Below are 72,089 nucleotides of genomic sequence, written 5' to 3'. Positions count from 1 at the left end.
ATAATTCAATGTATCTGATAATTCAATCATTTGATCTTATCTTCTAATTCCATTGATAAACATTTTGAAACAGATACAATCATATAAAGTATTTAATCTAATATTTTGTTTACGTTTCAAGTTATAATATATATACACATATACATATATAATCATATTCGTTTAATGGTTCGTGAATCGTTGGAACTTGGTCGAGGTTGAATGAATGTATGAACATAGTTTAAAATTCTTGCAATTTAACTTAACAAATATTGCTTATCGTGTCGGAAACATATAAAGATTAAAGTTTAAATTTGGTTGGAAATTTCCGGGTTGTCACAGTACCTACCCGTTAAAGAAATTTCATCCCGAAATTTGAGTGGAAAGGTCGTGAATGATAATAAGTATGTTTTCATGATGTATACGGGCTGAAAATTAGAGTTTTCTCATCAGCGAATAATTTGGATAAACAATCCATTTATATGAAGAGTACGAATGAAGCTAACATAGAAGAGTGAAATGAGTAAGTGTAGATTCATCTTATCATTTGACGTAGATATGATTGATTCCCAGATTTCAAGGCATTTGAAGAAAATCTTCTTAATAAGATTTGACTCTCCGGTAATCAAGGAAATTAGGATCCGCTTTAAATGCGATCGTCCATTTTAATTGTTCTGTCGGAGATTTTCTTATAAATTCACCTCCTTCGTTTCCTTACAACTCACACCTTCTGTTGATGCATTTTATGCAACTCCCTAGACATCTACCCACGTCCATTGCAGGTACAACAGTTTACAGGCCACCATGATTGCTCGTTATTATCCTATCTGTGTTTGTATGTGGTTACAGGAACTGCAGGAATGTGATTTAGATGTTTGACTATGTTAGACTTAGTCAGACGTACGAGTGAAGCCTCACTAGTACGGCTGACAGGCTCATACGCACGATTGATGCTGAACTAAGTCAGAATTATAACCTAAATGAGAAGACACGAGTGAGTGATCACCCGTACGGCTGATGAAGCCAACTCGTACGTGTGATGAATGAATCGTATGGGTGAGTCAACAGCAGGGGTATATAAAGTCTTATGTTCTTCATTTTAGGTTAAGCCTCTCATTTGTTACACACACTCAGATCTAGTGAGCTCCTCTGATTCTCTCTCAGTCCAAATCACCCAGGTGGTGAATAATAGCTCTAGGTGTTGATCTAATCACACTTGATTTAGTTGTGATTTGACTAAATTAATCAAAAAAAAAAAACTTCACCTATTCACTAGAGGGTTTGATTCACTTATTCCGCCATTGTGTGAGTTAAATCTGTTGATTTCTAAGTTCCTAGTCATGTTTCATCACCTTCTATTCTTTCCCCCTCAACTCATATTTTAAAGTATTCATCAATATGCTCCATCCAGTTCTGATTCTCGATATACTTCTAACTTTCATATCGGTCATTCTTCTTTTTTATCTACCGCCAGAAGAATCTATTTACTTCTACTATACTCTTGGGTTTATAGTGTTTCTAGTTCTCCCGTGTCTTTATATTGCTATATGCATCGATATATATGGTTTATAATTTCTGGTTTGTCGTTGGGATTTATATGTTCCCTTATATTTCAAAGTCTCTGCTTCTGTCTTCTATAATCATTATCATTCACAGTTAATGCTCTCTTTTATTTGCTGCAATTTATACCCCAATTTCTATTTCGGAGTTTTGTCCTTTCGTTTCTTCTTCTTGCGATTAAGCAACGCTTGTAATGGTCCAGAATTCACACATATGAATTTCGGAATGAACATTGTTAATATTCTAGGAAGGAAATTGTGATGGCACGATCTTGACTTGTCAAATTACTAGAATACCTTGGAAAAGGCCGAATCATTAAGAAATATTTTCTTGATATTTTAGAGGTTAAATAGAATACAAGAGTCGTATAACATGGCACATGATGATGTTATGATCTGTGAATCATCACGTTCCATTTAGAAACTCAGCATGACTTACTGTAAAATATAATCACATTGATCAAGTGTCATTATATTATACTAATTCATGCTTCAGTTCCCAACATTACTTCAAAATATTCCTATTTTAAACTTGAATGTTTCAGAATTTAGAAACTAAAATAGTTTCTTTTATGATGTAATACAGATAGCGCGAAGAGGTAAATGATTTCAAATAAGAAAAATTAAGAAAATATCTTCAGAAATATGGAGGATATTTATAATGAAAGATATGATGACATTTTATAATTTCTAATATCAGAGGATGATGAAGAATATTGTCCGCAGAGGTTTAGAGTCAGGAGCAAGGTATTCGTTAATGACTTCAGCAGGTACTGAATCATTTGGATCCTTTCAAGTCAGGTCCAGTCTTTGTAATTTGTCCACAGCCTCCTTCCTACTTTGCTCAATCCGTTTTCCAGTTCCAAAACTTCTCTTTTTCTGCGCTTTGCCAGCACACTTCATCATTATAATCCAGCTTTTACCGTTTAAAGTCGTTTATAGTTTTCGCTGCTTCATCAGCATTTTTTTTTTCCATTTTCGGAGAACCAATTCGTAGTTCGGAGTGTTTTTCAGAAACTTCACATTCAAATTAAGTCCAGAAGATAGACGTTATATATACACATATAACTGTTGGCGTAGACATCCTGCGAGATTTCAAAATACTGATTGCTAATTCTCAATGATTCGTATGGCAATTCTCATTACAAGATGCGAATGAGTAAATGATCGGGTTTCAATGAATAATTATAATGACTTTTTGGAGAGGCTAAAGTCAAAGGGTAATGAAGTTGTTGGTACATCTGCTAATAATGTGGTGGAATGTAAAAGGTTCCCTGGTAACGATGGTGTATATCTCAAGGTTATAATAAGGTTAGTCTGACTGAAAAGTCGAAGTTGACTTGCTGAAGCTGTGACAAAACTGGCTACTTTGAATAGGAGTCGCAAAGTTATTTTTGCTAATAAATGCCAAAGAATCTGATGTGGATACGTTGTTTTACCTTTTACTTTGGTTTCAAGAGTTTTTCGGGTACATAACTGTGGGTAACATGTGGTTGGATCATCATCTCGATTGCTCATCATTCGAAGTGTCTTCAGAAATTTTCGAAGGGTTTGAACACAGATTGTAATCGTTAACATACATTTGATGTTCTAACACAGTTTTGAAGTCAAAATATAGCTTGTGAAAGATGTAAGGATCTAAGAGTGATGATTTTGGTCTTATCTCAAGTTGAATTTTGAGATTTCAAAATCAGAATATGTAATTAAATTTTGAATGAGTATGGTTGTTTTGATTTCTATAAAAGAATGTATATTGTTGTGAAAGTAGGGAGTATAATGGATGATTTGCTGAATCAGATTCGAAGAATGTAACATATTAATTGTGAATTTATATATCTCTCGGGTATTACCTACCAGTTAAAAAAAATTTCACAATTAATACTTTGTACAAAAGAATTTTATTACAGTCTTTATGAAAATATATATATGTATATTTTCTTCAGATGTAACATAGATTTAATGAGTTAATGTTAAATTAAACTCATTTGATTTACGGTTGAAACTAGAATTGAATAATCCATAAAGGCTTTAAAAAGTACATAACTTTTACGCAGTATTTCTTTAATGACATTGAAATTATGAATCAATACTTCGTTATTTGTTGATGTATGATGTTCGGTTCGTGGAATTCTTGTGAATTTCGGAAAGTACGAATGATGTTATCTGAAAAGTTTCGAGTACATCAATGATGAAAGTGTAAAATCAAATATATACTTGATTTATTATGAATTGGAATTTGTTGAATTGCGACAGAGATTGTAGTTAATGCTGGTTAAGTTGCGGCCGAAGGACGTACATTATTGCATATTTGTAATATGAATTAACCGAGTAGTTAAGATTCACACACAATAGCTTAGCACGGAAAGATTTATTTCAAATATATATATATATATATATATATATATATATATATATATATATATATATATATATATATATATATATATATATATATATAATATACATATAATTTCTTCAGAGGGAATGAGTTAATTCTTCATAACTTGTTGATACAATATACACGTTATTGATTCGTAATGATATCCACAGTGATTCTTGAATTGACGGAGTTTGTGATGTTATCGGTGTTGTTGATTCGGATGTTGACTGTACTGACGATGCTGGTAACGCTGACGGTACTGTTGATGCTGTTGGTAAAGCAAGTTTAGCTTGTTAATCACATACCATTTTTGTCAGGGTTTCTACTCTTCCTTTTATCATTTTGATTCGTTTAACTGATTTATGGTTAGGGCTAGATTAGATAATCTCTAAGACTTTAGAGATTACATAATCGCCGCGGAATGTTTCTCCAATGAATTTATGAATTAATACTTCGTCAGTTATTGTTGTTGGTACTCCTTGGTATCTATGGTGTGTATGACGTTGATGCTCATCGGACAGATTGTGAAGTTGAGGTTTATGACGCAGTTGTGGTTGGAGGTGGAAATGGTACTGTTGGCGTTGATGATGGTGGTACTGGTGCTGCTGCTGCTGCTGGTGCTGCTGCTGGTGTTTGTAATATTTGCACCATATTCTGCAAAGCCACTACCCGAGCGCGAAGCTCGTTGACTTCTTCTATTATACCAGGGTGATTGTCGGTTCGGACGAGCGGATATATATAATCTAGAATTTGATGTAGTATATAATCGTGACGAGATACTCTGGAAATGAGAGGGAAAATGGTGTTTCGGATTGGTTCACCGGTAAGTGCTTCGGGTTCTTCGTTAAGAGGGCAATGGGGTGGATGGAAGGGATCACCTTCTTCTTGTCTCCAATGATTGAGGAGGCTACTAACCCATCCCCAATTCATCCAGAATATATGATGGCTGATTGGTTGATCCATTTCGGTCACACTGCTTTCAGAGCTGGAGTGGGATTCCATTTCGTAATCCGAGGAACTTAAATTAATGATGAATTCCATTTCGTACGATTGAATAAGGATTTTTTTCGATATAAAATGATTTTCGGTTATCGGATGGTATTCTAATTACATAGAATATCCATAGATATAGAACAAAAGATTTCGTAGATTACGGAGGAATTTACGGGATATGTCAGGTAAAGTTTAAAGTAACAGATACGATAAGATATGATTTAGCAGATACGCTAAGATATGAATTTTGTCTATACACTACTCATGCAATTAATGTACCAAGACGTGTCTAGACTAGTAATGATAAGCAGTTAATTTCCTAAGAATGATAAGCAGATGATTTTCGACTAAAAATGATAAGCAAAACTTTTGACATGCAGACACGGTCGAAGTCCAGACTCACTAATGCATCCTAACGACTTATCAGTTAGACACACTAATGCAGACATGGTTCGCTAAGACCACCACTCTGATACCAACTGAAAGGACCCGTTCATATACATTATAAATGATTCACAATAGTTGATTACATTGCGAGGTATTTGACCTCTATATGATATATTTTACAAACATTGTATTCGTTTTTTAAAAGACAAACTTTCTTTACATTGAAAATTGACAGGCATGCATACCATTTCATAATATCCACTATCCAACTATAAATTGATTTAATAATAATCTTTGATGAACTCAATGACTCGAATGCAACGTTCTTCGAAATATGCTATGAAAGACTCCAAGTAATATCTTTAAAATGAGCAAATGCACAGCGGAAGATTTCTTTAACACCTGAGAATAAACATGCTTTAAAGTGTCAACCAAAAGGTTGGTGAGTTCATTAGTTTATCATAATCATTTATTTCCATCATTTTAATAGACCACAAGAATTTCATTTCCAGTTCTCATAAATATACGTCCCATGCATAGAGACAAAAATAATCATTCATATGGTGAACACCTGGTAACCGACATTAACTAGATACATATAAGAATATCCCCTATCATTCCGGGATCCTCCTTCGGACATGATATAAATTTCGAAGTACTAAAGCATCCGGTACTTTGGATGGGGTTTGTTAGGCCCAATAGATCTATCTTTAGGATTCGCGTCAATTAGGGTGTCTGTTCCCTAATTCTTAGATTACCAGACTTTAATAAAAAGGGGCATATTCGATTTTGATAATTCAACCATAGAATGTAGTTTCAATTTACTTGTGTCTATTTCGTCAAACATTTATAAAAGCGCATGTATTCTCAGTCCCAAAAATATAAAGGGTAAAAAGGCAAATGAAACTCACCATACTGTATTTCGTAGTAAAAATACATATAACGTCATTGCACAAGTGCAAGGTTGGCCTCGGATTCACGAACCTAAATTAATTATATATAATTATGTGTTGGTCAATATTTGTCTAACAAATTAGGTCAAGTCATAGTGTACCACAATCCTAATGCTCGAGACTAATATGCAAAAGTAAAAAAAAGTAAATTTGACTCAAAATAATTTCCAAAAATCTATACATGATTAATATATAGTTTAAATATCGTCGTTTTATATTTTTAAATATTTTTAAAAGATTTATTAGAGTAATAATATAATTTATTTATTAATAAATAAAATTTTATATTAAATTTATGTAATAAAGTATACTTTATATATATTAAGTAATAAAATTTATAGGATTCATTTAATATCATAAAGATAATATGATAGGTATTATTAAAGTAAGTTATTACACGTAGTAAAATATGTTTGTATCACATATTTATTTGATAAAATAATATCTATAATGATAGTAAGTAAAAGTTGTATTATTTTTTAATATTAATTATTATTATAAAAATATATTATTATAAAAATATCAATATTTATAATTACTAAGATGACATTATGATAAAAAGATAATTCTAATTATGATAACTTTAATATTTACGATAATTTTTAATATTATCTTTAAAATAATAATTCTATTTAAAATAATAATAATAATGATATTTTATAGTAACAATGACATTTCTATTAAAATGATAATTTTTGTTAAAATAATAGTTTTAATACTAACGATACTTTTAATAATAATAGTAATGATAAAAATAATAAGAACGATAATTTTATCTAAATCAATATCTTATAATATTTTAATTTCATCATGATACTCTTACTCATTATTTCCTAATCGTTTCATTTAATAGCTTTTAATCGTCTTTTATATCGTGTTCATAATAATGATAATAATAGTAATCAAAATAATTAGGTGTTACCAATATTTGTTTTAATTACACTTATATTAATAATGATAGTTACTATAACATTATTAACAATAATACTAATAATTATCTTAATGATAATATAGTAATAATAATAATAATAATAACAATAACCATTTTTAAATAATGATATATATATATATATTAATAATGATAATAATAATAATACTAATACTAATAATAATAATAATAATAATAATAATAATTGGATAATAATAATAATACTAATTATAACTTTAACGATAATAACGATAGTAATAATAATAAAAAATAACAATTTTTAATGATAAATCCCTTTTATTGTTAAAGATAATAATAATGATAATAATAAGATAAAACTAGAACGACGATAAAAAACGACGATAATAATAATCATTTTTAATAAAAATATCAAAAATTCAATTGATTATAACTTCTAATCCGTTCATCGAAACCATTCGATATCTAAAGGAAAAGTTCTTAATTTTTCGCTAGCTTTCCAAGGACATGCATATCTTATACCTTATCTCAACCGCAAGTGTAACTAATTCAATATTCAACCTAACCTGTCTAAGGGCAATAACAAAAGTACAAGCATGCATAATCCTAAATACTCGAGCACTAGTCAGGGATACACTATTAGTATGTAAAAGTTAAATTATGAGTACTCACGTATCAATATTGAGATTCAATATTGCAGGAAAGGTACGTAGACGCAACAGAAATGATAAACACTATATTGACCTCACGAGCATACCCATGAACCATACTCAATCACCTCCATAGCTATAACCCATAATTTCCTTAATCCTATCCTACTCGAAAAACAATTTCGAAATCACTCGAACAGCACTCCGTCGTAATATTTTATGTATACTAATCATATCTTGAAATAATACGGAGTAAATATATTGTTGGGATTTAACAAGTTTCATGATACTTAAAACCATTTAAGAATCAATTAAAAGCGGAAGCATGTAATTACCATTTTAGAACATGTTAATCTTTAACCAATTAAAGTTAAATCCCAATTAGGATCAAGTTGAGAAATAAGCTTACAAACTACAAGCAAGAATAAGATATTATACCTATTCCAAGCTAGTTGAAAGTGATGAAGATGATGATGTTGAATGGAGCTTCAAATGGATGAAACCTCAAGTAGTTATACCCCAAACTTGTGCACCAACACCCTAGCTTTGGTTAGGATTTAATTACACTTGAATGTTGCTTGCAAAAACCAAACTTTGAATCCCTTTGAGCACCTAAAAGCCCACGGCTGCAGCAGCAGTTTTGGGAGAGTTTTGAGCAGAATTTTTACAAGTATCTTGCATGTGTGTGTTCCTTCAAGAGTCAAGATGCTTACATATGGAAATGAGAAAGTATGGGTGAAAGATTCCAAGCCTAAAGCATGTGTATCTCATTCCCTATGCCACTACTCTTTCAAGTATTATTAAATAAGTTTTATAAAAGTAATTAGATTTTATAAAACTCTCCATAATACTTCCATATGTATATATTTGTTATGTACATTTATTTTATAAAACCAAAACTTTATAAAATGTAACATAACAAAATAAATTATTTAACCTATAAATAATTTAAACTCTTGTTATATATATAAATTAATCCATAATTTATGTATATATATACACATCAAGTAATATTTCAGAAAACCATTTTTCTTGAAGTTCAAGTGTCGCGTATTTGATCAATGAACCAATCGTTAAAATCAAAGACGAATAAGGTGTCGGTAAGTTTGTTATTGGGTATGACCCGACTTGGATCATAATATATTAGCCACATTAATTAAATATGTCTCTCGGGCATACGAAATACCTTCAATCTCCCACTTGCACGAGAAACATAAGAAATTAATGCAAGTGATGGATACAGCCTAACACACCGTCCATCACCCCTAATATGTTATGACTTTGTGCCATTCAATAACATCATCCCTTTTGAGTTCCATCTCGAATATGATTGGGTGAATCTTTCATTATTTCCTTTCGTCCTAGATGTCATGTTAAATCCAAGAGATACAGAGTGATCACTCTCTTATAGATTTAACTTTTCAGGCCTTAGACATCTGACTCTCAACGAATAAGAGGGACAAATTCCATCTTGACTACATACGTCCTAGATATACACTTTGTAATATACCTGAGTTCTTCCTTATGTACTACCATGTTTCAGAATAGCGAAGGAAAGAATCAAGGCACAGTACTTGGTGAATATCTGAACCCAATATGTATCTCAGGTCAGAGGATACAATGATATTCTCCTTTACTCAAGATTACATGTGATCAACCACAAAGGCTCTATACAGTAATTCTTGAGAGCGGGTCTTCCAATATTTGTGTTCCACAAATATCTATGAACCTTGGTAGCAACCTTGCCCCACATTCACCATTTGAATGTTAACCAATCCAAGTTCATAATAGTCTAGACCTCACACTTGTTCCCATAAATGTGATCAACTACGGAATTTAGAATAATAGTTTATTCATGGATAAAATATGCAAAATTGGAACATGACTCATAAATAAATTAATACCATAATTATATTAATGAGTTTGAACTAATTCGTTCCGTTAAAATAGATCATTTCCAATCACTAGAATATCGAAGCCCCAATGCACAAACATGTCCCTCATGTTTTGGCCCATGTAAAAGCTTCGTGAGTGGATCCGCAACATTTTGATCTGTGTGAACTTTGTGAATACATATCTTTCCCTTTTCAACCTCATCCCTGATGTAGTTGAATCTCCGCTCAATGTGACGAATCTTTTGATGAGCACGGGGTTCCTTGATTTGAGCAATCGCACCCTCGTTGTCACAAAAGATCTCAAGAGGGTCCTGAATGGAAGGGACCACTCCTAAGTCGTCGATGAATTTCTTCATCCATGCAGCTTCCTGAGCTGCCAGTGAGGCGGCAATGTACTTCGACTCTGTAGTGGATAACGCAACAACCTCCTGTTTCGAACTCTTCCAAGAGACCGCACCACCATTTAACATGAAGACATAACCGGATTGTGATCGAGAGTCATCTCGATCAGTTTGGAAACTCGCGTCCACGTAACCTTTTACGGCGAGTTCCTCCTCACCAGACCCATATATTAGAAACATATCCTTAGTTCTCCTGAGGTATTTCAATATACTTTTAACAGCAATCCAATGACTGTTTCCTGGGTTATTCTGGTATCTACTTGTCAAGCTTAGAGCGCATGACACATCCGGTCTAGTACATATCATTGCATACATGATAGACCCAATAGCAGATGCGTATGGGACTTTCTTCATTCTCTCTTGTTCATCTTTCGTGGCAGGACACTGAGATGAACTGAGAACGGTTCCCTTTTGAATAGGTACCAAACCTCTCTTAGAGTTTTCCATCTTGAACCTTTTCAAGATTTTATCAATGTATGTACTTTGACTTAAACCTATCAATCTCTTGGATCTATTCCTATAGATCCCTATCCCCAATATGTATTGTGCATCTCCAAGATCTTTAATGGAGAAGCAACTCTTTAGCCAAGTTTTGACTCCTTGCATTGTGGTAATATCATTCCCAAATAATAATATATCATCCACATATAGTACAAGGAACATGATAGTGCTCCCACTAGCTTTCTTATATACACAAGCTTCATCACCATTTTTAATGAAGCCAAATTTCTCGGCTTCCTCATTAAAACGATGATTCCACATTCTAGATGCTTGTTTCAATCCGTAGATTGACTTCTTTAACTTGCATACACTTTTAGGATATTTTGGATCAACAAAACCTTCAGGCTGAACCATATAGACATCTTCCATAAGATATCCATTTAGGAAAGCGGTTTTGACATCCATTTGCCATATTTCATAGTCGTAGTGAGCAGCAATGGCAAATAATATCCTAATAGACTTTAGCATTGCCACTGGCGAGAAAGTTTCATCATAATCAACCCCTTGAGTTTGAGTGAAACCTTTTGCTACAAGTCTAGCTTTATATGTATCCAAGTTTCCATGTATGTCGGTTTTCATTTTGAAAAGCCATTTGCAATCAACTAGCTTAGAGCTAGGAGGTTGTTCAACAAGTTCCCACACTTGGTTTTCATACATGGATTGCATCTCGGCGTTCATGGCTTCCTGCCATTTATCTTTATCAATCCTTGATAAAGCATCTTGGTAGTTTGTTGGTTCATCCAAATCAACCGTATAGCAACCATCTATGAGAAACCCATATCTCTCAGGAGGATTGCTAATCCTACCAGATCTACGAATGTCTTGTGTATTTTGATCATTCATTTGATCACTATCAACAATTTCATGTTGAGTGCTAGTGTCAACCAATTGTGTATCATCTACTTGATCTTGAACCTCTTCAAGATCTATCTTCCTTTCACTATTTCCTTCCATTAGGAACTTAGTTTCAAGGAATTCCGCCTTCCGAGCAACAAATACATTCTGCTCGGATGGATCATAGAAATAGTATCCCATATCATCCTTGGGATATCCTATGAAGATACACTTCGTGGATCGAGCATTCAACTTATTAGGGACGTAACGCTTAGGATAAGCTTCACATCCCCATACCTTTAAGTATGATAGAGATGGAGGTTTACCAAACCACATCTCGTGAGGAGTTCGTTCCACTTTCTTGGTTGGGGCCATATTTAAAATACGAGCCGCGGAGCTTAGACAATAACCCCAAAATGATAGAGGTAACGAGCTTCTTGCCATCATAGATCGAACCATATCCATTAGGGTTCGGTTCCTCCTTTCGGAAACTCCATTAAGTTGGGGTGTTCCGGGTGGAGTAAGTTGTGAGATAATCCCACAACTCCTAAGATGATCTTGGAAGGCATCGCTTAGGTATTCACCTCCTCTATCGGTACGAAGTACCTTAATTGTCCTATTGAGTTGATTTTGTACTTCGTTTTGATATTCTTTGAATGCTTCAAACGTTTCGTCCTTGTGTCTTAATAAGTAGACATATCCGAAACGACTAAAGTCATCAATGAAAGTAACAAAGTATCTTTCACCATTCCTAGTCATGGGTTTAAAGGGTCCACATACATCCGAATGTATTAATCCCAATAAATCTTTAGCCCTTTCATAAGTCCCTTTGAAAGGTGCTTTAGTCATCTTTCCTTGTAAACAAGATTCACATACATCAAACGAATCCATTTCATTTGATTTCAAAAGTCCATTCTTTTGAAGTGTATGTATTCGGTTCTTGTTCATGTGACCAAGGCGACAATGCCATAAGTAGGAATCACTCAAATCCCTTTTGAGTTTCTTGGTGCTTGCATGGTACATTGAGCTACTGGATGATGTGTCATCATGAACCAATTCATAAATTCCATTTGAAGGTGAAGCCTTGAAATAGAATACATTATCTAAATAAATATGGATATCATCATTAACAAAATTAAGATAAAAACCACATTGTTTCAAACGGGAAATGGAAATAATGTTTCGACATAAATCGGGTGCATACAAAACATCTTTCAAAATAAGTTCCAAACCACTTGGAAGCTTTAACACAAAGTCTCCTTGAGCCTTCACTTGCACTTTGGCTCCATTACCCATGTAGAGACTTGATGTTCCCGTTTGCTTGCTACTTCTTTTGAACCCCTGCAATGAATTGCAAATGTGAGTTCCACATCCAGTGTCTAATACCCATGTATTAGAAGAAGTAATACTAAGCTCTATATATACCATATATACATTACCTGAGGTTTGCCCTGCATCCCTCTTGTCCTTCAACTCCTTAAGATAGATCGGACAGTTTCGTTTCCAATGACCCATTTCACCGCAACCGAAACATGGGTCTTCCTTGGGGTTTGCCTTCTCGGCTACCTTTTGCTTCTTAGCCTTGTTGATGGTTGGGGTAACCATCTTCCCTTTCCCTTTGCCTTGATAGGCGGGTCCTTTTCTCTTAGCCACCTTTGGCTTAGAGGTCTTACTTTTGGACCCACCTTGATCGATTGCTAACACGGGTAAAGCCCTTTTACCCATGCTAGTTTCCGCCGTTCTAAGCATACCGTGAAGCTCACCTATGCTCTTATCCATCCCATTCATATTGTAATTAATTACAAATTGATCAAACCTTTTTGATAGGGAGTTAAGGATAAGATCGGTGGCTAACTCATTAGATATGTTTAGGTTAAGACGGTTAGCACGATCGATAAGGCTTTTCATCTTAAGTACATAAGATGAAACCGATTGGGTATCGTCCATACGACAAGCATGTAGCGCCCGAACCGTTTCAAATCGCTCGACACGCGCTTGTTGAAGGAACATCTCCTTCAATTGCGTTATCATGTCGTATGCACTATGATGCTCGAAATCCTTTTGGAGTTCGGGTATCATAGTCCCAAGCATTAAGCATGAGACTTGAAGGGAGTCGTGGCAATACTTATCGTAAGAGGCCATTGCCTCCATTTCATTCTCATCCGGTTGATCGGGAATGGGGTCCTCAAGCACATACATTTTATCCTCTTGTTTGAGGACAATCCGAAGATTGCGGAACCAATCCATAAAGTTTGTATGGTTGAGTTTGTCTTTCTCTAAGAGAGACCTTAATGATAGGTGGTTTAGGTTAAGTGGGGCGTTTGGAATGTTGTTGTTGTTATTGGCGGCCATCTACAAAATTAACAAGGTTCGTTTAAGTATCGATTTTAGATTTAATAAACAATACCCTTTTAATTTGTTTTATTTAAATATTAGAATCCAACGGTAAGTCAAATTCCGGTTAGGTGACCTTTATCCCGTCATTTGATTTAGCTAGGTAGTCATAATGACAATTGCAATCCTTTTGCAACTTCTAATTTTATGGGATCATGCAATCCTTTTGCATGGCATATTAATCCCATCAAACGCCTATTTGTTCCTCATGCTTCGGTGACCCTAAGTTCATGATTCCCAAATCAAGTCGTCCTACTTGTGTAGACATGTAGACTTAACATACAAATGGTTAGGTGACCTTTATCCCACATGTACGCAAAGTGCACCTTATTCATATTAGTTCACTCATGACGGTTAGGTGACCTTTATCCCATCAAGAGTTTCCTAATATGTCTAAGTGTTTCCACAAAAGGATGGCGTTTAACTTGTTTACCTTGTATTAGTTAAAGGGATTTTATGTTTTCTACATTCTAGTTTTAGAAAACAAAATGCTATACACCAACATGCATTTGGTGTGTAGTGTTTTATGAAAAACCTATTTTCATGTCCTTTTAGTAAGCCAATTACTAGTTATAAACCATTTCATATGTATGATCCTTATCATGTTCTTAATAACCGATTATTAATGTCCTTTTAGCCGTTTTTAATTTAACCATTTAAATTGATGTTTTGCATGTCGTTAATAATGTCAATTTTAACCAATTTAAATTGCCATTTTAGTTTGTTGTTAACTTGTGTGATTAACTTGTAGCATACAAACATACAATCCACATAATCATACAAAACAACCACGCATGCAAAATCATATGTTCACAATCAAGCCATTTGGTAGACATTTGTTTAGCCGAAAACAAATGCCACCGGTTAAGGGGTTATAACACAAAGTAGGAGGTTTTAACCTCCCACTTAATCTTGCATCCAAATGCTTCTTCATGTGTTCTTCAAGTCTTCATCATCTTCATCATTTTACAAAATATATCCTAATACATTTTGTCTAGAAAATGAAAATACAACCTAATCTATTTTACATACCAAATATAAAATAAATTACATAACCAAAATTAATATTATTACAAACCAATTGAATAATTATTACAAGCCTTTTGAATGAATAATAACACATACCAAATGAATCATAAATCAACCAAACACACATGCATGCAACACAAGGTCAAGGCTAGGATTGTGAACATTACATACAACCAAAATTAGACCAAATGGAAGAACCCAAAAACCCATTTTGGGTCTCCTTAAATTCGGCCTAAATACCAAACCCACCCAAACCCTATAATTTTTGCATTTTATTATCATGCATGTACATAAAATGCAAAGTTATGGTGAGTTCAAAAACCATCTCGAAGCATATTTCAACAACTTCGGCTCTAGATACCATTGTTGGGATTTAACAAGTTTCATGATACTTAAAACCATTTAAGAATCAATTAAAAGCGGAAGCATGTAATTACCATTTTAGAACATGTTAATCTTTAACCAATTAAAGTTAAATCCCAATTAGGATCAAGTTGAGAAATAAGCTTACAAACTACAAGCAAGAATAAGATATTATACCTATTCCAAGCTAGTTGAAAGTGATGAAGATGATGATGTTGAATGGAGCTTCAAATGGATGAAACCTCAAGTAGTTATACCCCAAACTTGTGCACCAACACCCTAGCTTTGGTTAGGATTTAATTACACTTGAATGTTGCTTGCAAAAACCAAACTTTGAATCCCTTTGAGCACCTAAAAGCCCACGGCTGCAGCAGCAGTTTTGGGAGAGTTTTGAGCAGAATTTTTACAAGTATCTTGCATGTGTGTGTTCCTTCAAGAGTCAAGATGCTTACATATGGAAATGAGAAAGTATGGGTGAAAGATTCCAAGCCTAAAGCATGTGTATCTCATTCCCTATGCCACTACTCTTTCAAGTATTATTAAATAAGTTTTATAAAAGTAATTAGATTTTATAAAACTCTCCATAATACTTCCATATGTATATATTTGTTATGTACATTTATTTTATAAAACCAAAACTTTATAAAATGTAACATAACAAAATAAATTATTTAACCTATAAATAATTTAAACTCTTGTTATATATATAAATTAATCCATAATTTATGTATATATATACACATCAAGTAATATTTCAGAAAACCATTTTTCTTGAAGTTCAAGTGTCGCGTATTTGATCAATGAACCAATCGTTAAAATCAAAGACGAATAAGGTGTCGGTAAGTTTGTTATTGGGTATGACCCGACTTGGATCATAATATATTAGCCACATTAATTAAATATGTCTCTCGGGCATACGAAATACCTTCATATATATGTAAATCGATTGAGAGAGTTTAGAGAAAAATATTTTCAAGTTTCTATGAAATAATGAAACCTATTGAATTCTATTTATAATAGATTTTTGAATTATTAAAGTGAATTATTAAAGTGAATTATTAAAGTATGAATTATTAAAGTGAATTATTAAAGTATGAATTATTAAAGTGAATTATTAAAGTATGAATTATTAAAGTAATTATTAAAGTATGAATTATTAAAGTGAATTATTAAAGTTAAAGTAAAATAAAAATAAAGTAAAGGTAAAGTTTAAGTATAGTAAAAGTATAAAACTATGTACGTTATAAATATATATAATATTAATTTAAATCGTTATATATATTTAATAAAATAAAATATAAATATCGTTATCTTTATCATACTAGTTAAGTAATGAGTTGTCAAAAGTGGTTCTAGATATTTATAAAAGTTATATACGTTTTAATAATAAAGTTCTTTTAAACTGAAAACGTTTTTGTATGTTTGAAACTAAATAGATCAATCGAGTCTTTATGAGATTCAATCTTCCACTATCCTTTGTCTAGTTCTTAATGATTGACAATTTATTCTTATTTATAAATCACTTTACCATTTTCCGAATATTGTTAAAATGGAAAGATTTCTCAAATCAACGTGGGACTTTCAACAGAGACTTGTAATCATAATTCAATATATCTGATAATTTAATCATTTGATCTTATCTTCTAATTCCATTGATACACATTTTGAAACAGATACAATCATATAAAGTATTTAATCTAATATTTTGTTTACGTTTCAAGTTATAATATATATACACATATACATATATAATCATATTCGTTTAATGGTTCGTGAATCGTTGGAACTTGGTCGAGGTTGAATGAATGTATGAACATAGTTTAAAATTCTTGCAATTTAACTTAACAAATATTGCTTATCGTGTCGGAAACATATAAAGATTAAAGTTTAAATTTGGTTGGAAATTTCCGGGTTGTCACACTAAGCACCAAGGACCGTCGGTGGTGTTTGGTGCGTGGTGCGAATTTGCGAGGAAAGATGTATTTTTCGGAATCTAGACTACCTCGAATGGCATGCACGCTTAGTGAGTGTTGCTCGTTCGGTCGTTTTACGGTGATCTTGGGAATTTCAGCACAATCTAAAACCGAAGGTTATGCGCCGCCAAATGTTAGTCCATTTGGCGGCGCATATACTAATGATTTAAAAAGCGCAATTAATAAAGTGACATTAGATTCAAACTTATATGAGTTATACATAATTACATTGTGAGTGAAATAATAGGCCTTAAAACTATATATACCATGCTAAGTCATGCATTCACAAAGGTACTAATACGATATAAATTGGAAACGTTTAAAAAGAACATTAAATATGAGTAAAATGTCTTTTTCCGCATCCTGACGACCTCGAATGGCAAGACACTTTCCTAGAGTCTTAATGTTAGGTTCGTATTAGGGTGATTTCGAGAATTTCAGCACAATCAGAAACCAAACATTTGGCGGCGCATATTATTGATATAAAAAGCGTTTTTCATGAAGTGATATTAGATTCAAACAATTACATTGTGAGTGAAATAATAGACTTCAAAATAATATGTACCATGCTAAGTAATGCATACACATCGGAATAGAAAATCAAAACAGTCAAAAGAGCGTCTAAAAATAACAAAAAAGGCAAAATTAAAGGTTTTTGAGGTCTCGTTTCCAAAAATATTTGGGATAAACCGCCTTCGGTAGTTTGCCAACAGATAGATCCCGAAAAGATACACGATTTCAAAAAAAATGGTGATAAATCGGAGCTACGAGTCAAAATATACGATAGATCTAACATTTTGGCCAGAGACACAAAACACCAAGCACCAAGGACCGTCGGTGGTGTTTGGTGCGTGGTACGAATTTACGAGGAAAGATGTCTTTTTCGGAAACTAGACGACCTCGAATGGCATGCACGCTTAGTGAGTGTTTCTCGTTCGGTCGTTTTACAGTGATCTTGAGAATTTCAGCACAATCTAAAACCGAAGGTTATGCGCCGCCAAATGTTAGTCCATTTGCGGCGCATATACTAATGATTTAAAAAGCATGATTAATAAAGTGACATTAGATTCAAACTTATATGAGTTATACATAATTACATTGTAGGTGAAATAATAGGCCGTAAAACTATATATACAATGCTAAGTCATGCATTCACAAAAGTACTAATACGATATAAATTGAAAACGTTCAAAAAGAACATTAAATATGAGTAAAATGTCTTTTTCCGCATCCTGACGACCGCGAATGGCAAGACACTTTCCTAGAGTCTTAATGTTAGGTTCGTATTAGGGTGATTTCGAGAATTTCAGCACAATCTGAAGCCAAAGGTTATGCACCGCCAAATGTTACTCCATTTGGCGGCGCATATTATTGATATAAAAAGCGTGTTTCATGAAGTGACATTAGATTCAAACTTATATGGGTTATACATAATTACATTGTGAGTGAAATAATAGGCCTCAAAATAATATGTACCATGCTAAGTAATGCATACACATCGGAATAGAAATTCAAAACGGTCAAAATAGCGTCTAAAAATAAGAAAAAGGCAAAATTGAAGGTTTTCGAGGTCTCGTTTCCAAAAATATTTGGGACAAACCGCCTTCGGCAGTTTGCCGACGGATAGATCTCGAAAAAATACATGATTTCAAAAACAACAGTGACTAAATCGGAGCTAAGAGTCAAAATATACGATAGATCTAACATTTTGGCTAGAGACACAAAACACCAAGCACCAAGGACCGTCGGTGGTGTTTGGTGCGTGGTGCGAATTTGCGAGGAAAGATGTATTTTTTGGAATCTAGACGACCTGGAATGGCATGCATGCTTAGTGAGTGTTGCTCGTTCGGTCGTTCTACCGTGACCTTGAGAATATCAGCACAATATAAAACCGAAGGTTATGCGCCACCAAATGTTAGTCCATTTGGCGGCGCATATACTAATGATTTAAAAAGCGTGATTAATAAAGTGTCATTAGATTCAAACTTATATGAGTAATACATAATTACATTGTGAGTGAAATAATAGGCCTTAAAACTATATATACCATACTAAGTCATGCAATCACAAAAGTACTAATACGATATAAATTGAAAACGTTCAAAAAGAACATTAAATATGAGTAAAATGTCTTTTCCGCATCCTGACGACCGCGAATGGCAATACACTTTCCTAGAGTCTTAATGTTAGGTTCGTATTAGGGTGATTTCGAGAATTTCAGCACAATCTGAAGCCAAAGGTTATGCGTCGCCAAATGTTACTCCATTTGGCGGCGCATATTATTGATATAAAAAGCGAGTTTCATGAAGTGACATTAGATTCAAACTTATATGCGTTATACATAATTACATTGTGAGTGAAATAATAGGCCTCAAAATAATATGTACCATGTTAAGTAATGCATACATGAAACGACCCGACCCAATTCATAGGGACGAATACAATAACATATGATTACATCGCGAGGCATTTGACCTCTATATGATACGTTTTATAAACATTGCATTCTTTTGAAAAGATATACCATAAATGAATATTTAAAATTCAATGTTTTCGACATCTGATGATTTCTACATATAGACAATCACCGTAAATAACAGTTTACAAGAATACTTCCGTTGACAATGCAGTCAAAATAAATACACGGTAATGATTTTGTGAATGCAATGCTTCCTCGAATAAAACATGTATGACTCCATGCACATGGTTTCTCTAACATATATTCAAACAGCGGAAGACTTCTAGGAACCTGAGAATAAACATGCTTTAAACGTCAACATAAAGTTGGTGAGATATAGGTTTAATGCTAGCAGCGTTATAAATATAGACCACAAGATTTCATATACATAAACGTTTTAATAAAAATATTCTAAGTGGTTGAGCACTTGATAAACATACTTAACATCTAATCAACGTCGCATATTCCCTTTATTATGAAATCTCACTACACTGTACCAAGTGTAGTCACCAAAACGAAGTACTGTACAACCATTGAATACTGGTCGTCCAGTCCGGTTGGGGTTGTCAGGCCCGATAGATCTATCAACAGGATTCGCGTTTACAATACCACATGTAAATAGTAGTTACCAAGCTACAGGGAAGTATGCCAGTGGTACAACTCAACGTAGAATATATATTTTTAATCACTTGTGTCCATAACGTAAATCATAAAATGCATGTATTCTCATCCCGAAATATTTAGAGTTTAAAAGTGAGACTATATACTCACTTTTGCCTTGAAGGTATTTAACTCGACTTGGTCTCCGATAGATATCACGAACCTAACCATATATATAATATATCAACATATTTTCTTTTCAATTAATCGTTACATATATACTTATAATACTTTTAATATTTTCTTAGTCCGTAGTTAGCAGTCCGATATTAGTGGTCCACAATTAGTTGCTCAATAAAATAAATAAATAAAGAGCCCATCGTATTCGTATTGATCATAATTAATCTCGACCTATGGTACCATGTTGTCAAATGACGTGTTGCGTACATAAAGTACCGTGTTGTTAAATGACGTGTTGCGTACAATCATGAGGTCTTATGATTAATCTTCTCGTGTTGTTTACGGGTGGTCCTGAAATATGTAAAATCAAATCATAAGTAATTATATATAAAATATTATATTAATTAGAAAAGATATGATTAATTTACTTTATCTCCAAATATTTTCGTAGCTAAACTAGCTTCGGATACCCAATCTTGTTTTAGTCATAGTTTCTTCATTACAACTCCGTTTTTGTTGGTTCAACTTGCCACTTCCTTGGATCGAGTCAAAATTTAAGAATATGAACTGAAAATACCTTAGTTTGTATTCGAAATCACAGGTTATAGGTCAAACTTTGATAAAACTTATGAAAGTGATCATTTTCGTTGTAAAAACAACATCTAGATGATCATTTTTACAAAAATACTTACACTTTGAGTTACACCATGAGAATTTTATATATTAACATATTCATAAGAAATATCATTTTTCCAGAATATAAACTTCCAATTCAAAGTTCAAGATGGTTTTTAATTATCCAACCCAAAACTGCCCCCGGTTGCACTCCGACGACGTAGATTCAGTTTTTAAGGTGTTCTTTGTAAAACCAAGTTATATCTTATTAAGTTAGCATATCATTATGATATATTGCAGGTCTTGAAGTGTTTTAAAAGTTAAGTTAGAAGGATCTATTTAGTTTGCAAATAAGTTTGAAATCATTCAAACTATGTTCTTGTTGTTAAAATTTTACAACATAAAATAAGATAGCTATATAATTATGAATCGAACAAGATTATGAACAAGGTTACTACCTCAAGTTACTTGGACAAAGTTACTGTAAGAGATAAGAAAAAATCTTGGAATCAAAAAGTGGTGGAGTTAGATCAAAAGGTTGGAAGTATACTTTTTCAAATGGGTGGTTATTTTGATATGTTCTTGAAAGAGTTTTCTTATGGTGTTTAAGGCTTGTAATTGAAGCTAAAAGATGGGAAAAATGCTTGGAGATGATCAAGTATGAAGTTAGGAGTATTTTGAGAGAGAAATGAGGGTGTAGGTATGAGAAAATGGAGTGAAGAAATGGTGTTCATTCATAAAAACGTTTTTAGTTTATAAAGAAAGAAAAGGATTCCAAATTTTGTTTTCTTACTAATAATTCATGCTACTTGACAAATCATAGTTACCTCATATCTAGGGCAGTAATAATGTTGATTAGGATGTTGATTTGATGTGTATATACCAATAGTAAATACATATAGAAGCTGGGTATGATACGGGTACATATACCCTAGATATACGTATAGAAATCTTGAGGAAACGGAATGAGAATTCAAATATAGCTATCTTTTGTGAATATACTTATATTGTTTTATGTATTTAAGTCCTTAAAAAGTGATTAAATACATTATATATACGATACATGTATAAGCATTATAGGTTATAAGTATATATATCAAAGAATGTTAAGTATAGTTATCGTTTTGAAAACTTAAGTTAGTAGTTTCAAAATATACTTATAATTCATTGTCATTAGTACACAATGAGATGTTAAACCATCCTTAGATCATGTTAAATATATATAAATACATATATATACACAAACGTATAATTATCGTATGTTATATAGTTCATGATATCATCGGTCAAATTGGACGGTCAAACGTTGTGTAAAACTCTTTTCAAAAACACAAGTCTCAACAATTTGGATTGCTTATCATGTTGGTAAGGTTTAATTTATGTAAATATTAATCTCATAAGTATAAAACGATTGGAAAAATCCGGGTCGTTACAGTACCTACCCGTTAAATAAATTTTGTCCCGAAATTTGAATGGGATGGTCATGGCTGACAATAAGTATGTTTTCATGACGTATACGAGTTGGAAATTAGAGTTTTATTATCATCAAGTAATATTGATAAAGCAATTTTATTTTTGTGAAGAGTACGAGTGAGACTATCACCAAAGGGTGAAATGAGTAGGTATAGATTCGTCATATCTTTTGACGTATATAGGATTGATTTCCAAGTTCAAGAGATTTGGAATAAAATCTTCATAATGAGATTTGATTCTTCGATAATCAAGGAAATTAGAATCCGCTTTAAATGCGATTATCTATTTTGATTGCTCTGTCGGATCTTTTACTATAAATCCACCTCCCTTCATTTCCTTACAACTCATACCTTCTATTCTTCCTCCCTCAATACATACTTTAAAACATTTATCAGTATGCTTCATCCAGTACTGATCCTGGATATACTCTTAACTTTCATCTCTGTCATTCTTCTTTTTCATCTACCTCCGGAGGATTTTATTTATTTCTACTATTACCTTGGGGTTATAGTATTGTTAATTCTCCCGTGCCTTAACGTTGCAATACGTATTGATATACACGGTTTGTAATTTATTTGTTGTTGTCGAGCTTTATATTTTCTTTTATATTCAACAGTTCCATACTTCTGTTTCCTCTTCCCGACTTCAAGTCAGGCGAATAATGGTCCGGAATTCGTAGGTATGGATTTTGAAATAAACATAGTTAATGTTCTAAGAAGGAAATAGTAATTGCACGATCTTGATTTGGTAAGTTACCAGAATGTCCGAAAAGATAGAATTATCAAGGAGATATGTTCTTAATATGTTTGGAGATTGGGTAGAATGTAAGAGTTGTGTAACATGGCACATGATGACGTTATGATCTGTGAATCATTATGTTCCATTTAGAAACTCAGCATGAATAACTGTAATATAATCACGTTGATCAAGTATCATTATATTATACTAATTCATGCTTCAGTTTCCAACACTACTTCAAAACATTCATATTTTAAACTCGAATTTTTCAGAATTTAGAAACTAACACAGTTTCTTTTATGTTGTAACGCAAATATTGTGAAGAGATAAATGATTTTTGATGAGGATAGTTGGGAATATATCTTCAAGAATATCGGAGATATTTATAATGAAAAATACGATGATATCTTAGAATATCTAAGATCGGGGAATGACGCGGAAAATCTGTCTGTAAAGGTTTAGAATAAGGAGTAAGGTTCTTACTAATGGTTTCAGCAGACACTGAATCATTTAAATCCTTTGAAGGTAGATTTCTTCATTGTGATTTGTCCACGACCTCCTTTATACTTTGCTCAATCCGTTTTTCAGCACCAAATTTTTTGTTCGAGCTTTTTCAATCTATTATTCTTTATTGTCAAACTTCTGACCGTAATTGTTGTCTACTGTCTTTACCACTTTATCAGTCTTTTCCAAAACTTAATAGCACTAATTCGTAGACTGGAGCATTTTTCAGAAACTTCACATTTGAAATATGTAATTCTTGGGGATAGACGTTGTATATATATATATATATATATATATATATATATATATATATATATATAACTGCCGAAATAGAAATGCTGCGATATTTCAAAATACCAATTGTTGATTCCGCCAAAGGGGTAACGAGTTGCTGGTACATCTGCTGATAATGTCGTGGAATTTAAAAGGTTCCCTGGTAACAAAAGGGTAATCGTATGTATTACAGGTTATAATAAGGCTACTTCGAATGGAAAGTCGAGGTTGACTTGCTGAAACTGTGACAAAATTTGCTATTTTGAAAAGAAATCGCAAAGTTATTTTTGCTAATAAATGCTAAAAGATTTAACATGGATACGTGTTAAATTATGTCCTTGGTTTCGAGAACTTTTCAGGTGCAAGACTGCGGGTAATGTGTGGTTGGATCATCATCTTGATTGTCCATTATTTGAAGTGTCTTTAGGAATTTCGAAGGGTTTGATCATAGATTGTAATTGTTAATATACATATGATGTTTTAGGACTTTGAATGATACAAATATTTTCTGGGTTCCAAGAATCGAATGATGTTCTAGCATAGTTTTGAAGTCAAAGTATAGTTTTGAAAGATGTAAGAGTCCTAAGAGTGATGTCTTCTGTTAAGTCTTGACTTGGATTTCGTTTTGTCGTAATGAAATTTGGATTAGAATGGTTGTTTTGATTTCTATGAAAGAATGTATATTATTGTGAAGGTAGTGAGTATAGTTGATGATTGTTGAATCAGAGTTGAAGAATATAATCATATTAATTGTGAATTTATATATCTCTCGGGTATTACCTACCCGTTAAAAAAAAAATTTCACAAGTAATGTTTTGTACCAGAGAATTTTATTACAATCTTTATGAAAATATATGTACATATATATCTTCTTTAGATGTAATCATGAATCAATATAATATTAGACTCATTTGATTTTCGGTTTGAGCTAGAATAAGTAATCTCTAAAACGATTAGGAACCACATATTCTTCACAGAATATTAATGAAGTTATGGATCAATACTTCATTATTTATTCTTATATATATTTTCTTAGTGAATCATGCTGATACTCATTGAACTCTTGCTAACTTCGCAAGATATGAATGTTGTTTCCCAGTAAGCTTCGAGTACATTGAAGATGAAAGTGTAAAATCAAACATATTATTGAATAATACACTTGGTTTAATAAAACGAAATTCATTGAACTGAAACAGGGATTGTAGTTAACGATGATTAAGTTGCTGACGAAGGACGTACATCATTGCATATTTGTAGTATGAATTTAAACGAGTAGTATCTACCCTTTTTCAATTCATACTTAATAGCTTAGTATGAAAAGATTTATTTTGGTTTCCGAATTCATATATATAAAATATTTATATAAATTCTTCAGAAGAATGAGTTAATACTTCATAACTCGTTGATGCAATATACGCGTTATTGATGATGTCCACGGTGATTCTTGAACTGGTGGAGCTTGTGATGTTAAAGTTGCTGATGATTCTAACGATGTTGACAGCACTGACTGTGTTGGTGAGGCTAAGGGTACTGCTGATGCTGTTGGTAAAACAAGTCTAGCTTGTACCTTACGCATAATTCTTGTCGGGGTTTCTACTCTTCCTTTTATCATTTCTGTCCACTCATCTGATTTATGGTTAAGGCAGAAATAGGTAATCTCTATGTCTTTAGAGATTACATAATCACCATAGAATGTTTCTCCGATGAAGTTATGAATCAATACTTCATCGTTTGTTGTTGTTGGTACTTCTTGGTATCTATGGTGCGTGTCACGTTGATATCCGAGGTACGGATGGTGATATTGAGGTGTGTGATGCGGATGTGATTGTTGGTGGTGGTAATGATCCTGTTGATGTTGATGATGGTGATAACGTTGATGCTGGTGATGCTGCTGGTGCTTAGGGTATTGAGGCTTGCGATGTTGATGTTATTGACGATACTAGTTATGCTGCTGATACTGCTGATGGTGTTTGTAACCTTCGTACCGTATTCTCCAAAGCCACTACCCGAGTGCGAAGCTCGTTGACTTCTTCTATTACACCGGGGTGATTGTCGGTTCGGACGAGCGGATAAATAAAATCTAGAATTTGATGTAGTATATAATCGTGACGAGATACTCTGGAAATGAGAGAGAAAATGGTTTCTCGAACAGGTTCGCCGGTAAGTGCTTCAGGTTCATCGTCAAGAGGGAAATTTGGTGGATGGAAGGGATCACCTTCTTCTTGTCTCCAATGATTGAGAAGGCTACGAACCCATCCCCAATCCATCCAAAATAGATGATGACTGATTGGTTGATCCATTACGGTCACACTGCTTTCGGAGCTTGAGTGGTATTCCATATCGGAATCCGAGGGACTTCAACTAGTGTCGAGTTCCATTTCGTATGATTGAATAAAGGATTTTTCGATATGAAATGATTTTCCGGCTATCGGGTGGTATTCTAATTATATAGAATATCCACATATATAGAACAAAAGATCTCATAGATTACGGAGGGATTTACGGAATATGTCAGACAAAGTTTACAGTAACAGATACGCGTAGATATGAATTAGCAAATACGCTAAGATATGAATTTTGTCTATACACCATTCATGCAATGAATGCAGTAAGACGCGTTTAGACTTAAGATGATAAGCAGGTAATTTTCTACAGATGATAAGTAGATGATTTTCGACACAAAATGATAAGCAAAATTTTGACATGCAGATACGGTCGAAGTCCAGACTCACTAATGCAACCTAACGACTTATCAGTTAGACACACTAATGCAGACCTGGTTCGCTAAGACCACCGCTCTGATACCACATGAAACGACCCGACCCAATCCATAGGGACGAATACAATAACATATGATTACATCGCGAGGCATTTGACCTCTATATGATACGTTTTATAAACATTGCATTCTTTTGAAAAGATATACCATAAATGAATATTTAAAATTCAATGTTTTCGACATCTGATGATTTCTACATATAGACAATCACCGTAAATAACAGTTTACAAGAATACTTCCGTTGACAATGCAGTCAAAATAAATACACGGTGATGGTTTTGTGAATGCAATGCTTCCTCGAATAAAACATGTATGACTCCATGCACATGGTTTCTCTAACATATATTCAAACAGCGGAAGACTTCTAGGAACCTGAGAATAAACATGCTTTAAACGTCAACATAAAGTTGGTGAGATATAGGTTTAATGCTAGCAGTATTATAAATATAGACCACAAGATTTCATATACATAAACGTTTTAATAAAAATATTCTAAGTGGTTGAGCACTTGATAACCATACTTAACATCTAATCAACATCGCATATTCCCTTTATTATGAAATCTCACTACACTGTACCAAGTGTAGTCACCAAAACGAAGTACTGTGCAACCGTTGAATATTGGTCGTCCAGTCCGGTTGGGGTTGTCAGGCCCGATAGATCTATCAACAGGATTCGCGTTTACAATACCACATGTAAATAGTAGTTACCAAGCTACAGGGAAGTATGCCAGTGGTACAACTCAACGTAGAATATATATTTTTAATCACTTGTGTCCATAACGTAAATCATAAAATGCATGTATTCTCATCCCGAAATATTTAGAGTTTAAAAGTGGGACTATATACTCACTTTTGCCTTGAAGGTATTTAACTCGACTTGGTCTCCGATAGATATCACGAACCTAACCATATATATAATATATCAACATATTTTCTTTTCAATTAATTGTTACATATATACTTATAATACTTTTATTATTTTCTTAGTCCGTAGTTAGCAGTCCGATATTAGTGGTCCACAATTAGTTGCTCAATAAAATAAATAAATAAAGACCTCATCGTATTCGTATTGATCAGAATTAATCTCGACCCATGGTACCATGTTGTCAAATGACGTGTTGCGTACATAAAGTACCGTGTTGTTAAATGACGTGTTGCGTACAATCATGAGGTCTTATGATTAATCTTCCCGTGTTGTTTACGGGTGGTCCTGAAATATGTAAAATCAGATCATAAGTAATTATATATAAAATATCATATTAATTAGAAAAGATATGATTAATTTACTTTATCTACAAATATTTTCGTAGCTAAACTAGCTTCGGATACCCAATCTTGTTTTAGTCGTAGTTTCTTCATTACAACTCCGTTTTTGTTGGTTCAACTTGCCACTTCCTTGGATCGAGTCAAATTTTAAGAATATAAACTGAAAATACCTTAGTTTGTATTCAAAATCACAGGTTATAGGTCTAACTTTGATAAAACTTATGAAAGTGATCATTTCCGTTGTAAAAACAACATCTAGATGATCATTTTTACAAAAATACTTACACTTTGAGTTACACCATGAGATTTTTATATATTAACATATTCATAAGAAATATCATTTTTCCAGAATATAAACTTTCAATTCAAAGTTCAAGATGGTTTTTAATTATCCAACCCAAAACAGCCCCCGGTTGCACTCCGACGACGTAGATTCAGTTTTTAAGGTGTTCTTTGTAAAACCAAGTTATATCTTATTAAGTTAGCATATCATTATGATATATCATTATGATATATTACAGGTCTTGAAGTGTTTTAAAAGTTAAGTTAGAAGGATCTATTTAGTTTGCAAACAAGTTTGAAATCATTCAAACTATGTTCTTGTTGTTAAAATTTTACAACATAAAATAAGATAGTTATATAATTATGAATCGAACAAGATTATGAACAAGGTTACTACCTTAAGTTACTTGGACAAAGTTACTGTAAGAGATAAGAAAAAATCTTGGAATCAAAAAGTGGTGGAGTTAGATCAAAAGGTTGGAAGTATACTTCTTCAAATGGGTGGTTATTTTGATATGTTCTTGAAAGAGTTTTCTTATGGTGTTTAAGGCTTGTAATTGAAGCTAAATGATGGGAAAAATGCTTGGAGATGATCAAGTATGAAGTTAGGAGTATTTTGAGAGAGAAATGAGGGTGTAGGTATGAGAAAATGGAGTGAAGAAATGGTGTTCATTCATAAAAACGTTTTTAGTTTATAAAGAAAGAAAATGATTCCAAATTTTGTTTTCTTACTAATAATTCATGCTACTTGACAAATCCTAGTTACCTCATATCTAGGGCAGTAATAATGTTGATTAGGATGTTGATTTGATGTGTATATACCAATAGTAAATACATATAGAAGCTGGGTATGATACGGGTACATATACCCTAGATATACGTATAGAAATCTTGAGGAAACGGAATGAGAATTCAAATATAACTATCTTTTGTGAATATACTTATATTGTTTTATGTATTTAAGTCCTTAAAAAGTGATTAAATACATTATATATACGATACATGTATAAGCATTATAGGTTATAAGTATATATATCAAAGAATGTTAAGTATAGTTATCGTTTTGAAAACTTAAGTTAGTAGTTTCAAAATATACTTATAATTCATTGTCATTAGTACACAATAAGATGTTAAACCATCCTTAGATCATGTTAAATATATATAAATACATATATATACACAAACATATAATTAACGTATGTTATATAGTTCATGATATCATCGGTCAAATTGGACGGTCAAACGTTGTGTAAAACTCTTTTCAAAAACACAAGTCTCAACAATTTGGATTGCTTATCATGTTGGTAAGGTTTAATTTATGTAAATATTAATCTCATGAGTATAAAACGATTAGAAAAATCCGGGTCGTTACAATACACATCGGAATAGAAATTCAAAACGGTCAAAATATCGTCTAAAATTAAGAAAAAGGCAAAATTGAAGGTTTTCGTGGTCTCGTTTCCAAAAATATTTGGGATAAACCGCCTTCGGTAGTTTGCCAGCGGATAGATCTCGAAAAAATACATGATTTTAAAAACAACGGTGACTAAATCGGAGCTAAGAGCCAAAATATACGATAGATCTAACATTTTGGGCAGAGACACAAAACACCAAGCACCAAGGACCGTCGCTGGTGTTTGGTGCGTGGTGCGAATTTGCGAGGAAAGATGTATTTTTAGGAATCTAGACGACCTTGAATGGCATGCACACTTAGTGAGTGTTGCTCGTTCGGTCGTTCTACGGTGATCTTGAGAATATCAACACAATATAAAACCGAAGGTTATGCGCCGCCAAATGTTAGTCCATTTGGCGGCGCATATACTAATGATTTAAAAAGCATGATTAATAAAGTGTCATTAGATTCAAACTTATATGAGTAATACATAATTACATTTTGAGTGAAATAATAGGCCTTAAAACTATATATACCATGCTAAGTCATGCATTCACAAAAGTACTAATACGATATAAATTGAAAACGTTCAAAAAGAACATTAAATATGAGTAAAATGTCTTTTTCCGCATCCTGACGACCGCGAATGGCAAGACACTTTCCTAGAGTCTTAATGTTAGGTTCGTACTAGGGTGATTTCTAGAATTTCAGCACAATCTGAAGCCAAAGGTTATGCGCCGCCAAATGTTACTCCATTTGGCGGCGCATATTATTGATATAAAAAGCATGTTTCATGAAGTGACATTAGATTCAAACTTATATGCGTTATACATAATTACATTGTGAGTGAAATAATAGGCCTCAAAATAATATGTACCATGCTAAGTAATGCATAGACATCGGAATAGAAATTCAAAACGGTCAAAATAGCGTCTAAAAATAAGAAAAAGGCAAAATTGAAGGTTTTCGTGGTCTCGTTTCCAAAAATATTTGGGATAAACCGCCTTCGGTAGTTTGCCAGCGGTTAGATCTCGAAAAAATACATGATTTTAAAAACAACGGTGACTAAATCGGAGCTAAGAGCCAAAATATACGATAGATCTAACATTTTGGGCAGAGACACAAAACACCAAGCACCAAGGACCGTCACTGGTGTTTGGTGCGTGGTTCGAATTTGCGAGGAAAGATGTATTTTTAGGAATCTAGATGACCTTGAATGGCATGCACGCTTAGTGAGTGTTGCTCGTTCGGTCGTTCTACGGTGATCTTGAGAATATCAGCACAATATAAAACCGAAGGTTATGCGCCGCCAAATGTTAGTCCATTTGGCGGCGCATATACTAATGATTTAAAAAGCATGATTAATAAAGTGTCATTAGATTCAAACTTATATGAGTAATACATAATTACATTTTGAGTGAAATAATAGGCCTTAAAACTATATATACCATGCTAAGTCATGCATTCACAAAAGTACTAATACGATATAAATTGAAAACGTTCAAAAAGAACATTAAATATGAGTAAAATGTCTTTTTCCGCATCCTGACGACCGCGAATGGCAAGACACTTTCCTAGAGTCTTAATGTTAGGTTCGTATTAGGATGATTTCTAGAATTTCAGCACAATCTGAAGCCAAAGGTTATGCGCCGCCAAATGTTACTCCATTTGCGGCGCATATTATTGATATAAAAAGCGTGTTTCATGAAGTGACATTAGATTTAAACTTATATGCGTTATACATAATTACATTGTGAGTGAAATAATAGGCATCAAAATAATATGTACCATGCTAAGTAATGCATAGACATCGGAATAGAAATTCAAAACGGTCAAAATAGCGTCTAAAAATAAGAAAAAGGCAAAATTGAAGGTTTTCGTGGTCTCGTTTCCAAAAATATTTGGGATAAACCGCCTTCGGTAGTTTGCCAGCGGTTAGATCTCGAAAAAATACATGATTTTAAAAACAACGGTGACTAAATCGGAGCTAAGAGCCAAAATATACGATAGATCTAACATTTTGGGCAGAGACACAAAACACCAAGCACCAAGGACCGTCACTGGTGTTTGGTGCGTGGTGCGAATTTGCGAGGAAAGATGTATTTTTAGGAATCTAGATGACCTTGAATGGCATGCACGCTTAGTGAGTGTTGCTCGTTCGGTCGTTCTACGGTGATCTTGAGAATATCAGCACAATATAAAACCGAAGGTTATGCGCCGCCAAATGTTAGTCCATTTGGCGGCGCATATACTAATGATTTAAAAAGCATGATTAATAAAGTGTCATTAGATTCAAACTTATATGAGTAATACATAATTACATTTTGAGTGAAATAATAGGCCTTAAAACTATATATACCATGCTAAGTCATGCATTCACAAAAGTACTAATACGATATAAATTGAAAACGTTCAAAAAGAACATTAAATATGAGTAAAATGTCTTTTTCCGCATCCTGACGACCGCGAATGGCAAGACACTTTCCTAGAGTCTTAATGTTAGGTTCGTATTAGGGTGATTTCTAGAATTTCAGCACAATCTGAAGCCAAAGGTTATGCGCCGCCAAATGTTACTCCATTTGGCGGCGCATATTATTGATATAAAAAGCGTGTTTCATGAAGTGACATTAGATTCAAACTTATATGCGTTATACATAATTACATTGTGAGTGAAATAATAGGCCTCAAAATAATATGTACCATGCTAAGTAATGCATAGACATCGGAATAGAAATTCAAAACGGTCAAAATATCGTCTAAAATTAAGAAAAAGGCAAAATTGAAGGTTTTCGTGGTCTCGTTTCCAAAAATATTTGGGATAAACCGCCTTCGGTAGTTTGCCAGCGGATAGATCTCGAAAAAATACATGATTTTAAAAACAACGGTGACTAAATCGGAGCTAAGAGCCAAAATATACGATAGATCTAACATTTTGGGCAGAGACACAAAACACCAAGCACCAAGGACCGTCGCTGGTGTTTGGTGCGTGGTGCGAATTTGCGAGGAAAGATGTATTTTTAGGAATCTAGACGACCTTGAATGGCATGCACGCTTAGTGAGTGTTGCTCGTTCGGTCGTTCTACGGTGATCTTGAGAATATCAGCACAATATAAAACAGAAGGTTATGCGCCGCCAAATGTTAGTCCATTTGGCGGCGCATATACTAATGATTTAAAAAGCGTGATTAATAAAGTGTCATTAGATTCAAACTTATATGAGTAATACATAATTACATTTTGAGTGAAATAATAGGCCTTAAAACTATATATACCATGCTAAGTCATGCATTCACAAAAGTACTAATACGATATAAATTGAAAATGTTCAAAAAGAACATTAAATATGAGTAAAATGTCTTTTTCCGCATCCTGACGACCGCGAATGGCAAGACACTTTCCTAGAGTCTTAATGTTAGGTTCGTATTAGGGTGATTTCTAGAATTTTAGCACAATCTGAAGCCAAAGGTTATGCGCCGCCAAATGTTACTCCATTTGGCGGCGCATATTATTGATATAAAAAGCGTGTTTCATGAAGTGACATTAGATTCAAACTTATATGCGTTATACATAATTACATTGTGAGTGAAATAATAGGCCTCAAAATAATATGTACCATGCTAAGTAATGCATAGACATCGGAATAGAAATTCAAAACGGTCAAAATAGCGTCTAAAAATAAGAAAAAGGCAAAATTGAAGGATTTCGTGGTCTCGTTTCCAAAAATATTTGGGATAAACCGCCTTCGGTAGTTTTCCAGCGGTTAGATCTCGAAAAAATACATGATTTTAAAAACAACGGTGACTAAATCGGAGCTAAGAGCCAAAATATACGATAGATCTAACATTTTGGGCAGAGACACAAAACACCAAGCACCAAGGACCGTCACTGGTGTTTGGTGCGTGGTGCGAATTTGCGAGGAAAGATGTATTTTTAGGAATCTAGATGACCTTGATTGGCATGCACGCTTAGTGAGTGTTGCTCGTTCGGTCGTTCTACGGTGATCTTGAGAATATCAGCACAATATAAAACCGAAGGTAATGCGCCGCCAAATGTTAGTCCATTTGGCGGCGCATATTCTAATGATTTAAAAAGCGTGATTAATAAAGTGTCATTAGATTCAAACTTATATGAGTAATACATAATTACATTGTGAGTGAAATAATAGGCCTTAAAACTATATATACCATGCTATGTCATGCATTCACAAAAGTACTAATACGATATAAATTGAAAACGTTCAAAAAGAACATTAAATATGAGTAAAATGTCTTTTTCCGCATCCTGACGACCGAGAATGGCAAGACACTTTCCTAGAGTCTTAATGTTAGGTTCGTATTAGGGTGATGTCGAGAATTTCAGCACAATCTGAAGCCAAAGGTTATGCGCCGCCAAATGTTACTCCATTTGGAGGAGCATATTATTGATATAAAAAGCGAGTTTCATGAAGTGACATTAGATTCAAACTTATATGCGTTATACATTATTACATTGTGAGTGAAATAATAGGCCTCAAAGTAATATGTACCATGCTAAGTAATGCATACACATCGGAATAGAAATTCAAAACGGTCAAAATATCGTCTAAAAATAAGAAAAAGGTAAAATTGAAGGTTTTCGAGGTCTCGTTTCCACAAATATTTGGGATAAACCGCCTTCGGTAGTTTGCCAACGGATAGATCTCGAAAAAATACATGATTTTAAAAACAACAGTGACTAAATCGGAGCTAAGAGTCAAAATATACGATAGATCTAACATTTTGGGCAGAGACACAAAACACCAACACCAAGGACCGTCGGTGGTGTTTGGTGCGTGGTGCAAATTTGCGAGGAAAGATGTATTTTTCGGAATCTAGATGACCTAGAATGGAATACACGCTTAGTGAGTGTTGCTCGTTCGGTCGTTCTACGGTGATCTTGAGAATATCAGCACAATATAAAACCGAAGGTAATGCGCCGCCAAATGTTAGTCCATTTGGCGGCGCATATTCTAATGATTTAAAATGCGTGATTAATAAAGTGTCATTAGATTCAAACTTATATGAGTAATACATAATTACATTGTGAGTGAAATAATAGGCCTTAAAACTATATATACCATGCTAAGTCATGCATTCACAAAAGTAGTAATACGATATAAATTGAAAATGTTCAAAAAGAACATTAAATATGAGTAAAATGTCTTTTTCCGCATCCTGACGACCGCGAATTGCAAGAAACTTTCCTAGAGTCTTAATGTTAGGTTCGTATTAGGGTGATTTCTAGAATTTCACCACAATCTGAAGCCAAAGGTTATGCGCCGCCAAATGTTACTTCATTTGGCGGCGCATATTATTGATATAAAAAGCGTGTTTCATGAAGTGACATTAGATTCAAACTTATATGCGTTATACATAATTACATTGTGAATGAAATAATAGGCCTCAAAATAATATGTACCATGCTAAGTAATGCGTACACATCGGAATAGAAATTCAAAACGGTCAAAATAGCGTCTAAAAATAAGAAAAAGGCAAAATTGAAGGTTTTCGAGGTCTCGTTTCCAAAAATATTTGGGACAAACCGCCTTCGGCAGTTTGCCAACAGATAGATCTCGAAAAAATACTTGATTTCAAAAATAACGGTGATTAAATCGGAGCTAAGAGTCAAAATATACGATAGATCTAACATTTTGGCCAGAGACACAAAACACCAAGCACCAAGGACCGTCGGTGGTGTTTAATGCGTGGTGCGAATTTGCGAGGAAAGATGTATTTTTCGGAATCTAGTCGACCTGGAATGGCATGCACGCTTAGTGAGTGTTGCTCGTTCGGTCGTTCTATGGTGATCTTGAGAATATCAGCACAATATAAAACCGAAGGATATGCACCGCCAAATGTTAGTCCATTTGGTGGCGCATATACTAATGATTTAAAATGCGTGATTAATAAAGTGTCATTAGATTCATACTTATATGAGTAATACATAATTACATTGTGAGTGAAATAATAGGGCTTAAAACTATATATACCATGCTAAGTCATGCATTCACAAAAGTACTAATACGATATAAATTGAAAACGTTCAAAAAGAACATTAAATATGAGTAAAATGTCTTTTTCCGCATCCTGACGACCGCGAATGGCAATACACTTTCCTAGAGTCTTAATGTTAGGTTCGTATTAGGGTGATTTCGAGAATTTCAGCACAATCTGAAGCCAAAGGTTATGCGCCGCCAAATGTTACTCCATTTGGCGGCGGATATTATTGATATAAAAAGCTTGTTTCATGAAGGGACATTAGATTCAAACTTATATGCGTTATACATAATTACATTGTGAGTGAAATAATAGGCCTCAAAATAATATGTATCATGCTAAGTAATGCATACACATCACAATAGAAATTTAAAACGGTCAAAATAGCGTCTAAAAATAAGAAAAATGCAAAATTGAAGGCTTTCGAGGTCTCGTTTCCAAAAATATTTGGGACAAACCGCCTTTGGCAGTTTGCCAACAGATAGATCTCGAAAAAACACATGATTTCAAAAATAACGGTGATTAAATCGGAGCTAAGAGTTAAAATATACGATAGATCTAACATTTTGGCCCGAGACACAAAACACCAAGCACCAAGGACCGTCGGTGGTGTTTGGTGCGTGGTGCGAATTTGCGAGGAAAGATGTATTTTTCGGAATCTAGTCGACCTGGAATGGCATGCATGCTTAGTGAGTGTTGCTCGTTCGGTCGTTCTACGGTGATCTTGAGAATATCAGCACAATATAAAACCGAAGGTTATGCGCCGCCAAATGTTAGTCCATTTGGCGGCGCATATACTAATGATTTAAAAAGCCTGATTAATAAAGTGTCATTAGATTCAAACTTATATGAGTAATACATAATTACATTGTGAGTGAAATAATAGGCATTAAAACTATATATACCATGCTAAGTCATGCATTCACAAAAGTACTAATACGATATAAATTGAAAACGTTCAAAAAGAACATTAAATATGAGTAAAATGTCTTTTCCCGCATCCTGACGACCACGAATGGCAATACACTTTCCTAGAGTCTTAATGTTAAGTTCGTATTAGGGTGATTTCAAGAATTTCAGCACAATCTGAAGCCAAAGTTTATGCGCCGCCAAATGATACTCCATTTGGCGGCGCATATTATTGATATAAAAAGCTTGTTTCATGAAGTGACATTAGATTCAAACTTATATGCGTTATACATAATTACATTGTGAGTGAAATAATAGGCCTCAAAATAATATGTACCATGCTAAGTAATGCATACACATCGCAATAGAAATTCAAAACGGTCAAAATAGCATCTAAAAATAAGAAAAATTCAAAATTGAAGGCTTTCGAGGTCTCGTTCCCAAAAATATTTGGGACAAACCGCCTTCGGCAGTTTGCCAACAGATAGATCTCGAAAAAACACATGATTTCAAAAATAACGGTGGTTAAATCGGAGCTAAGAGTTAAAATATACGATAGATCTAACATTTTGGCCAGAGACACAAAACACCAAGCACCAAGGACCGTCGGTGGTGTTTGGTGCGTGGTGCGAATTTAAGAGGAAAGATGTATTTTTCGGAATCTAGTCGACCTGGAATGGCATGCACGCTTAGTGAGTGTTGCTCGTTCGGTCGTTCTACGGTGATCTTGAGAATATCAGCACAACATAAAACCGAAGGTTATGCGCCGCCAAATGTTAGTCCATTTGGCGGCGCATATACTAATGATTTAAAAAGCCTGATTAATAAAGTGTCATTAGATTCAAACTTATATGAGTAATACATAATTACATTGTGAGTGAAATAATATGCCTTAAAACTATATATACCATGCTAAGTCATGCATTCATAAAAGTACTAATTCGATATAAATTGAAAACGTTCAAAAAGAACATTAAATATGAGTAAAATTTCTTTTTCCCCATCCTGACGACAGCGAATGGCAAGACACTTTCCTAGAGTCTTAATGTTAGGTTCATATTAGGGTGATTTCGAGAATTTCAGCACAATCTGAAGCCAAAGGTTATGCGCCGCCAAATGTTACTCCATTTGGCGGCGCATATTATTGATATAAAAAGCGTGTTTCATGAAGTGACATTAGATTCAAACTTATATGCGTTATACATAATTACATTGTGAGTAAAATAATAGGCCTCAAAATAATATGTACCATGCTAAGTAATGCATACACATCGGAATAGAAATTCAAAATGGTCAAAATAGCGTCTAAAAATAAGAAAAAGGCAAAATTGAAGGTTTTCGAGGTCTCGTTTCCAAAAATATTTGGGACAAACCGCCTTCGGCAGTTTTCCAACAGATAGATCTCGAAAAAATACATGATTTCAAAAACAACGGTGACTAAATCGGAGCTAAGAGTCAAAATATACGATAGATCTAACATTTTGGCCAGAGACACAAAACACCAAGTACCAAGGACTGTCGGTGGTGTTTGGTGCGTGGTGCGAATTTGCGAGGAAAGATGTATTTTTTGAAATCTAGACGACCTGGAATGGCATGCACGCTTAGTGAGTGTTGCTCGTTCGGTCGTTCTACGGTGATCTTGAGAATATCAGCACAATATAAAACCGAAGGATATGCACCGCCAAATGTTAGTCCATTTGGTGGCGCATATACTAATGATTTAAAAAGCGTGATTAATAAAGTGTCATTAGATTCATACTTATATGAGTAATACATAATTACATTGTGAGTGAAATAATAGGCCTTAAAACTATATATACCATGCTAAGTCATGCATTCACAAAAGTACTAATACGATATAAATTGAAAACGTTCAAAAAGAACATTAAATATGAGTAAAATGTCTTTTTCCGCATCCTGACGACCGCGAATGGCAATACACTTTCCTAGAGTCTTAATGTTAGGTTCGTATTAGGGTGATTTCGAAAATTTCAGCACAATCTGAAGCCAAAGGTTATGCGCCGCCAAATGTTACTCCATTTGGCGGCGCATATTATTGATATAAAAAGCTTGTTTCATGAAGGGACATTAGATTCAAACTTATATGCGTTATACATAATTACATTGTGAGTGAAATAATAGGCCTCAAAATAATATGTACCATGCTAAGTAATGCATACACATCACAATAGAAATTTAAAACGGTCAAAATAGTGTCTAAAAATAAGAAAAATGCAAAATTGAAGGCTTTCGAGGTCTCGTTTACAAAAATATTTGGGACAAACCGCCTTCGGCAGTTTGCCAACAGATAGATCTCGAAAAAACACATGATTTCAAAAATAACGGTGATTAAATCGGAGCTAAGAGTTAAAATATACGATAGATCTAACATTTTGGCCCGAGACACAAAACACCAAGCACCAAGGACCGTCGGTGGTGTTTGGTGCGTGGTGCGAATTTGCGAGGAAAGATGTATTTTTCAGAATCTAGTCGACCTGGAATGGCATGCACGCTTAGTGAGTGTTGCTCGTTCGGTCGTTCTACGGTGATCTTGAGAATATCAGCACAATATAAAACCGAAGGTTATGCGCCGCCAAATGTTAGTCCATTTGGCGGCGCATATACTAATGATTTAAAAAGCCTGATTAATAAAGTGTCATTAGATTCAAACTTATATGAGTAATACATAATTACATTGTGAGTGAAATAATAGGCCTTAAAACTATATATACCATGCTAAGTCATGCATTCACAAAAGTACTAATACGATATAAATTGAAAACGTTCAAAAAGAACATTAAATATGAGTAAAATGTCTTTTTCCGCATCCTGACGACCGCGAATGGCAATACACTTTCCTAGAGTCTTAATGTTAAGTTCGTATTAGGGTGATTTCAAGAATTTCAGCACAATCTGAAGCCAAAGGTTATGCGCCGCCAAATGTTACTCCATTTGGCGGCGCATATTATTGATATAAAAAGCTTGTTTCATGAAGTGACATTAGATTCAAACTTATATGCGTTATACATTATTACATTGTGAGTGAAATAATAGGCCTCAAAATAATATGTACCATGATAAGTAATGCATACACATCGGAATAGAAATTCAAAACGGTCAAAATAGCGTCTAAAAATAAGAAAAAGGCAAAATTGAAGGTTTTCGAGGTCTCGTTTCCAAAAATATTTTGGACAAACCGCCTTCAGCAGTTTGCTAACAGATATATCTCGAAAAAATACATGATTTCAAAAACAATGGTGACTAAATCGGAGCTAAGAGTCAAAATATACAATAGATCTAACATTTTGGCCAGAGACACAAAACACCAAGCACCAAGGACCGTCGGTGGTGTTTGGTGCGTGGTGCGAATTTGCGAGGAAAGATGTATTTTTCGAAATCTAGACGACCTGGAATGGCATACACGCTTAGTGAGTGTTGCTCGTTCGGTCGTTCTACGGTGATCTTGAGAATATCAGCACAATATAAAACCGAAGGTTATGCGCCGCCAAATGTTAGTCCATTTGGCGGCGCATATACTAATGATTTAAAAAGCGTGATTAATAAAGTATCATTAGATTCAAACTTATATGAGTAATACATAATTACATTGTGAGTGAAATAATAGGCCTTAAAACTATATATACCATGCTAAGTCATGCATTCACAAAAGTACTAATACGATATAAATTGAAAACGTTCAAAAAGAACATTAAATATGAGTAAAATGTCTTTTTCCGCATCCTGACGACCGCGAATGGCAAGACACTTTCCTAGAGTCTTAATGTTAGGTTCGTATTAGGGTGATTTCGAGAATTTCAGCACAATCTGAAGCCAAAGGTTATGCGCCGCCAAATGTTACTCCATTTGGCGGCGCATATTATTGATATAAAAAGCGTGTTTCATGAAGTGACATTAGATTCAAACTTATATGCGTTATACATAATTACATTGTGAGTGAAATAATAGGCCTCAAAATAATATGTACCATGCTAAGTAATGCATACACATCGGAATAGAAATTCAAAACGGTCAAAATAGCGTCTAAAAATAAGAAAAAGGCAAAATTGAAGGCTTTCGAGGTCTCGTTTCCAAAAATATTTGGGACAAACCGCCTTCGGCAGTTTGCCAACAGATATATCTCGATAAAATACATGATTTCAAAAACAATGGTGACTAAATCAGAGCTAAGAGTCAAAATATACGATAGATCTAACATTTTGGCCAGAGACACAAAACACCAAGCACCAAGGACCGTCGGTGGTGTTTGGTGCGTGGTGCGAATTTGCGAGGAAAGATGTATTTTTCGAAATCTAGACGACCTGGAATGGCATGCACACTTAGTGAGTGTTGCTCGTTCGGTCGTTCTACGGTAATCTTGAGAATATCAGCACAATATAAAACCGAAGGTTATGCGCCGCCAAATGTTAGTCCATTTGGCGGTGCATATACTAATAATTTAAAAAGCGTGATTAATAAAGTATCATTAGATTCAAACTTATATGAGTAATACATAATTACATTGTGAGTGAAATAATAGGCCTTAAAACTATATATACCATGCTAAGTCATGCATTCACAAAAGTACTAATACGATATAAATTGAAAACGTTCAAAAAGAACATTAAATATGAGTAAAATGTCTTTTTCCGCATCCTGACGACCGCGAATGGCAAGACACTTTCCTAGAGTCTTAATGTTAGGTTCGTTTTAGGGTGATTTCGAGAATTTCAGCATAATCTGAAGCCAAAGGTTATGCGCCGCCAAATGTTACTCCATTTGGCGGCGCATATTATTGATATAAAAAGCGTGTTTCATGAAGTGACATTAGATTCAAACTTATATGCGTTATACATTATTACATTGTGAGTGAAATAATAGGCCTCAAAATAATATGTACCATGCTAAGTAATGCATACACATCGGAATAGAAATTCAAAACGGTCAAAATAGCGTCTAAAAATAAGAAAAAGGCAAAATTGAAGGTTTTCGAGGTCTCGTTTCCAAAAATATTTAGGACAAACCGCCTTCAGCAGTTTGCTAACAGATATATCTCGAAAAAATACATGATTTCAAAAACAATGGTGACTAAATCGGAGCTAAGAGTCAAAATATACGATAGATCTAACATTTTGGCCAGAGACACAAAACACCAAGCACCAAGGACCGTCGGTGGTGTTTGGTGCGTGGTGCGAATTTGCGAGGAAAGATGTATTTTTCGAAATCTAGACGACCTGGAATGGCATACACGCTTAGTGAGTGTTGCTCGTTCGGTCGTTCTTGAAATGTCCCGTTCTTATTGATTAAAAATATTCCATATTAATTGATTTCGTTGCGAGGTTTTGACCTCTATATGAGACGTTTTTCAAAGACTGCATTCATTTTAAAACAAACCATAACCTTTATTTCATCAATAAAGGTTTAAAAAGCTTTACGTAGATTATCAAATAATGATAATCTAAAATATTCTGTTTACACACGACCATTACATAATGGTTTACAATACAAATATGTTAAAACAAAATAAATTTCTTGAATGCAGTTTTTACACAATATTATACAAGCATGGACTCCAAATCTCGTCCTTATTTAAGTATGCGACCGCGGAAGCTCTTAATAATCACCTGAGAATAAACATGCTTAAAACGTCAACAAAAATGTTGGTGAGTTATAGGTTTAACCTATATATATCAAATCATAATAATAGACCACAAGATTTCATATTTCAATACACATCCCAAACATAGAGATAAAAATCATTCATATGGTGAACACCTGGTAACCGACATTAACAAGATGCATATATAAGAATATCCCCATCATTCCGGGACACCCTTCGGATATGATATAAATTTCGAAGTACTAAAGCATCCGGTACTTTGGATGGGGCTTGTTGGGCCTGATAGATCTATCTTTAGGATTCGCGTCAATTAGGGTGTCTGTTCCCTAATTCTTAGATTACCAGACTTAATAAAAAAGGGCATATTCAATTTCGATAATTCAACCATAGAATGTAGTTTCACGTACTTGTGTCTATTTTGTAAATCATTTATAAAACCTGCATGTATTCTCATCCCAAAAATATTAGATTTTAAAAGTGGGACTATAACTCACTTTCACAGATTTTTTTTTACTTCGTCGGGAAGTAAGACTTGGCCACTGGTTGATTCACGAACCTATAACAATATATACATATATATCAAAGTATGTTCAAAATATATTTACAACACTTTTAATATATTTTGATGTTTTAAGTTTATTAAGTCAGCTGTCCTCGTTAGTAACCTACAACTAGTTGTCCACAGTTAGATGTACAGAAATAAATCGATAAATATTATCTTGAATCAATCCACGACCCAGTGTATACGTATCTCAGTATTGATCAAAACTCAAACTATATATATTTTGGAATCAACCTCAACCCTGTATAGCTAACTCCAACATTCACATATAGAGTGTCTATGGTTGTTCCGAAATATATATAGATGTGTCGACATGATAGGTCGAAACATTGTATACGTGTTTATGGTATCTCAAGATTACATAATATACAATACAAGTTGATTAAGTTATGGTTGGAATAGATTTGTTACCAATATTCACGTAGCTAAAATGAGAAAAATTATCCAATCTTGTTTTACCCATAACTTCTTCATTTTAAATCCGTTTTGAGTGAATCAAATTGCTATGGTTTCATATTGAACTCTATTTTATGAATCTAAACAGAAAAAGTATAGGTTTATAGTCGGAAAAATAAGTTACAAGTCATTTTTGTAAAGGTAGTCATTTCAGTCGAAAGAACGACGTCTAGATGACCATTTTAGAAAACATACTTTCACTTTGAGTTTAACCATATTTTTTGGATATAGTTTCAAGTTCATAATAAAAATCATTTTCTCAGAATAACAACTTTTAAATCAAAGTTTATGATAGTTTTTAATTAACTTACCCAAAACAGCCCGCTGTGTTACTACGACGGCGTAAATCCGGTTTTACGGTGTTTTTCGTGTTTCCAGGTTTTAAATCATTAAGTTAGCATATCATATAGATATAGAACATGTGTTTAGTTGATTTTAAAAGTCAAGTTAGAAGTATTAACTTTTGTTTGCGAACAAGTTTAGAATTAACTAAACTATGTTCTAGTGATTACAAGTTTAAACCTTCGAATAAGATAGCTTTATATGTATGAATAAAATGATGTTATGAACATCATTACTACCTTAAGTTCCTTGGATAAACCTACTGGAAAAGAGAAAAATGGATCTAGCTTCAATGGATCCTTGGATGGCTCGAAGTTCTTGAAGCAGAATCATGACACGAAAACAAGTTCAAGTAAGATCATCACTTGAAATAAGATTGTTATAGTTATAGAAATTGAACCAAAGTTTGAATATGATTATTACCTTGTATTAGAATGATAAGCTACTGTAAGAAACAAAGATTTCTTGAGTTTGGATGATCACCTTACAAGATTGGAAGTGAGCTAGCAAACTTGAAAGTATTCTTGATTTTATGAAACTAGAACTTTTGGAATTTATGAAGAACACTTAGAACTTGAAAATAGAACTTGAGAGAGATCAATTAGATGAAGAAAATTGAAGAATGAAAGTGTTTGTAGGTGTTTTTGGTCGTTGGTGTATGGATTAGATATAAAGGATATGTAATTTTGTTTTCATGTAAATAAGTCATGAATGATTACTCATATTTTTGTAATTTTATGAGATATTTCATGCTAGTTGCCAAATGATGGTTCCCACATGTGTTAGGTGACTCACATGGGCTGCTAAGAGCTGATCATTGGAGTGTATATACCAATAGTACATACATCTAAAAGCTGTGTATTGTACGAGTACGAATACGGGTGCATACGAGTAGAATTGTTGATGAAACTGAACGAGGATGTAATTGTAAGCATTTTTGTTAAGTAGAAGTATTTTGATAAGTGTATTGAAGTCTTTCAAAAGTGTATAAATACATATTAAAACACTACATGTATATACATTTTAACTGAGTCGTTAAGTCATCGTTAGTCGTTACATGTAAGTGTTGTTTTGATACCTTTAGGTTAACGATCTTGTTAAATGTTGTTAATCCAATATTTATAATATCAAATGAGATTTTAAATTATTATATTATCATGATATTATCATGTATGAATATCTCTTAATATGATATATATACATTAAATGTCTTTACAACGATAATCGTTACATATATGTCTCGTTTAAAAATCATTAAGTTAGTAGTCTTGTTTTTACATATGTAGTTCATTGTTAATATACTTAATGATATGTTTACTTATCATAGTATCATGTTAACTATATATATATCCATATATATGTCATCATATAGTTTTTACAAGTTTTAACGTTCGTGAATCACCGGTCAACTTGGGTGGTCAATTGTCTATATGAAACATATTTCAATTAATCAAGTCTTAACAAGTTTGATTGCTTAACATGTTGGAAACATTTAATCATGTAAATATCAATCTCAATTAATATATATAAACATGGAAAAGTTCGGGTCACTACAGTACCTACCCGTTAAATAAATTTCGTCCCGAAATTTTAAGCTGTTGAAGGTGTTGACGAATCTTCTGGAAATAGATGCGGGTATTTCTTCTTCATCTGATCTTCACGCTCCCAGGTGAACTCGGGTCCTCTACGATCATTCCATCGAACCTTAACAATTGGTATCTTGTTTTGCTTAAGTCTTTTAACCTCACGATCCATTATTTCGACGGGTTCTTCGATGAATTGAAGTTTTTCGTTGACTTGGATTTCATCAAACGGAATAGTGAGATCTTCTTTAGCAAAACATTTCTTCAAATTCGAGACATGGAAAGTGTTATGTACAGCCGCGAGTTGTTGAGGTAACTCAAGTCGGTAAGCTACTGGCCCGACACGATCAATAATCTTGAATGGTCCAATATACCTTGGATTTAATTTTCCTCGTTTACCAAATCGAACAACGCCTTTCCAAGGTGCAACTTTAAGCATGACCATCTCTCCAATTTCAAATTCTATATCTTTTCTTTTAATGTCATCGTAGCTCTTTTGTCGACTTTGGGCGGTTTTCAACCGTTGTTGAATTTGGATGATCTTCTCGGTAGTTTCTTGTATAATCTCCGGACCCGTAATCTGTCTATCCCCCACTTCACTCCAACAAATCGGAGACCTGCACTTTCTACCATAAAGTGCTTCAAACGGCGCCATCTCAATACTTGAATGGTAGCTGTTGTTGTAGGAAAATTCTGCTAACGGTAGATGTCGATCCCAACTGTTTCCGAAATCAATAACACATGCTCGTAGCATGTCTTCAAGCGTTTGTATCGTCCTTTCACTCTGCCCATCAGTTTGTGGATGATAGGCAGTACTCATGTCTAGACGAGTTCCTAATGCTTGCTGTAATGTCTGCCAGAATCTTGAAATAAATCTACCATCCCTATCAGAGATAATAGAGATTGGTATTCCATGTCTGGAGACGACTTCCTTCAAATACAGTCGTGCTAACTTCTCCATCTTGTCATCTTCTCTTATTGGCAGGAAGTGTGCTGATTTGGTGAGACGATCAACTATTACCCAAATAGTATCAAAACCACTTGCAGTCCTTGGCAATTTAGTGATGAAATCCATGGTAATGTTTTCCCATTTCCATTCCGGGATTTTGGGTTGTTGAAGTAGACCCGATGGTTTCTGATGCTCAGCTTTGACCTTTGAACACGTCAAACATTCTCCTACGTATTTAGCAACATCGGCTTTCATACTCGGCCACCAAAAATGTTTCTTGAGATCCTTGTACATCTTCCCCGTTCCAGGATGTATTGAGTATCTGGTTTTATGAGCTTCTCTAAGTACCATTTCTCTCATATCTCCAAATTTTGGTACCCAAATCCTTTCAGCCCTATACCGGGTTCCGTCTTCCCGAATATTAAGATGCTTCTCCGATCCTTTGGGTATTTCATCCTTTAAATTTCCCTCTTTTAAAACTCCTTGTTACGCCTCCTTTATTTGAGTAGTAAGGTTATTATGAATCATTATATTCATAGATTTTACTCGAATGGGTTCTCTGTCCTTCCTGCTCAAGGCATCGGCTACCACATTTGCCTTCCCCGGGTGGTAACAAATCTCAAAGTCGTAATCATTCAATAATTCAATCCACCTACGTTGCCTCATATTCAGTTGTTTCTGATTAAATATGTGTTGAAGACTTTTGTGGTCGGTATATATAATACTTTTGACCCCATATAAGTAGTGCCTCCAAGTCTTTAATGCAAAAACAACTGCGCCTAATTCCAAATCATGCGTCGTATAATTTTGTTCGTGAATCTTCAATTGTCTAGACGCATAAGCAATCACCTTCGTTCGTTGCATTAATACACAACCGAGACCTTGCTTTGATGCGTCACAATAAATCACAAAATCATCATTCCCTTCAGGCAATGACAATATAGGTGCCGTAGTTAGCTTTTTCTTCAATAACTGAAACGCTTTCTCTTGTTCATCATTCCATTCAAATTTCTTCCCTTTATGCATTAATGCAGTCAAGGGTTTTGCTATTCTAGAAAAGTCTTGGATGAACCTTCTGTAGTAACTAGCTAGTCCTAAAAACTGGCGTATGTGTTTCGGAGTTTTCGGGGTTTCCCACTTTTCAACAGTTTCTATCTTTGCCGGATCCACCTTAATACCTTCTTTGTTCACTATGTGATCGAGGAATTGAACTTCTTCCAACCAAAATGCACACTTTGAAAACTTAGCGTACAATTCTTCCTTCCTCAATACTTCTAACACCTTTCTCAAATGTTCACCGTGTTCTTGGTCATTCTTTGAGTAAATAAGTATGTCATCAATGAAAACAATGACAAACTTGTCAAGGTATGGTCCACACACTCGGTTCATAAGGTCCATGAACACAGCTGGTGCATTAGTTAAACCAAACGGCATGACCATAAACTCGTAATGACCGTAACGTGTTCTGAAAGCAGTCTTTGGAATATCATCTTCTTTCACCCGTATTTGATGATACCCGGAACGTAAGTCAATCTTTGAATAAACAGACGAGCCTTGTAGTTGATCAAACAAGTCATCGATTCTCGGTAGTGGGTAGCGGTTCTTGATGGTAAGTTTGTTCAACTCTCGGTAGTCGATACACAACCTGAATGTACCATCTTTCTTCTTGACAAACAAAACAGGAGCTCCCCACGGTGATGTGCTTGGTCGAATGAAACCACGCTCTAAAAGTTCTTGTAATTGGCTTTGCAGTTCTTTCATCTCGCTAGGTGCGAGTCTGTAAGAAGCACGAGCTATTGGTGCAGCTCCTGGTACAAGATCTATTTGAAATTCAACGGATTGATGTGGGGGTAATCCCGGTAATTCTTTCGGAAATACATCGGGAAATTCTTTTGCAATGGGAACATCATTGATGCTCTTTTCTTCAGTTTGTACTTTCTCGACGTGTGCTAGAACAGCATAGCAACAATTTCTTATTAGTTTTTGTGCCTTCAAATTACTAATAAGATGTAGCTTCGTGTTGCCCTTTTCTCCGTACACCATTAAGGGTTTTCCTTTTTCTCGTATAATTCGAATTGCATTTTTGTAACAAACGATCTCTGCTTTCACTTCTTTCAACCAGTCCATACCGATTATCACATCAAAACTCCCTAACTCTACTGGTATCAAATCAATCTTAAATGTTTCGCTAACCAGTTTAATTTCTCGATTCCGACATATATTATCTGCTGAAATTAATTTACCATTTGCTAATTCGAGTAAAAATTTACTATCCAAAGGCGTCAATGGACAACTTAATTTAGCACAAAAATCTCTACTCATATAGCTTCTATCCGCACCCGAATCAAATAAAAGGTAAGCAGATTTATTGTCAATAAGAAACGTACCCGTAACAAGCTCCGGGTCTTCCTGTGCCTCTGCCGCATTAATATTGAAAACTCTTCCGCGGCTTTGTCCATTCGTGTTCTCCTGGTTCGGGCAATTTCTAATAATGTGGCCCGGTTTTCCACATTTATAACAAACTACATTGGCATAACTTGCTCCGACACTACTTGCTCCGCCATTACTCGTTCCGACACCATTTGTTCCTTTCGTTCTGTTAACCCCTGGTCCATAGACCTCACACTTCGCCGCGCTATGACCATTTCTTTTACACTTATTGCAAAATTTGGTGCAGAACCCCGAGTGATACTTTTCACACCTTTGGCATAGCTGCTTCTGATTGTTGTTGTTGTTGCGGTTATTATTGTTGTTGGGATGATTGTTGTAGTTGCTGTTGTTGTTGTTGTTGTTGTTGTTGTTGTTGTTGTAGTTGCGATTGATGTTGCGATTGTTGGGATAATTGTTGCGATTATTGTTGTAATTGCTGTTGTTGTTGTTGTATTGGTGATTCTTATCACCGTTTTCCTCCCACTTTCTTTTGACTTGCTTCACATTGGCCTCTTCAGCAGTCTGTTCTTTAATTCTTTCTTCAATCTGGTTCACTAGTTTGTGAGCCATTCTACATGCCTGTTGTATGGAGGCGGGCTTGTGTGAACTTATATCTTCTTGGATTCTTTCCGGTAATCCTTTCACAAACGCGTCGATCTTCTCTTCCTCATCTTCGAATGCTCTCGGACACAATAGGCACAATTCTGTGAATCGTCTTTCGTACGTGGTAATATCAAATCCTTGGGTTTGTAACCCTCTAAGTTCTGTCTTGAGCTTAATGACCTCGGTTCTGGGATGGTACTTCTCGTTCATCAAGTGCTTGATTGCTGACCACGGTAGTGCGTACGCATCGTCTTGTCCTACTTGCTCTAGATAGGTATTCCACCATATTAACGCAGAACCTGTGAAGGTATGCGTATCGTACTTCACTTTGTCCTCTTCAGTACACTTACTTATGGCAAACACCGATTCGACCTTCTCGGTCCACCGTTTCAATCCGATCAGTCCTTCGGTTCCATCAAATTCCAAAGGTTTGCAGGCAGTGAATTCTTTGTAGGTGCATCCTACACGATTTCCTGTACTGCTAGATCCAAGGTTATTGTTGGTATGTAGCGCAGCCTGTACTGCGGCTATGTTTAAAGCTAGAAAAGTACGGAATTCCTCTTCATTCATATTCACGGTGTGTCGAGTAGTCGGTGCCATTTCCTTCAAAATAGTCAAATGGAACAAGTTAATCATACAGAATATTAAGAGTAGTTAATAGTATTTCGTAGCATAATATGAACTCATTTATAAAAGCTTTTTCTTCATATTAGCGTTTTATAAATTTAAATGCGGGTAGTACCTACCCATTAAGTTCATACTTAGTAGCTAATATACAATTCAACTACTACAATTCTATATGAAAAACTGATTATAATAATATTTCGCGCTCAAACTTTTACACAATATTTTACAAACTTACAATACCGCTTATTTTACATATAGCATGAAATATAGCACATAATAAATTTGATACAAGATGGTTGTGAAGATAATTCTAGCTAGTACACAAGTCGTTCAGCAAAGGCAATAAAGACACCTAATTCATACGTCCAGAAACAAGTCATGCATTCTGGTTTTACTAGGATTACTTCCCATCCTTGGTCTTGTGGAACATAACCGTTATGGCCGTTGATAAGACAGCGTGTTGTAACGTCGTCAAAGGGACGAGGGTTACGTAATGTCCAACAGTCCCGTAACAATCTAAAAACCTCATTTCTTACCCCAATTACCGACTCCGTCACTTGTGGGAACATTTTGTTTAATAGTTGTAGCCCGATGTTCTTGTTCTCACTTTGGTGAGAAGCGAACATTACTAATCCGTAAGCATAACATGCTTCTTTATGTTGCATGTTAGCCGCTTTTTCTAAATCACGAAGTCCAATATTCGGATATATTGAGTCAAAATAATTTCTTAACCCATTGCGTAAAATAGCATTTGGGTTCCCCGCAATATATGCGTCAAAGTAAACACATCGTAACTTATGGATTTTCCAATGTGATATCCCCCATCTTTCGAACGAAAGCCTTTTATAAACCAAGGCATTCTTGGAACGTTCTTCGAATGTCTTTCAAACTGATCTCGCCTTAAATAGTTGTGCCGAAGAATTCTGACCGACTCTAGACAAGATTTCATCAATCATGTCTCCGGGTAGGTCTCTTAAAATATTGGGTTGTCTATCCATTTTGTGTTTTTATACTGTAAAATAGACAAGAGTTAGATTCATAAAAAAAATACTTATTAATATAAGCAATTTTTACATATATCATAAAGCATAAGCACACTATATTACATATATTACACCACACGAATACAACTTTCTTATTCCGACTCGCTTGTTTCTTCTTCTTCGGTTTTGGTTCGTTTTGCCAAGTTTCTAGGGATATATGATGTTCCCCTAATACGAGCCGTAATTTTCCACATTGGTTTAGAAAAACCTGGTGGTTTAGAGGTTCCCGGGTCATTGTTACAACTTAAGGACTTCGGGGGTTGACGATACATATAAAGTTCATCGGGGTTGGAATTAGATTTCTCTATTTTTATGCCCTTTCCCTTATTATTTTCTTTTGCCTTTTTAAATTCAGTTGGGGTAATTTCTATAACATCATCGGAATTCTCGTCGGAATCCGATTCATCGGAGAATTGGTAATCCTCCCAATATTTTGCTTCCTTGGCGGAAACACCATTGACCATAATTAACCTTGGTCGGTTGGTTGAGGATTTTCTTTTACTTAACCGTTTTATTATTTCCCCCACCGGTTCTATTTCTTCATCCGGTTCCGATTCTTCTTCCGGTTCCGATTCTTCTTCCGGTTCCTCTTCGGGAACTTGTGAATCAGTCCACGAATCATTCCAATTTACATTTGACTCTTCATTATTATTAGGTGAGTCAATGGGACTTGTTCTAGAGGTAGACATCTATCACATAATATCAAACGCGTTAAGAGATTAATATATCACATAATATTCACATGTTAAAAATATATAGTTTCCACCAAAATTTGTTAAGCAATCATTTTTCAAGTAAACACGGTCGAAGTCCAGACTCACTAATGCATCCTAACAAACTCGATAAGATGCACTAATGCAAAATTCTGGTTCTCTAAGACCAACGCTCGGATACCAACTGAAATGTCCCGTTCTTATTGATTAAAAACGTTCCATATTAATTGATTTCGTTGCGAGGTTTTGACCTCTATATGAGACGTTTTTCAAAGACTGCATTCATTTTAAAACAAACCATAACCTTTATTTCATCAATAAAGGTTTAAAAAGCTTTACGTAGATTATCAAATAATGATAATCTAAAATATTCTGTTTACACACGACCATTACATAATGGTTTACAATACAAATATGTTACAACAAAATAAATTTCTTGAATGCAGTTTTTACACAATATCATACAAGCATGGACTCCAAATCTCGTCCTTATTTAAGTATGCGACAACGGAAGCTCTTAATAATCACCTGAGAATAAACATGCTTAAAACGTCAACAAAAATGTTGGTGAGTTATAGGTTTAACCTATATATATCAAATCATAATAATAGACCACAAGATTTCATATTCCAATACACATCCCATACATAGAGATAAAAATCATTCATATGGTGAACACCTGGTAACCGACATTAACAAGATGCATATATAAGAATATCCCCATCATTCCGGGACACCCTTCGGATATGATATAAATTTCGAAGTACTAAAGCATCCGGTACTTTGGATGGGGCTTGTTGGGCCCGATAGATCTATCTTCAGGATTCACGTCAATTAGGGTGTCTGTTCCCTAATTCTTAGATTACCAGGCTTAATAAAAAAGGGCATATTCAATTTCGATAATTCAACCATAGAATGTAGTTTCACGTACTTGTGTCTATTTTGTAAATCATTTATAAAACCTGCATGTATTCTCATCCCAAAAATATTAGATTTTAAAAGTGGGACTATAACTCACTTTCACAGATTTTTTTTACTTCGTCGGAAAGTAAGACTTGGCCACTGGTTGATTCACGAACCTATAACAATATATACATATATATCAAAGTATGTTCAAAATATATTTACAACACTTTTAATATATTTTGATGTTTTAAGTTTATTAAGTCAGCTGTCCTCGTTAGTAACCTACAACTAGTTGTCCACAGTTAGATGTACAGAAATAAATCGATAAATATTATCTTGAATCAATCCACGACCCAGTGTATACGTATCTCAGTATTGATCACAACTCAAACTATATATATTTTGGAATCAACCTCAACCCTGTATAGCTAACTCCAACATTCACATATAGAGTGTCTATGGTTGTTCCGAAATATATATAGATGTGTCGACATGATAGGTCGAAACATTGTATACGTGTCTATGGTATCTCAAGATTACATAATATACAATACAAGTTGATTAAGTTATGGTTGGAATAGATTTGTTACCAATTTTCACGTAGCTAAAATGAGAAAAATTATCCAATCTTGTTTTACCCATAACTTCTTCATTTTAAATCCGTTTTGAGTGAATCAAATTGCTATGGTTTCATATTGAACTCTATTTTATGAATCTAAACTGAAAAAGTATAGGTTTATAGTCGGAAAAATAAGTTACAAGTCATTTTTGTAAAGGTAGTCATTTCAGTCGAAAGAACGACGTCTAGATGACCATTTTAGAAAACATACTTCCACTTTGAGTTTAACCATATTTTTTGGATATAGTTTCATGTTCATAATAAAAATCATTTTCTCAGAATAACAACTTTTAAATCAAAGTTTATCATAGTTTTTAATTAACTAACCCAAAACAGCCCGCTGTGTTACTACGACGGCGTAAATCCGGTTTTACGGTGTTTTTCGTGTTTCCAGGTTTTAAATCATTAAGTTAGCATATCATATAGATATAGAACATGTGTTTAGTTTATTTTAAAAGTCAAGTTAGAAGGATTAACTTTTGTTTGCGAACAAGTTTAGAATTAACTAAACTATGTTCTAGTGATTACAAGTTTAAACCTTCGAATAAGATAGCTTTATATGTATGAATCAAATGATGTTATGAACATCATTACTACCTTAAGTTCCTTGAATAAACCTACTGGAAAAGAGAAAAATGGATCTAGCTTCAATGGATCCTTGGATGGCTCGAAGTTCTTGAAGCAGAATCATGACACGAAAACAAGTTCAAGTAAGATCATCACTTGAAATAAGATTGTTATAGTTATAGAAATTGAACCAAAGTTTAAATATGATTACTACCTTGTATTAGAATGATAAGCTACTGTAAGAAACAAAGATTTCTTGAGTTTGGATGATCACCTTACAAGATTGGAAGTGAGCTAGCAAACTTGAAAGTATTCTTGATTTTATGAAACTAGAACTTTTGGAATTTATGAAGAACACTTAGAATTTGAAGATAGAACTTGAGAGAGATCAATTAGATGAAAAAAATTGAAGAATGAAAGTGTTTGTAGGTGTTTTTGGTCGTTGGTGTATGGATTAGATATAAAGGATATGTAATTTTGTTTTCATGTAAATAAGTCATGAATGATTACTCATATTTTTGTAATTTTATGAGATATTTCATGCTAGTTGCCAAATGATGGTTCCCACATGTGTTAGGTGACTCACATTGAAATGTCCCGTTCTTATTGATTAAAAACGTTCCATATTAATTGATTTCGTTGCGAGGTTTTGACCTCTATATGAGATGTTTTTCAAAGACTGCATTCATTTTTAAAACAAACCATAACCTTTATTTCATAAATAAAGGTTTAAAAAGCTTTACGTAGATTATCAAATAATGATAATCTAAAATATCCTGTTTACACACGATCATTACATAATGGTTTACAATACAAATATGTTACATCGAAATCAGTTTCTTGAATGCAGTTTTTACACAATATCATACAAACATGGACTCCAAATCTTGTCCTTATTTTAGTATGCAACAGCGGAAGCTCTTAATATTCACCTGAGAATAAACATGCTTTAAACGTCAACAAAAATGTTGGTGAGTTATAGGTTTAACCTATATATATCAAATCGTAACAATAGACCACAAGATTTCATATTTCAATACACATCCCATACATAGAGATAAAAATCATTCATATGGTGAACACCTGGTAACCGACAATAACAAGATGCATATATAAGAATATCCCCATCATTCCGGGACACCCTTCGGATATGATATAAATTTCGAAGTACTAAAGCATCCGGTACTTTGGATGGGGTTTGTTAGGCCCAATAGATCTATCTTTAGGATTCGCGTCAATTAGGGTGTCTGTTCCCTAATTCTTAGATTACCAGACTTAATAAAAAGGGGCATATTCGATTTCGATAATTCAACCATAGAATGTAGTTTCACGTACTTGTGTCTATTTTGTAAATCATTTATAAAACCTGCATGTATTCTCATCCCAAAAATATTAGATTTTAAAAGTGGGACTATAACTCACTTTCACAGATTTTTACTTCGTCGGAAAGTAAGACTTGGCCACTGTTGATTCACGAACCTATAACAATATATACATATATATTAAAGTATGTTCAAAATATATTTACAACACTTTTAATATATTTTGATGTTTTAAGTTTATTAAGTCAGCTGTCCTCGTTAGTAACCTATAACTAGTTGTCCACAGTTAGATGTACAGAAATAAATCGATAAATATTATCTTGAATCAATCCACGACCCAGTGTATACGTATCTCAGTATTGATCACAACTCAAACTATATATATTTTGGAATCAACCTCAACCCTGTATAGCTAACTCCAACAATCACATATAGAGTGTCTATGGTTGTTCCGAAATATATATAGATGTGTCGACATGATAGGTCGAAACATTGTATACGTGTCTATGGTATCTCAAGATTACATAATATACAATACAAGTTGATTAAGTTATGGTTGGAATAGATTTGTTACCAATTTTCACGTAGCTAAAATGAGAAAAATTATCCAATCTTGTTTTACCCATAACTTCTTCATTTTAAATCCGTTTTGAGTGAATCAAATTGCTATGGTTTCATATTGAACTCTATTTTATGAATCTAAACAGAAAAAGTATAGGTTTATAGTCGGAAAAATAAGTTACAAGTCGTTTTTGTAAAGGTAGTCATTTCAGTCGAAAGAACGACGTCTAGATGACCATTTTAGAAAACATACTTTCACTTTGAGTTTAACCATAATTTTTGGATATAGTTTCATGTTCATAATAAAAATCATTTTCTCAGAATAACAACTTTTAAATCAAAGTTTATCATAGTTTTTAATTAACTAACCCAAAACAGCCCGCGGTGTTACTACGACGGCGTAAATCCGGTTTTACGGTGTTTTTCGTGTTTCCAGGTTTTAAATCATTAAGTTAGCATATAATATAGATATAGAACATGTGTTTAGTTGATTTTAAAAGTCAAGTTAGAAGGATTAACTTTTGTTTGCGAACAAGTTTAGAATTAACTAAACTATGTTCTAGTGATTACAAGTTTAAACCTTCGAATAAGATAGCTTTATATCTATGAATCGAATGATGTTATGAACATCATTACTACCTTAAGTTCCTTGGATAAACCTACTGGAAAATAGAAAAATGGATCTAGCTTCAATGGATCCTTGGATGGCTCGAAGTTCTTGAAGCAGAATCATGACACGAAAACAAGTTCAAGTAAGATCATCACTTGAAATAAGATTGTTATAGTTATAGAAATTGAACCAAAGTTTGAATATGATTATTACCTTGTATTAGAATGATAACCTACTGTAAGAAACAAAGATTTCTTGAGGTTGGATGATCACCTTACAAGATTGGAAGTGAGCTAGCAAACTTGAAAGTATTCTTGATTTTCTGAAACTAGAACTTTTGGAATTTATGAAGAACACTTAGAACTTGAAGATAGAACTTGAGAGAGATCAATTAGATGAAGAAAATTGAAGAATGAAAGTGTTTGTAGGTGTTTTTGGTCGTTGGTGTATGGATTATATATAAAGGATATGTAATTTTGTTTTCATGTAAATAAGTCATGAATGATTACTCATATTTTTGTAATTTTATGAGATATTTCATGCTAGTTGCCAAATGATGGTTCCCACATGTGTTAGGTGACTCACATGGGCTGCTAAGAGCTGATCATTGGAGTGTATATACCAATAGTACATACATCTAAAAGCTGTGTATTGTACGAGTACGAATACGGGTGCATACGAGTAGAATTGTTGATGAAACTGAACGAGGATGTAATTGTAAGCATTTTTGTTAAGTAGAAGTATTTTGATAAGTGTATTGAAGTCTTTTAAAAGTGTATAAATACATATTAAAACACTACATGTATATACATTTTAACTGAGTCGTTAAGTCATCGTTAGTCGTTACATGTAAGTGTTGTTTTGAAACCTTTAGGTTAACGATCTTGTTAAATGTTGTTAACCCAATGTTTATAATATCAAATGAGATTTTAAATTATTATATTATCATGATATTATCATGTATGAATATCTCTTAATATGATATATATACATTAAATGTCTTTACAACGATAATCGTTACATATATGTCTCGTTTAAAAATCATTAAGTTAGTAGTCTTGTTTTTACATATGTAGTTCATTGTTAATATACTTAATGATATGTTTACTTATCATAGTATCATGTTAACTATATATATATCCATATATATGTCATCATATAGTTTTTACAAGTTTTAACGTTCGTGAATCACCGGTCAACTTGGGTGGTCAATTGTCTATATGAAACATATTTCAATTAATCAAGTCTTAACAAGTTTGATTGCTTAACATGTTGGAAACATTTAATCATGTAAATATCAATCTCAATTAATATATATAAACATGGAAAAGTTCGGGTCACTACAGTACCTACCCGTTAAATAAATTTCGTCCCGAAATTTTAAGCTGTTGAAGGTGTTGACGAATCTTCTGGAAATAGATGCGGGTATTTCTTCTTCATCTGATCTTCACGCTCCCAGGTGAACTCGGGTCCTCTACGAGCATTCCATCGAACCTTAACAATTGGTATCTTGTTTTGCTTAAGTCTTTTAACCTCACGATCCATTATTTCGACGGGTTCTTCGATGAATTGGAGTTTTTCGTTGATTTGGATTTCATCTAACGGAATAGTGAGATCTTCTTTAGCAAAACATTTCTTCAAATTCGAGACGTGGAAAGTGTTATGTACAGCTGCGAGTTGTTGAGGTAACTCAAGTCGGTAAGCTACTGGTCCGACACGATCAATAATCTTGAATGGTCCAATATACCTTGGATTTAATTTCCCTCGTTTACCAAATCGAACAACGCCTTTCCAAGGTGCAACTTTAAGCATGACCATCTCTCCAATTTCAAATTCTATATCTTTTCTTTTAATGTCAGCGTAGCTCTTTTGTCAACTTTGGGCGGTTTTCAACCGTTGTTGAATTTGGATGATCTTCTCGGTAGTTTCTTGTATAATCTCCGGACCCGTAATCTGTCTATCCCCCACTTCACTCCAACAAATCGGAGACCTGCACTTTCTACCATAAAGTGCTTCAAACGGCGCCATCTCAATGCTTGAATGGTAGCTGTTGTTGTAGGAAAATTCTGCTAATGGTAGATGTCGATCCCAACTGTTTCCGAAATCAATAACACATGCTCGTAGCATGTCTTCAAGCGTTTGTATCGTCCTTTCACTCTGCCCATCAGTTTGTGGATGATAGGCAGTACTCATGTCTAGACGAGTTCCTAATGCTTGCTGTAATGTCTGCCAGAATCTTGAAATAAATCTGCCATCCCTATCAGAGATAATAGAGATTGGTATTCCATGTCTGGAGACGACTTCCTTCAAATACAGTCGTGCTAACTTCTCCATCTTGTCATCTTCTCTTATTGGCAGGAAGTGTGCTGATTTGGTGAGACGATCAACTATTACCCAAATAGTATCAAAACCACTTGCAGTCCTTGGCAATTTAGTGATGAAATCCATGGTAATGTTTTCCCATTTCCATTCCGGGATTTCGGGTTGTTGAAGTAGACCTGATGGTTTCTGATGCTCAGCTTTGACCTTAGAACACGTCAAACATTCTCCCACGTATTTAGCAACATCGGCTTTCATACCCGGCCACCAAAAATGTTTCTTGAGATCCTTGTACATCTTCCCCGTTCCAGGATGTATTGAGTATCTGGTTTTATGAGCTTCTCTAAGTACCATTTCTCTCATATCTCCAAATTTTGGTACCCAAATCCTTTCAGCCCTATACCGAGTTCCGTCTTCCCGAATATTAAGATGCTTCTCCGATCCTTTGGGTATTTCATCCTTTAAATTTCCCTCTTTTAAAACTCCTTGTTGCGCCTCCTTTATTTGAGTAGTAAGGTTATTATGAATCATTATATTCATAGATTTTACTCGAATGGGTTCTCTGTCCTTCCTGCTCAAGGCATCGGCTACCACATTTGCCTTCCCCGAGTGGTAACGAATCTCAAAGTCGTAATCATTCAATAATTCAATCCACCTACGCTGCCTCATATTCAGTTGTTTCTGATTAAATATGTGTTGAAGACTTTTGTGGTCGGTATATATAATACTTTTGACCCCATATAAGTAGTGCCTCCAAGTCTTTAATGCAAAAACAACCGCGCCTAATTCCAAATCATGCGTCGTATAATTTTGTTCGTGAATCTTCAATTGTCTAGACGCATAAGCAATCACCTTCGTTCGTTGCATTAATACACAACCGAGACCTTGCTTTGATGCATCACAATAAATCACAAAATCATCATTCCCTTCAGGCAATGACAATATAGGTGCCGTAGTTTGCTTTTTCTTCAATATCTGAAACGCTTTCTCTTGTTCATCATTCCATTCAAATTTCTTCCCTTTATGCGTTAATGCAGTCAAGGGTTTTGCTATTTTGGAAAAGTCTTGGATGAACCTTCTGTAGTAACCAGCTAGTCCTAAAAACTGGCGTATGTGTTTCGGAGTTTTCGGGGTTTCCCACTTTTCAACAGTTTCTATCTTTGCCGGATCCACCTTAATACCTTCTTTGTTCACTATGTGACCGAGGAATTGAACTTCTTCCAACCAAAATGCACACTTTGAAAACTTAGCGTACAATTCTTCCTTCCTCAATACTTCTAACACCTTTCTCAAATGTTCACCGTGTTCTTGGTCATTCTTTGAGTAAATAAGTATGTCATCAATGAAAACAATGACAAACTTGTCAAGGTATGGTCCACACACTCGGTTCATAAGGTCCATGAACACAGCTGGTGCATTAGTTAAACCAAACGGCATGACCATAAACTCGTAATGACCGTAACGTGTTCTGAAAGCAGTCTTTGGAATATCATCTTCTTTCACCCGCATTTGATGATACCCGGAACGTAAGTCAATCTTTGAATAAACAGACGAGCCTTGTAGTTGATCAAATAAGTCATTGATTCTCGGTAGTGGGTAGCGGTTCTTGATGGTAAGTTTGTTCAACTCTCGGTAGTCGATACACAACCTGAATGTACCATCTTTCTTCTTGACAAACAAAACAGGAGCTCCCCACGGTGATGTGCTTGGTCGAATGAAACCACGCTCTAAAAGTTCTTGTAATTGGCTTTGTAGTTCTTTCATCTCGCTGGGTGCGAGTCTGTAAGGAGCACGAGCTATTGGTGCAGCTCCTGGTACAAGATCTATTTGAAATTCAACGGATCGATGTGGGGGTAATCCCGGTAATTCTTTCGGAAATACATCAGGAAATTCTTTTGCGACGGGAACATCATTGATGCTCTTTTCTTCAGTCTGTACTTTCTCGACGTGTGCTAGAACAGCATAGCAACCTTTTCTTATTAGTTTTTGTGCCTTCAAATTACTAATAAGATGTAGCTTCGTGTTGCCCTTTTCTCCGTACACTATTAAGGGTTTTCCTTTTTCTCGTATAATGCGAATTGCATTTTTGTAACAAACAATCTCTGCTTTCACTTCTTTCAACCAGTCCATACCGATTATCACATCAAAACTCCCTAACTCTACTGGTATCAAATCAATCTTAAATGTTTCGCTAACCAGTTTAATTTCTCGATTTCGACATATATTATCTGCTGAAATTAATTTACCATTTGCTAATTCGAGTAAAAATTTACTATCCAAAGGCGTCAATGGACAACTTAATTTAGCACAAAAATCTCTACTCATATAGCTTCTATCCGCACCCGAATCAAATAAAACGTAAGCAGATTTATTGTCAATAAGAAACATACCCGTAACAAGCTCCGGGTCTTCTTGTGCCTCTGCCGCATTAATATTGAAAACTCTTCCGCGGCCTTGTCCATTCGTGTTCTCCTGGTTCGGGCAATTTCTAATAATGTGGCCCGGTTTTCCACATTTATAACAAACTACATTGGCATAACTTGCTCCGACACTACTTGCTCCGCCATTACTCGTTCCGACACCATTTGTTCCTTTCGTTCTATTAACCCCTGGTCCGTAGACCTCACACTTCGCCGCGCTATGACCATTTCTTTTACACTTGTTGCAAAATTTGGTGCAGAACCCCGAGTGATTCTTTTCACACCTTTGGCATAGCTGCTTCTGATTGTTGTTGTTGTTGCGGTTATTATTGTTGTTGGGATGATTGTTGTAGTTGCTGTTGTTGTTGTTGTTGTTGTTGTTGTTGGGCCATTTGTTGTAGTTGCGATTGATGTTGCGATTGTTGGGATAATTGTTGTAATTGCTGTTGTTGTTGTATTGGTGATTCTTATCACCGTTTTCCTCCCACTTTCTTTTGACTTGCTTTACATTGGCCTCTTCAGCAGTCTGTTCTTTAATTCTTTCTTCAATCTGGTTCACTAGTTTGTGAGCCATTCTACATGCCTGTTGTATGGAGGCGGGCTCGTGTGAACTTATATCTTGGATTCTTTCCAGTAATCCTTTCACAAACGCGTCGATCTTCTCTTCCTCATCTTCGTATGCTCCCGGACACAATAGGCACAATTCTGTAAATCGTCTTTCGTACGTGGTAATATCAAATCCTTGGGTTCGTAACCCTCTAAGTTCTGTCTTGAGCTTATTGACCTCGGTTCTGGGACGGTACTTCTCGTTCATCAAGTGCTTGAATGCTGACCACGGTAGTGCGTACGCATCGTCTTGTCCCACTTGCTCTAGATAGGTATTCCACCATGTTAACGCAGAACCTGTGAAGGTATGCGTAGCGTACTTCACTTTGTCCTCTTCAGTACACTTACTTATGGCAAACACCGATTCAACCTTCTCGGTCCACCGTTTCAATCCGATCGGTCCTTCGGTTCCATCAAATTCCAAAGGTTTGCAGGCAGTGAATTCTTTGTAGGTGCATCCTACACGATTTCCTGTACTGCTAGATCCAAGGTTATTGTTGGTATGTAGCGCAGCCTGTACTGCGGCTATGTTTGAAGCTAGAAAAGTACGGAATTCCTCTTCATTCATATTCACGGTGTGTCGAGTAGTCGGTGCCATTTCCTTCAAAATAGTTAAATGGAACAAGTTAATCATACAGAATATTAAGAGTAGTTAATAGTATTTCGTAGCATAATATGAACTCATTTATAAAAGCTTTTTCTTCATATTAGCGTTTTATAAGTTTAAATTCGGGTAGTACCTACCCGTTAAGTTCATACTTAGTAGCTAATATACAATTCAACTACTACAATTCTATATGAAAAACTGATTATAATAATATTTCGCGTTCAAACTTTTATACAATATTTTACAAACTTACAATACCGCTTATTTTACATAAAGCATGAAATATAGCACACAATAACTTTGATACAAGATAGTTGTGAAGATAATTCTAGCTAGTACACAAGTCGTTCAGCAAAGGCAATAAAGACACGTAATTCATACGTCCAGAAACAAGTCATGCATTCTGGTTTTACTAGGACTACTTCCCATCCTTGGTCTTGTGCAACATAACCGTTATGGCCGTTGATAAGACAGCGTGTTGTAACGTCGTCAAAGGTACGAGGGTTACGTAATGTCCAACAGTCCCGTAATAATCTAAAAACCTCATTTCTTACCCCAATTACCGACTCCGTCACTTGTGGAAACGTTTTGTTTAATAGTTGTAGCCCGATGTTCTTGTTCTCACTTTGGTGAGAAGCGAACATTACTAATCCGTAAGCATAACATGCTTCTTTATGTTGCATGTTAGCAGCTTTTTCTAAATCACGAAGTCCAATATTCGGATATATTGAGTCAAAATAATTTCTTAACCCGTTGCGTAAAATAGCATTTGGGTTCCCCGCAATATATGCATCAAAGTAAACACATCGTAACTTATGGGTTTCCCAATGTGATATCCCCCATCTTTCAAACGAAAGTCTCTTATAAACCAAGACATTCTTGGAACGTTCTTCGAATGTCTTACAAACTGATCTCGCCTTAAATAGTTGTGCCGAGGAATTCTGGCCGACTCTAGACAAGATTTCATCAATCATGTCTCCGGGTAGGTCTCTTAAAATATTGGGTTGTCTATCCATTTTGTGTTTTTATACTGTAAAATAGACAAGAGTTAGATTCATAAAAAAAATACTTATTAATACAAGCAATTTTTACATATATCATAAAGTATAAGCACACTATATTACATATATTACACCACACGAATACAACTATCTTATTCCGACTCGCTTGTTTCTTCTTCTTCGGTTTTGGTTCGTTTTGCCAAGTTTCTAGGGATATATGATGTTCCCCTAATACGAGCCGTCGTTATCCACATTGGTTTAGAAAAACCTGGTGGTTTAGAGGTTCCCGGGTCATTGTTACAACTTAAGGACTTCGGGGGTTGACGATACATATAAAGTTCATCGGGGTTGGAATTAGATTTCTCTATTTTTATGCCCTTTCCCTTATTATTTTCTTTTGCCTTTTTAAATTCAGTTGGGGTAATTTCTATAACATCATCGGAATTCTCGTCGGAATCCGATTCATCGGAGAATTGGTAATCCTCCCAATATTTTGCTTCCTTGGCGGAAACACCATTGACCATAATTAACCTTGGTCGGTTGGTTGAGGATTTTCTTTTACTTAACCGTTTTATTATTTCCCCCACCGGTTCTATTTCTTCATCCTGTTCCGATTCTTCTTCCGGTTCCGATTCTTCTTCCGGTTCCGACTCTTCTTCCGGTTCCTCTTCGGGAACTTGTGAATCAGTCCACGAATCATTCCAATTTACATTTGACTCTTCATTATTATTAGGTGAGTCAATGGGACTTGTTCTAGAGGTAGACATCTATCACATAATATCAAACGCGTTAAGAGATTAATATATCACATAATATTCACATGTTAAAAATATATAGTTTCCAACAAAATTTGTTAAGCAATCATTTTTCAAGTAAACACGGTCGAAGTCCAGACTCACTAATGCATCCTAACAAACTCGATAAGACACACTAATGCAAAATTCTGGTTCTCTAAGACCAACGCTCGGATACCAACTGAAATGTCCCGTTCTTATTGATTAAAAACGTTCCATATTAATTGATTTCGTTGCGAGGTTTTGACCTCTATATGAGATGTTTTTCAAAGACTGCATTCATTTTTAAAACAAACCATAACCTTTATTTCATAAATAAAGGTTTAAAAAGCTTTACGTAGATTATCAAATAATGATAATCTAAAATATTCTGTTTACACACGATCATTACATAATGGTTTACAATACAAATATGTTACATCGAAATCAGTTTCTTGAATGCAGTTTTTACACAATATCATACAAACATGGACTCCAAATCTTGTCCTTATTTTAGTATGCAACAGCGGAAGCTCTTAATATTCACCTGAGAATAAACATGCTTTAAACGTCAACAAAAATGTTGGTGAGTTATAGGTTTAACCTATATATATCAAATCGTAACAATAGACCACAAGATTTCATATTTCAATACACATCCCATACATAGAGATAAAAATCATTCATATGGTGAACACCTGGTAACCGACAATAAAAAGATGCATATATAAGAATATCCCCATCATTCCGGGACACCCTTCGGATATGATATAAATTTCGAAGTACTAAAGCATCCGGTACTTTGGATGGGGTTTGTTAGGCCCAATAGATCTATCTTTAGGATTCGCGTCAATTAGGGTGTCTATTCCCTAATTCTTAGATTACCAGACTTAATAAAAAGGGGCATATTCGATTTCGATAATTCAACCATAGAATGTAGTTTCACGTACTTGTGTCTATTTTGTAAATCATTTATAAAACCTGCATGTATTCTCATCCCAAAAATATTAGATTTTAAAAGTGGGACTATAACTCACTTTCACAGATTTTTACTTCGTCGGGAAGTAAGACTTGGCCACTGTTGATTCACGAACCTATAACAATATATACATATATATTAAAGTATGTTCAAAATATATTTACAACACTTTTGATATATTTTGATGTTTTAAGTTTATTAAGTCAGCTGTCCTCGTTAGTAACCTATAACTAGTTGTCCACAGTTAGATGTACAGAAATAAATCGATAAATATTATCTTGAATCAATCCACGACCCAGTGTATACGTATCTCAGTATTGATCACAACTCAAACTATATATATATTGGAATCAACCTCAACCCTGTATAGCTAACTCCAACATTCACATATAGAGTGTCTATGGTTGTTCCGAAATATATATAGATGTGTCGACATGATAGGTCGAAACATTGTATACGTGTCTATGGTATCTCAAGATTACATAATATACAATACAAGTTGATTAAGTTATGGTTGGAATAGATTTGTTACCAATTTTCACGTAGCTAAAATGAGAAAAATTATCCAATCTTGTTTTACCCATAACTTCTTCATTTTAAATCCGTTTTGAGTGAATCAAATTGCTATGGTTTCATATTGAACTCTATTTTATGAATCTAAACAGAAAAAGTATAGGTTTATAGTCGGAAAAATAAGTTACAAGTCGTTTTTGTAAAGGTAGTCATTTCAGTCGAAAGAACGACGTCTAGATGACCATTTTAGAAAACATACTTTCACTTTGAGTTTAACCATAATTTTTGGATATAGTTTCATGTTCATAATAAAAATCATTTTCTCAGAATAACAACTTTTAAATCAAAGTTTATCATAGTTTTTAATTAACTAACCCAAAACAGCCCGCGGTGTTACTACGACGGCGTAAATCCGGTTTTACGGTGTTTTTCGTGTTTCCAGGTTTTAAATCATTAAGTTAGCATATCTTATAGATATAGAACATGTGTTTAGTTGATTTTAAAAGTCAAGTTAGAAGGATTAACTTTTGTTTGCGAACAAGTTTAGAATTAACTAAACTATGTTCTAGTGATTACAAGTTTAAACCTTCGAATAAGATAGCTTTATATGTATGAATCGAATGATGTTATGAACATCATTACTACCTTAAGTTCCTTGGATAAACCTACTGGAAAAGAGAAAAATGGATCTAGCTTCAATGGATCCTTGCATGGCTCGAAGTTCTTGAAGCAGAATCATGACACGAAAACAAGTTCAAGTAAGATCATCACTTGAAATAAGATTGTTATAGTTATAGAAATTGAACCAAAGTTTGAATATGATTATTACCTTGTATTAGAATGATAACCTACTGTAAGAAACAAAGATTTCTTGAGGTTGGATGATCACCTTACAAGATTGGAAGTGAGCTAGCAAACTTGAAAGTATTCTTGATTTTATGAAACTAGAACTTTTGGAATTTATGAAGAACACTTAGAACTTGAAGATAGAACTTGAGAGAGATCAATTAGATGAAGAAAATTGAAGAATGAAAGTGTTTATAGGTGTTTTTGGTCGTTGGTGTATGGATTAGATATAAAGGATATGTAATTTTGTTTTCATGTAAATAAGTCATGAATGATTACTCATATTTTTGTAATTTTATGAGATATTTCATGCTAGTTGCCAAATGATGGTTCCCACATGTGTTAGGTGACTCACATGGGCTGCTAAGAGCTGATCATTGGAGTGTATATACCAATAGTACATACATCTAAAAGCTGTGTATTGTACGAGTACGAATACGGGTGCATACGAGTAGAATTGTTGATGAAACTGAACGAGGATGTAATTGTAAGCATTTTTGTTAAGTAGAAGTATTTTGATAAGTGTATTGAAGTCTTTTAAAAGTGTATAAATACATATTAAAACACTACATGTATATACATTTTAACTGAGTCGTTAAGTCATCGTTAGTCGTTACATGTAAGTGTTGTTTTGAAACCTTTATGTTAACGATCTTGTTAAATGTTGTTAACCCAATGTTTATAATATCAAATGAGATTTTAAATTATTATATTATCATGATATTATCATGTATGAATATCTCTTAATATGATATATATACATTAAATGTCTTTACAACGATAATCGTTACATATATGTCTCGTTTAAAAATCATTAAGTTAGTAGTCTTGTTTTTACATATGTAGTTCATTGTTAATATACTTAATGATATGTTTACTTATCATAGTATCATGTTAACTATATATATATCCATATATATGTCATCATATAGTTTTTACAAGTTTTAACGTTCGTGAATCACCGGTCAACTTGGGTGGTCAATTGTCTATATGAAACATATTTCAATTAATCAAGTCTTAACAAGTTTGATTGCTTAACATGTTGGAAACATTTAATCATGTAAATATCAATCTCAATTAATATATATAAACATGGAAAAGTTCGGGTCACTACACACATGGGCTGCTAAGAGCTGATCATTGGAGTGTATATACCAATAGTACATACATCTAAAAGCTGTGTATTGTACGAGTACGAATACGGGTGCATACGAGTAAAATTGTTGATGAAACTGAACGAGGATGTAATTGTAAGCATTTTTGTTAAGTAGAAGTATTTTGATAAGTGTATTGAAGTCTTTCAAAAGTGTATAAATACATATTAAAACACTACATGTATATACATTTTAACTGAGTCGTTAAGTCATCGTTAGTCGTTACATGTAAGTGTTGTTTTGAAACCTTTAGGTTAACGATCTTGTTAAATGTTGTTAATCCAATGTTTATAATATCAAATGTGATTTTAAATTATTATATTATCATGATATTATCATGTATGAATATCTCTTAATATGATATATATACATTAAATGTCTTTACAACGATAATCGTTACATATATGTCTCGTTTAAAAATCATTAAGTTAGTAGTCTTGTTTTTACATATGTAGTTCATTGTTAATATACTTAATGATATGTTTACTTATCATAGTATCATGTTAACTATATATATATCCATATATATGTCATCATATAGTTTTTACAAGTTTTAACGTTCGTGAATCACCGGTCAACTTGGGTGGTCAATTGTCTATATGAAACATATTTTAATTAATCAAGTCTTAACAAGTTTGATTGCTTAACATGTTGGAAACATTTAATCATGTAAATATCAATCTCAATTAATATATATAAACATGGAAAAGTTCGGGTCACTACAGTTCTACGGTGACCTTGAGAATATCAGCACAATATAAAACCGAAGGTTATGCGCCGCCAAATGTTAGTCCATTTGGCGGCGCATATACTAATGATTTAAAAAGCGTGATTAATAAAGTGTCATTAGATTCTAACTTATATGAGTAATACATAATTACATTGTGAGTGAAATAATAGGCCTTAAAACTATATATACCATGCTAAGTCATGCATTCACAAAAGTACTAATACGATATAAATTGAAAACGTTCAAAAAGAACATTAAATATGAGTAAAATGTCTTTTTCCGCATCCTGACGACCACGAATGGCAAGACACTTTCCTAGAGTCTTAATGTTAGGTTCGTATTAGGGTGATTTCGAGAATTTCAGCACAATCTGAAGCCAAAGGTTATGCGCCGCCAAATGTTACTCCATTTGGCGACTCATATTATTGATATAAAAAGCGTGTTTCATGAAGTGACATTAGATTCAAACTTATATGCGTTATACATAATTACATTGTGAGTGAAATAATAGGCCTCAAAATAATATGTACCATGCTAAGTAATGCATACACATCGGAATAGAAATTCAAAACGGTCAAAATAGCGTCTAAAAATAAGAAAAAGGCAAAATTGAAGGCTTTCGAGGTCTCGTTTCCAAAAATATTTAGGACAAACCGCCTTCGGCAGTTTGCCAATGGATAGATCTCGAAAAAATACACGATTTCAAAAACAACGGTGACTAAATCGGAGCTACGAGTCAAAATATACGAAAGATCTAACATTTTGGCCAAAGACACAAAATATCAAGCACCAACGACCGTCGGTGGTCTTTGGTGCGTGGTGCAAATTTGAAAAGATGTATTTTTCGGAATCTAGATGACTTGGAATGGCATGCATGCTTAGAGAGTGTTGCTCGTTCGGTCGGTTTACGGTGATCTTGAGAATTTCAGCACAATATAAAACCGAAGGTTATGCGCCGCCAAATGTTAGTCCATTTGGCGGCGCATATGCTAATGATTTAAAAAGCGTGATTAATGAAGTGACATTAGATTCAAAATTATATGACTTATACATTATTACATTGTGAGTTAAATAATAGGCCCTTAATATATATATACCATGCTAAGTCATTCATTCACAAAAGTATTAATACGATATAAATTGAAAACGTTCAAAAAGAACATTAAATATGAGTAAAATGTCCTTTTCCGCATCCTGACGACCTCGAATGGCCAGACACTTTCCTAGAGTCTTGGTCTAAGGTTCGTATTAGGGTGATTTCGATAATTTCAGCACAATCTGAAACCAAAGGTTATGCGCCGCCAAATGTTACTCCATTTGGCGGCGCATATTATTGATATAAAAAGCGTGTTTCATGAAGTGACATTAGTTTCAAACTTATATGCGTTATACATAATTACATTGTGATTGAAATAATAGGACTTCAAATAATAGGTACCATGCTAAGTAATGCATACACATCGGAATAGAAATTCAAAACAGTCAAAATAGCGTCTAAAAATAAGAAAAAGGCAAAATTGAAGGTTTTTGAGGTCTCGTTTCCAAAAATATTTGGGACAAACCGCCTTCGGCAGTTTGCCAACGGATAGATCTCGAAAAAATACACGATTTCAAAAACAACGGTGACTAAATCGGAGCTACGAGTCAAAATATACGAAAGATCTATCATTTTGGCCAAAGACACAAAACACCAAGCACCAAGGACCGTCAGTGGTGTTTGGTGTGTGGTGCGAATTTGCGAGGAAAGATGTATTTTTCGGAATCTAGACGACTTGGAATGGCATGCACCCTTAGTGAGTGTTGCTCGTTCGGTCGTTTTACGGTGATCTTGAGAATTTCAGCACAATCTAAAACCGAAGGTTATGCGCCGCCAAATGTTAGTCCATTTGGCGGCGCATATACTAATGATTTAAAAAGCGTGATTAATGAAGTGATATTAGATTCAAACTTATATGAGTTATATATAATTACATTGTGAATGAAATAATAGGCCTTTAAACTATATATACCATGCTAAGTCATGCATTCACAAAAGTACTAATACGATATAAATTGAAAACGTTCAAAAAGAACATTAAATATGAGTAAAATGTCTTTTTCCGCATCCTGATGACCTCGAATGGCAAGACACTTTCCTAGAGTCTCGGTTTTAGGTTTGTATTAGGGTGATTTCGATAATTTCAGCACAATCTAAAACTAAAGGTTATGTGCCGCCAAATGTTACTCCGTTTGGCGGCGCATATTATTGATATAAAAAGCGTGTTTCATGAAGTGACATTAGATTCAAACTTATATGCGCTATACATAATTACATTGTGAGTGAAATTATATGCCTGAATATAATATGTACCATGCTAAGTAATGCATACACATCGGAATAGAAATTCAAAACGGTAAAAATAGCGTGTAAAAATAAGAAAAAGGCAAAATTGAAGGTTTTTGAGGTCTCGTTTCCAAAAATATTTAGGTCAAACCGCCTTCGGCAGTGTGCCAACGGATAGATCTCAAAAAAATACACGATTTAAAAAAATTGGTGACTAAATCGGAGCTACGAGTCAAAATATACGATAGATCTAATATTTTGGCCAAAGACACAAAACACCAAGCACCAAGGACCGTCGGTGGTGTTTGGTGCATGGTGCGAATTTGCGAGGAAAGATGTATTTTTCGGAATCTAGATGACTTGGAATGGTATGCACGCTTAGTGAGTGTTGCTCGTTCGGTCATTTTATGGTGATCTTGAGAATTTCAGCACAATCTAAAACCGAAGGTTATGCGCCGCCAAATGTTAGAACATTTGGCGGCGCATATACTAATGATTTAAAATGCTTGATTAATGAAGTGACATTAGATTCAAACTTATATGAGTTATACAATATTACATTGTGAGTGAAATAATAGGCCCTTAATATATATATACCATTCTAAGTCATGCATTCACAAAAGTATTAATACGATATAAATTGAAAACGTTCAAAAAGAACATTAAATATGAGTAAAATGTCCTTTTCCGCATCCTGACGACCTCGAATGGCCAGACACTTTCCTAGAGTCTTGGTCTAAGGTTCGTATTAGGCTGATTTCGATAATTTCAGCACAATCTGAAACCAAAGGTTATGCGCCGCCAAATGTTACTCCATTTGGCGGCGCATATTATTGATATAAAAAGCGTGTTTCATGAAGTGACATTAGTTTCAAACTTATATGCGTTATACATAATTACATTGTAATTGAAATAATAGGACTTAAAATAATAGGTACCATGCTAAGTAATGCATACACATCGGAATAGAAATTCAAAACAGTCAAAATAGCGTCTAAAAATAAGAAAAAGGCAAAATTGAAGGTTTTTGAGGTCTCGTTTCCAAAAATATTTGGGACAAACCGCCTTCGGCAGTTTGCCAACGGATAGATCTCGAAAAAATACACGATTTCAAAAACAACGATGACTAAATCGGAGCTACGAGTCAAAATATACGAAAGATCTATCATTTTGGCCAAAGACACAAAACACCAAGCACCAAGCACCAAGGACCGTCGGTGGTGTTTGGTGCGTGGTGTGAATTTGCGAGGAAAGATGTATTTTTCGGAATCTAGACGACTTGGAATGGCATGCACCCTTAGTGAGTGTTGCTCGTTCGGTCGTTTTACGGTGATCTTGAGAATTTCAGCACAATCTAAAACCGAAGGTTATGCGCCGCCAAATGTTAGTCCATTTGGCGGCGCATATACTAATGATTTAAAAAGCGTGATTAATGAAGTGACATTAGATTCAAACTTATATGAGTTATATATAATTACATTGTGAGTGAAATAATAGGCCTTTAAACTATATATACCATGCTAAGTCATGCATTCACAAAAGTACTAATACGATATAAATTGAAAACGTTCAAAAAGAACATTAAATATGAGTAAAATGTCTTTTTCCGCATCCTGACGACCTCG

The sequence above is a fragment of the Rutidosis leptorrhynchoides genome, chromosome 4 (assembly GCF_046630445.1).
Source record: "Rutidosis leptorrhynchoides isolate AG116_Rl617_1_P2 chromosome 4, CSIRO_AGI_Rlap_v1, whole genome shotgun sequence".
Lineage (NCBI taxonomy): Eukaryota > Viridiplantae > Streptophyta > Magnoliopsida > Asterales > Asteraceae > Rutidosis > Rutidosis leptorrhynchoides.
Note: the sequence above shows the minus strand (reverse complement) of the source record.